Consider the following 72,089-nt stretch of genomic DNA (forward strand, 5'->3'; position numbering starts at 1 on the left):
GTGCCGGGGGGAAGCACAGGGAGTGAGCCCAGCTCCGGGGCGGGAGGAGGTCACCCTGCTCTCTGGAGACCCATGTCCTGGGTGTCAAGGGATCAGGCTTCAGGCGACCCCCTGGAGGAGGAGTGGAATCTAATCTGGGGGGAGGGACACAGTGGGATATGGGGGTGAGACAGTCCCCAGCTCCATGGTTGGCCCTGACACCATGGCTGTGACACCCTGAGCCTTGGTTCCACATGTGTCCATCTTGAGTCACGGGGGATTTTACCCCAGATGAGGGGAGGCCTGTCATCGGGGTTCCCCATTTTCCCCCGTTTTACAGACAGCAGTGCACTGATACGGAGAGAGGCCCAGGCCATGATTCTGGGTCCCCGCCCCCCGGGGAGGTCCTTGATACAGGTCAGTTCATTCAGTCAGCACAGAGCCCCACGAGGAGAAAGCACATGGCATCCCCATTTCAGATGAGGGTGCGGCCCAGGCTGACGAGGGCCAGTCTGGGTCCCCACAGCTGTCCCCTCTGAGCCCCGGGAGGCACTGTAATCCTGCTCACTTTACGGGTGAAAAATGGAGAGAGAAGCAGCCCTTTGTCCCTGCACAGAGCTGGTGAGGGCGCACGCCTGTCCCCTGTGGCCCTTCAGGTTTCTGCGTGGCCCACGGTGGGAGAACAGAGCCGCAGACCCCAGGGCGGCACCTCGGTGGAGAGTGGGTTAGAAACAGTTAGAAACAGACACTCGTGTTTGTCCAAGAACCCACAGGAAACACTGAATAATGACGTGTCAGTCATGCGTGTCTATCAGAGGGATGGGCGTTAGCTATGGAGGAAGGGGTGGGGCAGGAGTTGAGGTGGCTGGGTGACCACACGTGGCAGTCAATGGTGAGTGGCATTAGCGTCCCGGCCGCCACAGGCTCCTCACTCCCTCTCTGGCCTGCAGACTCAGACCCCCGAAAGGGCCCCGGGTTGCCCATGTGAGAACCCCAGGTGCCTGGGCTGTGGGTGTGAGGAGGCCCTGTGCCCCTTCTATCGGGGGGCCCCTGTTCGGGGAGGAAATGGTCTGCTGGGCCACTCGGGAGGACTTTCCAGAGCTGAACGTGGCCTTGGTCCCAGCCCCCAGGGGTGTAGAGTTCCAGGGATGCCCGACCCAATGCAGCCCCCTGCGCCCCCCGCTCCTCTGAGACCCCCCCCTGCTCCTCTGCGACCCTGACCGGCATTTGACCATGTCCACCCCGGCCTCTTACCACTACCTCCATCCTGCTTTCCTCACCAGGCCACCCAGCTCCTGGCCTGCTGCCTGAGGTACACAGAACTAGCAAGGCCACCAGCGTCTTCCCTGTGTGGCCCTGCCCTCTCTGAGCCTTCTATAGAGCAGCCTGCAACACAACGGCCACTCACTCATGTGGCTCTGGGAAGGGATGAGGTGCTGCGTGGCCATAGACTCCTCGGTTAGCCTCTCTGCACCTCAGTCTCCTCCTCTCTAAAACGAGAGTGATAAGAAATGGCCATCTCCAAGGGTGGCTCTGGGATTCTGTGAACTACTGTGTAAACTGCACCAGGCTGGCCGCACAGCAGGTGCTACAGAAATCCTTGCTACCGTTAGAGCCACTGTCATCCAACTGCTGTGTGGGGCTGTGGTTAGCTCTGAGGAGGGACTCACCTTTTCTGCCTGCATTTCTCACCCAGCGGGGGATCCAGGTGCCCAGGGCTGCCTGCCCACATCAGCAGAAGGACCACTTTGGCTGCTCTCGCTGCTAACAGATGAGTCTTCCCCTCAGACCAGCTCTTCCTGGGTGACAAGTCTGCAGTCTCCCAGCCCGGAAGCCACGCCTGCTCCCGGCAGAGGCTTGACCCAGACGTCTAGAGCATCCCAAGGTGGCAGTGGCCCTCTGGGCTCTGGGCTCAAACAGATCTGCTCCTGACAGTGACCACAGGACACCTCGCCGCCCAGGAACTGCCTCTTCCCAGGGCAGCGTGACATCCTGATGTCACACCAGCAGATGGGCTGGTGGCCTTGGGAGCTCTCCCCTGCTGGGCCTCCTCCCTCCCGAGTGCCCCGCCCCTCCCCCACCCTGTCCCTTCCGCCTGCCCGTGGCGGTTTGTGTTTAAGTGAGTAATTTGGCCCCCGTTTAAGGAGAGGAAGCAATAATAGCAGCTGTAATTGTCCAAATTACTGCTGCGCCTCGGAGTTTGACATCTGCCTAATGACGGCAGATGGAAACCTGACCTGTGGCCAGGCGGGGAGGGCTGTGACCGCTGCTGGGAGCTTCCCCAAAGCACGCCGAGCCCTGCTGGCCAGCACAGGACTGTGTCCAGGGGATCCCCCGTTTCAGGCACTCAGAAACCAGGGCGCAGAGAGCAGCCACAGGGTGGCCGGACTCAGAGGGACGCCAGGTGAGGCTTACCTGCTCTGCAGGTGTCTAGGTGAGAGATGTCCACCGTACCCCACCTAGGTGACATGCCCCCTGTACCCCACCTAGGTGAGATGCCCCTGTACCCCACCTAGGTGAGATGCCCACAGTACCCCACCTAGGTGACATGCCCCCTGTACCCCACCTAGGTGACATGCCCACAGTACCCCACCTATGTGACATGCTCCCTGTACCCCACCTAGGTGACAGATGCCCGCTGTACCCCACCTAGGTGACATGCCCCCTGTACCCCACCTAGGTGAGATGCCCCCTGTACCCCCACCTAGGAGACAGATGCCCACTGTACCCCACCTAGGTGACATGCCCACTGTACCCCACCTAGGTGACAGATGCCCGCTGTACCCCACCTAGGTGAGATGCCCCCTGTACCCCACCTAGGTGACATGCCCCCTGTACCCCACCTAGGTGACAGATGCCTGCTGTACCCCACCTAGGTGACATGCCCCCTGTACCCCACCTAGGTAACAGATGCCCCCTATACCCCACCTAGGTGACATGCCCGCTGTACCCCACCTAGGTGACATGCCCCCTGTACCCCACCTAGGTGACAGATGCCCGCTGTACCCCACCTAGGTGACATGCCCCCTGTACCCCACCTAGGTGACATGCCCGCTGTACCCCACCTAGGTGACACATGCCCGCTGTACCCCACCTAGGTGACATGCCCCCTGTACCCCACCTAGGTGACAGATGCCTGCTGTACCCCACCTAGGTGACATGCCCCCTGTACCCCACCTAGGTGACAGATGCCTGCTGTACCCCACCTAGGTGACATGCCCGCTGTACCCCACCTAGGTGACATGCCCGCTGTACCCCACCTAGGTGACACATGCCCGCTGTACCCCACCTAGGTGACATGCCCCCTGTACCCCACCTAGGTGACAGATGCCTGCTGTACCCCACCTAGGTGACATGCCCCCTGTACCCCACCTAGGTGACAGATGCCCGTTGTACCCCACCTAGGTGACAGATGCCCCCTGTACCCCACCTAGGTGACATGCCTGCTGTACCCCACCTAGGTGACATGCCCCCTGTACCCCACCTAGGTCAGATGCCCGTTGTACCCCACCTAGGTGACATGCCCCCTGTACCCCACCTAGGTGACATGCCCCCTGTACCCCACCTAGGTGACATGCCCCCTGTACCCCACCTAGGTGACAGATGCCCACTGTACCCCACCTAGGTGACAGATGCCCACTGTACCCCACCTAGGTGACATGCCCCCTGTACCCCACCTAGGTGAGATGCCCACTGTACCCCACCTAGGTGACATGCCCCCTGTACCCCACCTAGGTGACATGCCCCCTGTACCCCACCTAGGTGACAGATGCCTGCTGTACCCCACCTAGGTGACATGCCCGCTGTACCCCACCTAGGTGACATGCCCCCTGTACCCCACCTAGGTGACATGCCCGCTGTACCCCACCTAGGTGACAGATGCCCGCTGTACCCCACCTAGGTGACATGCCCCCTGTACCCCACCTAGGTGACATGCCCCCTGTACCCCACCTAGGTGACAGATGCCCCCTGTACCCCACCTAGGTGACAGATGCCCCCTGTACCCCACCTAGGTGACAGATGCCCGCTGTACCCCACCTAGGTGACATGCCCCCTGTACCCCACCTAGGTGACATGCCCGCTGTACCCCACCTAGGTGAGATGCCCCTGTACCCCACCTAGGTGACATGCCCCCTGTACCCCACCTAGGTGACATGCCCACAGTACCCCACCTAGGTGACATGCCCCCTGTACCCCACCTAGGTGACAGATGCCCACTGTACCCCACCTAGGTGACATGCCCCCTGTACCCCACCTAGGTGACAGATGCCCGCTGTACCCCACCTAGGTGACATGCCCCCTGTACCCCACCTAGGTGACATGCCCCCTGTACCCCACCTAGGTGACATGCCCCCTGTACCCCACCTAGGTAACAGATGCCCCCTATACCCCACCTAGGTGACATGCCCGCTGTACCCCACCTAGGTGACATGCCCCCTGTACCCCACCTAGGTGACAGATGCCCGCTGTACCCCACCTAGGTGACATGCCCCCTGTACCCCACCTAGGTGACATGCCCGCTGTACCCCACCTAGGTGACACATGCCCGCTGTACCCCACCTAGGTGACATGCCCCCTGTACCCCACCTAGGTGACAGATGCCTGCTGTACCCCACCTAGGTGACATGCCCCCTGTACCCCACCTAGGTGACAGATGCCTGCTGTACCCCACCTAGGTGACATGCCCGCTGTACCCCACCTAGGTGACATGCCCGCTGTACCCCACCTAGGTGACACATGCCCGCTGTACCCCACCTAGGTGACATGCCCCCTGTACCCCACCTAGGTGACAGATGCCTGCTGTACCCCACCTAGGTGACATGCCCCCTGTACCCCACCTAGGTGACAGATGCCCGTTGTACCCCACCTAGGTGACAGATGCCCCCTGTACCCCACCTAGGTGACATGCCTGCTGTACCCCACCTAGGTGACATGCCCCCTGTACCCCACCTAGGTCAGATGCCCGTTGTACCCCACCTAGGTGACATGCCCCCTGTACCCCACCTAGGTGACATGCCCCCTGTACCCCACCTAGGTGACATGCCCCCTGTACCCCACCTAGGTGACAGATGCCCACTGTACCCCACCTAGGTGACAGATGCCCACTGTACCCCACCTAGGTGACATGCCCCCTGTACCCCACCTAGGTGAGATGCCCACTGTACCCCACCTAGGTGACATGCCCCCTGTACCCCACCTAGGTGACATGCCCCCTGTACCCCACCTAGGTGACAGATGCCTGCTGTACCCCACCTAGGTGACATGCCCGCTGTACCCCACCTAGGTGACATGCCCCCTGTACCCCACCTAGGTGACATGCCCGCTGTACCCCACCTAGGTGACAGATGCCCGCTGTACCCCACCTAGGTGACATGCCCCCTGTACCCCACCTAGGTGACATGCCCCCTGTACCCCACCTAGGTGACAGATGCCCCCTGTACCCCACCTAGGTGACAGATGCCCCCTGTACCCCACCTAGGTGACAGATGCCCGCTGTACCCCACCTAGGTGACATGCCCCCTGTACCCCACCTAGGTGACATGCCCGCTGTACCCCACCTAGGTGAGATGCCCCTGTACCCCACCTAGGTGACATGCCCCCTGTACCCCACCTAGGTGACATGCCCACAGTACCCCACCTAGGTGACATGCCCCCTGTACCCCACCTAGGTGACAGATGCCCACTGTACCCCACCTAGGTGACATGCCCCCTGTACCCCACCTAGGTGACAGATGCCCGCTGTACCCCACCTAGGTGACATGCCCCCTGTACCCCACCTAGGTGACATGCCCCCTGTACCCCACCTAGGTGACATGCCCCCTGTACCCCACCTAGGTGACAGATGCCTGCTGTACCCCACCTAGGTGACAGATGCCTGCTGTACCCCACCTAGGTGACATGCCCACTGTACCCCACCTAGGTGACAGATGCCCCCTATACCCCACCTAGGTGACATGCCCGCTGTACCCCACCTAGGTGACATGCCCGCTGTACCCCACCTAGGTGACAGATGCCCGTTGTACCCCACCTAGGTGACATGCCCCCTGTACCCCACCTAGGTGACATGCCCACTGTACCCCACCTAGGTGACACATGCCCGCTGTACCCCACCTAGGTGACAAGCCCGCTGTACCCCACCTAGGTGACAGATGCCCGTTGTACCCCACCTAGGTCAGATGCCCGTTGTACCCCACCTAGGTGACATGCCCCCTGTACCCCACCTAGGTGACATGCCCGCTGTACCCCACCTAGGTGACATGCCCGCTGTACCCCACCTAGGTGACATGCCCGCTGTACCCCACCTAGGTGACATGCCCACTGTACCCCACCTAGGTGACATGCCCGCTGTACCCCACCTAGGTGACACATGCCCGCTGTACCCCACCTAGGTGAGAGGTACCTGCCCCAATGGTGTCCAGGGGGTGGCGAGGGGCTGTCCTGTCTTGGTGTTACTTGGCTGAGGCCCCGTAAGGCAGGGTACCCCCATGTGCTGACCTGCCCTTGAAGGCTGGGAGGCCCCAGGCCAGGAGCCAGGTCATGGGACTTCGTGGACCTGTAGCTTCTATGAGTCAGGGAGCCGAAGCCCAGGGCTGCCCACCCGCAGCCCTAACACCAACCTGCTGCCACTTGTTGTCACCAAAGAGCAAATGGTCTCAGCATTGAGGACTTCGCAAGAAAGGGCTGCGGTGACGCTTCAGGTCCTGCTACCGTTAAGCTCACCTCCCCTTGCTTAAGGACAGAGGGAACAGATGCTCCTGGGGCCCAAGAAGCCAGAGGGGCCTGCTGCAGGTATAGCAGGTTCCAGCAGCAGCCCTGGGAGGGTCTTAACTCCTCTCAGCAACAGCCAGGCTCAGGCAGGAGGAGTGTCCTTGGGGACATGGAAGGGAGAAGGCCACAGAGCTACTGGACTGGAGAGTCCCCCAGTTCTTTTTAATTTTTCTTTTTAGTTGTAAACGGACACAATACTTTGATTTTGTTTATTTAGTTTTTTTATGTGGTGCTGGGGATCGAACCCAGGGCCTCGCACGTGCAAGGCGAGCGCTCTACCACTGAGCCCCAGCCCCAGCCCTGAGCCCCCCAGTTCTGCAGTGGCCTCCTGAGAGCACCATTGTCCCCACTTCCTTGGAGATGCCAGGGCTGAAGCCCAGGCTCTGGGGAGGAGGTGGAGGTCCTAGTGCTGGTTCTGGCTCAGTGGGAGGCGCTGGCATCAAGCCTGGGTTGGTCCCCAAAGCAGAACAGGCTGCTTCTTCCGTTCCTGGGCGGCTCATCACCAAGACCTCTGCACCCGCTCTTCTGGACAACTCTGGGCTCCCGTGGACCCTCGCCTGGCACCCGGTGAGTGGGCAGGGCGGGCGAGCCAGGGCTAGTGGTCAAGTGCTGGCCGCTGGACGGCCTCCAGCTCCCTCGTCCAGGAGGGCTGCTTGGCTTGCTAAGTTAGGCATCCGGTGTCTCGGTGGGGGTCAGGGTGGGCTGGCGGGGGGTTGGCAAAGACTCCCAGACTCAGAGCAGCAGGCACAGGGGCAGGCGCCCACCCTCACCCGTCCGCCATCCTGAGCAGACCTGTCCAGGCCTCGGGCCTCATCTATGGCCCTGTGGGGGCCCCAGCCTCCCTGGGGGCCTGGGGCTCTCCCTGTAGGAGCCAGGCCTCCAGCGCCCTGTGGACAGGACACACTGTGGGCAGGGGGAGAGCGGCCCACAGCGGGAGACTCAGGGCAGGCCTGGGAGACAGGGAGAGGGTGAAAGGGAGGACAGTGACATGTTAGTGACCAAGTGCCAGTCCTGGGGAAGGGGCCTCAGGAGGAGGCCAGGGCCTCTGAGCCTGAAGTTGTGCCAGCCGGGTGTTCCTCAGGGACACCCCAGAGGCTGGGACCCACCAGGGCACCCAGTGAGCCTGCTGGGCCTGCCCGTCACTTGCCAAGGGCTCCCGGGGACGTGGCTCAGAACACCCTGCCAGGCACCAAGGAGGCGCACGGGGCTGGCTGGGGGCGGGAAGGGACCCGACCTCGTGCCCAGGCCTCCCCTCTGGGGGTGCGTCCCTCTCGGGCGGGGAACCTGGCCCCGGGCAGCTGCCTCCTCAGACCTCCTAGAGCCTGGTCCTTCCCTCCGGCCACGAGGCAGCTGGGGCTCGGGAAGAGCATGAAGATGTCGGGTGACACTCGTTCACCTTTATTATACACAGAGGCCCCTCATCCCGGCCTGGAGAGCCTCTGCCCGCCGCGGCCTGGCCGTTTATCTGCGGAGGGAGGGACGTCTGCGGCCACCTCCATCCATCACCGATGTCATCGGAGCCCGCGGGTGGGCCGGGTGCACGTGGGGAGGCGCAGCTTGCAGGGCAGGGACTGCTGCCCAGGCTGTGCCCACCCAGGCTGCAGGTCGCACAGCCTGACACCAGGGCCCTGCCCCCGCCCCGGGGGCCCACGTCAGGTCCTGTCCCCTGGGAGTGAGGGGTTGGGAGCCAGCCACCCTGGGCAGGGCCACTGCAAATAAGGCAGTGGAGGTGGGGACTGGGCCCACTCCTCCTGGCTGAGACCAGAGGGGCCCCCCGGTGCCCTTACTTCTCCAGGAAGGCAGAGCCGTGGGAGGTGGGCACAGTCACAGCTGCCCCTGCAGAGCTGCCTGCCTGGGCCCAGGTGGCCGAGTGGCCCAGAGCTGTGGGGCTCACGGGATGCAGGCTGGTCACGGGCTGTTCCCGCCGGCAGCCGAGGTGTGGCAGGAACACAGCTGCCACCCGACTTCTTCCTTCCCACGCGGCCCTGAGCCCCCTGACGCTCCATCCTGCGTCCCACCCCCAGGTTCTAGACCAGGTACAGATTTCCTTTTGTGCCTCTTTCAGTGGCAATTGTGACACTTTATGGTAATGGACCTCCTGGAGGGGCACTGGGTGCTGGTGCTGGCTGGACAGATGGGCGTCCAGGGGTCCACGGGCTCCCCTTCCTTCCTCCCCCGACCCACTCACCAGCTGGCAGCCTCCGGGGAGAGCCAGCCCCCACCCCTGCTCCTCCACCAGGAAGGGGTGGCAGCGGCTGGGTACTGTCTGCTGACCTGGGGCAGGCTGAGCACGAGCTCATTTACTGGACAGTAACCGGGTCACTGTTCTGTGTCCAGTCCTGACCCAAGCAGCAGACATGCACACGTGAGCAAACCAAGCCCGAGCTCCTGGCTCTCAGGCTGATGTTCTGACGAGGAAGATCAAGAGGAGCGTCTTCACAGAAACAGAATCGTTTGAGACAAAGAAACAGAGAGGGGTTGTGAAGAAGGTCACACTGTCAGATGAGTTGATTGAAGAGTCACAGGTGCGTTACACACGCCAGAGCTGGGTCTCACCAGCACAGGGTGGGGTGCAGCTCTCCTTCCTTTTAGGGTTCTGAACCAACAGTGACTCTGCAGTGCTTCTAGCCTTTTCCCTCACGAGTACAAAGTAGCTGCCATAGCTCCAGACATCATAGGCACACAGAACCACAACCAAAGGCAGGGATGTGGAGTGTGTGATCTGGAGTTAGGGATGGCACCCGGAACATCCTCTCTCATTACCTCAGGGAGGATAAATCTCTCCCAAATATCTCCTTCCCAGGGAGTTTTATCTACATTTCATTGACCAGAACCTCTCAGAACCTGCAATGCACAACTTGGACCTCCAAGCCCTTAGCCAATGTCCCTGATGCCTTGCTGCCACAGCCTCTCGGGACTGTGTGCTGAGGACCACATCCTTGGGGAGATGCACTGAGGGCAGCAGGGAGCCCCCGCTGGCTCCTCTGAGGGGCACAGCCCTGGTTTGACAGAAGCTCCCTCAGGCGTGATGGGCAGGCTGGCCAGAGGCTGGAGACGGACCAGGGAGGGCCAGGAGGATGCCCAGGCCCTGCGGGGGCAGACCCCAAGAAAGGCCGGGCAGGCGAACCCTCCAGATGTTGTTTTTGACACATGGAATTGTGGTTGGGGGACAACCCCGGATCCGATGGACTGGAATTAATTAAGCTTCATCTCATTCCCACGGCTCCTATGCAGGGCTGGCAAATCCATGTTTCCTATAGGATGGAAGGGGATCCAGCCATTAGCCAGCAGCTTCTCCAGGGCAGGAATCAAGCTTTTCTATTTCCTCTTCTCCTCCTTTCCTCCCTCCCCACACTGGGCTCCGGCTGCCTTGTTTTCTCACCATTCCTTGAAGCTCCTAGGCTTCTTGCCCCAGGGCCTTTGCACCTGCTGTTCCCTGGAGCACTCTTCCCAGTGGTCCATCCAAGTAGCTTCTTCCCTGGGGTCTCTGTCACAGCCCCTTTCTGAGGACCCAACCTCACCCCGACATCCCACCCAGGGTCTCCAGCAGCATGGCCCCCCACCTCTGACCCTCCTGCACTCACAGCACGGAGGTGGGGGGCGTCCAGGGTAGATGTTCAAGAATTCATTCATTCTTTATCCATTCATTCAAGAAGCACTGATTAGCCCTGACCAGGGAGGGGGAGGTCATCAGAATCCCTAAGAACCGCTCCGTCTGGTGCGGAAGACAGCCGAGTAAACAGACCATCGGGAAGCGGGGTGGGAGGGGGCTGCTGAGCCACCCTGGGGCAGGGCGCAGAGAAACTGCCACAGGAAGCCCAACTGGCCGAAGTGCGCCCAGCAGCACCCGCTTGGTGCAGTCTGGGCAGGGCCTCTGCAGGTGCCAGGAGAGGTGTGGGGAGGCTCCGGGGCCTCCAGCCCCAGCGCTGGCCGGAGCAGAGCTCTTGGTCTGTCCCCATGTGCACAACCTCCCCCAACCCCGGGGTGGCCCCTGGCCTTGCTCGCTGCACTGAGGACCCATGTGGGAGAGCACTGGCGGGTCCTGGCCTGTGCCCCGACGGAGGCCCCGGCTCAGGTGCACAGGGTGCAGGCCCGCCCTCCGCCCCCCTGCTCACGGCCTAAGCCCTCTGTTTACAAGCCCAGCAGCCCACAGTACAAATCACCCGCCTCCGCTAATGGACCCGAGGCTGGCCCCTGACAGCTGCTAGAGGCTTTCAGGAAAGGCTTTTGACTCCCAGTGACATGAGGGTGCAATCTCCTTCACCACCCCCACCGACAACGGAGGGGGGAGAATTCAGCAGGAGGAGCCCCCACCAGGCACCCAGCACCCGGGACTCTCCCTTCTCCCAGGGACTTTCTCGGGGAGGGGAGAAGAGTGGGGGTCTAGGCTGACACACCCACAAGAGACTGGCTCCCAGTGCACTCTGCAGTCCTGAGGAGACCCTGGGGCACAGGCACATGCCCTCGCCCTGTCCCTGTGGGTCCCAGCCTGGTGGGTCCCCTCCCTTCTCTGGATTTCCCTGATGTCAGCACTTCCAAAGGGGAAGCCTCCTGCCTATGGCTCAGGGCACCCAGGCGGGGACGTCCAACAGCTCGGGGCCGAGGCTGGGGTGGCTCCCCTTCCCAGTCCTCCGTACATCCCCAGGAGCGACCAGCCACCTCCCAGGCCGAGCTGGTGGGGGAACCCAGTGTGGCGAGAAGTGCGTGTCACCATTGGGTTTTTGTGGCTTCCTTTTTCTGTTGGGCTCAGGGCACGGCAAGTCCTCCTGGGCCTGACGGTGGTGGCTGACGGTGGTGGCAGAAAATCTCCTTCGAAGCAAACTCATTTGAGAAAAAGGAAACCAATCTGTGAGCAAGGACGTGACTGGAGGAGGTGGCGGGAAACTTTTGTGCCCTTTTTCCTAAACACGTGAAGACCTGTCTGTTGTCCCTCTACCTGAGAGCTGAGGCTCACAATTCTCCTGGCCCCTGCTGGCCTGCACTCACAGATAGCCATTAAGGGACCGAATGTCCCTCCCAGGGGGTCCTCCGTGGTGGGCACTTGGCATTCTGCTGAGAAGATTTCCTGCTCAGCAGTTTCAAAATCTCCACAAGTCAGTGGACAGTCTCTGCCACCCCAGAGACTCTGCCTTGTCTGGGGGCCAGGTGGACCTCACTGCGCCCCTGGGCTTGAGCTTCCTCTGATTTCTCAGGGGCTTGTCTGATACAGACACGAGACAGGTTCAGAAAGGGTCACGAAGCCACAGCCCATTCCCGGTGGCCCACGCTCCCACCAGATGCTTCTGGGCCAGTCACTGCCTCCCACACCCCTTCACGGTTCCTGTGTGTGACAGCAGGAGGGTCCCCTGACCCTCCACCCTAAGCTACCACCTGATGATCTAAAGCCGGAACAGGCACCAGCAGGCACACAGCTTTTTGCTTTTTAAGTAATTTCTGTAGCCAAGATACTCACAAGATGGGGATTACTCTGCCAAAGGGTCTGAGCACTTGAGGGGCTGGTTCCAAGGTTTTTAATGTCTCAATTGCAAATGGTTAAGCCTGCTAAACCCACTTACCATCTGAGGTTCGGATGGAGAATTTTCCCCCTTTATTTGTTAACCACAAGTGGGCTGGTCTCTGTTTAAAAAAAAAATCCAAGTAGTCATTAATTATTCCCCAAGATTGCAGGGTTTTACAGGAGTTTTGGAGATAAACCCTGCAGGAATCCCTGCTCCCCCACCAAATCTAGCAGCCCTCACGGCCTGATGGCAACTTGGGGCCAGAACAAAGAAAGCAAAGACTCTCCAAAACAGCTTTGAGACCCTGCCCCACGCCAGCTCGGAGAGCTGCTCATATGGATACGAACGTAAGAGTTCTGCTGAGAGAATTCCCACAACATGAAACCCACCCTTCAAGTGTGCGACCATCACCAGGAGCCCAAGAGCATTTCCGTGACTCTAAGAGGAAGCCCGGAGCCGACTCACAGCCACAGCATTCACGCCCTCTCCAGCTGCGACGGGGCTGGGCCTTCTGAGAAACCGAGGCAGCACCAAGGCCCCCCTCAAACCCAGACTCCTGCCACCAGGTCAGAAAGGTTTCAGACAAGTCCCCCAGAGGACCAGGCACGAGTCTCCTGCAGGGATAGGAAAAGGGAAAGGGGACACTCTCCAGGGACAGTAGGTCCTCTCACGGACAAACTCAGCCTGCCCCTCCTGCACTCCAGTTTTCTTGGAGATCCCAGAGAACTTTCCAGAGTCCCATCTGGACTTTTGACTGACAGCAGGCTGACATCAGTCTTTCAAGTCCTCACTCACAGGGCGACCCTCGGTCACCTGGCCCATGCTGACCAGTTCTGATTGGATTCTTCCCATACATTCTTACAGATTTTTATGGTTCCGAGGAATCATCCTCATCTCCCAGAGTTTCAGGATCTGGTCACAGAATCTCCTGGGTTCCTCCCCGTGGACACTAACTTGGGCCTGCGTTTCTCCTCCAGTCAACAGGGAGTCTGCAGGGGAATGTCACGTATCCTGTCCACTTAGGCCAGGCACGGCTGCAGGCAAGTGGCTTCTTGGAAAAGAAAGCCCGTGGGGTCAGCACGGCGGGCCCACTTTATAGAATTATTCTCTCAACCCCATGTTCCCTCCATCCTCCTCTGTCTGTCCCCTAACACAGCAAAGCCCCTGGCAGCCAGCGTGATTTCTGACCCCATGGATGTGCCTATTTGGGACACTTCGTGTAAATGAATCGTAACACGTTTGTCTCGTGCATCTGGCTGCTCTCGTTTAGCTTGTAGCACGATAGGGTGCTTTGTGCCTTTTTATGGCTGAATAAAGCTCCATGGTTTGCATTTTTTTTCTGTATAGGTTCATCTCTTGGTGGACACTGGTTGTTTTCCCCTCTTGGCTCTGGGATGCTGCTGTCAACAATCCCGTACAGGTTTCTGTGTGGGTGTCTTCTGTCTCTTGAGTGCTTGGCTGAGCCATGGGGTAATTCTGTAGTTAACTTTTTTTTTTTTTTGGTACCGGGGATTGAACCCAAAGGTGCTTACCCACTGAGCCACATCCACAGCCCCTTTTATATTTTATTTAGAGACAGGGTCTCGATGAGTCGCTCAGGGCCTCGCTAAGTTGCTGGGGCTGGCTTTGAACTCACGATCCTCCTGCCTCAGCCTCCCGCGCTGCTGGGATGACAGGCCTACACCCCTGTGCCCAGCTTGTGGTTAACATTTTGAGAAACCACCAAACCGTTTTCCACAGAGCTGCTCCATCTCACATTCCCACCAGCAATGTCCTCGCCGACACTTGTTATTCTCGGTCCCTTTGATTTTAGCCGCTCGAGGGGGTGTGAGTGGTGTTTCTCTGAGGATCTGCCCTGCGTTTCCCTGAGAGCAGATATACGCCCTCTCTTCATGTGCTGGTTGGCATTCGCATTGCTTCTTTGGAGAGATGTCTGTTTGGATCCCTGGCCCAATTTGAAACTGGGTTGTCTGTCGTTCTTGGCAAAAATCCTCTCCCCCTTGGTGGGTTGTGCCTTTACATTCTTGATGGTGTCCTTTGAAGTCCAAAAGTTCTTCATTTTGATGAAGCACAATTTATCTCTTTTTCTTTCCTTGCTCTGCTTTTGGTGTCCGACGTCTAAGAATCTATTGTCAAATCCAAGGCCACAGAGATTTCCTCCGATGATTTTTTTCTAAAAAGCCTTGTAGCCTGTCTCCTGCACTTCTGTCTTTGATCCGTTTTGAGTTCATTTTTGCGTAGAGTGGGTTTGTGTGGGTTCTTTGGAACAACTGCTGTTTCGAGCTGACTACCCTGAAACGGTGCTTTATGAGAACCAGTTGCGAGGTCTGGTTTATGTTGTCTTTATTACTAACGAGGCTCCTTGGTTTGGGAAGTTGTCTCACCAAAAGGAGCCCGTGTTGTGCCCATCATCTGGTGCCCTCCTCCCGGGGCCCTGCCTGGGAGTGGGGAAACCCAGAGTTGGATCAGGCTCTCTCCTTAGGCTCCTTCCCTCCCGTTGCAGCCAGCTGCCTAGCTCTGCCGCAAAGAGGGGTGTCCCCAGACTTCTCCCTTCTCCCACAGAAACCCCCGTCGACCGCCAGCTTTGGGTGGTTTGAGGGCAGGATTTTTCACACTCTGCTTCTCAGATCCATGGCTTCATCCGTGGAAAGGAGGGAGGGAGGGTCAATTGAGCTCCTCTCTGGTGCCCTGAGTAGGACACACTCAGAACAGGATGAAGCCAAACCACGGCTTGTCCCCAATGAGCTGGAATCCAGGTGACAAGCCCTCCGTTACCACAGCAGCCACCGAGCCCAGGGGCCTTGCAGGAAGCAGCCCCCCGTCCAAGCCCGCCTTCCGCTGGCTGGTGACCTCCGTGGTTCTGGGGGCCACGTGCCCTCTCGTGGGGGCACAGGTGCCTCATCTGTCAGCCCCCGATGGCGGGGACGGGCCCCTCTGGCCGGCTGGGCTGAGCCCCTAAGTGCTGATGGAATTCAGGCGGCTGCACAATCTGGGGCCTGTCAGGAAGCCCTGGTAGCAGGTGAGTGATGTCCCCAGGGGATGGACCAGCTGTCTGGGTGTCCCATAAACACAGCCTTCAAGGGGCCCGAGATGCCCATCCATCTTGCCCCGGGGCCGGGCCCCAGCGGCTTTCAGAGTGGCCCTCCTTGACACTGGCGTGGGCCCCTTCCGGTGGCGCCCGGGCTGAGCTGGACCACTGACAGGCCTGGGGATGGATGGACAGCTGGAGGGGGACAGGGGCTGCAGGGGAAAGCTCTGGCTGGACACAGAAGGGTCTGGCTGAGAGGCCAGACCCTGCCAAGGCCACAGGGAGCCAGCTCAGTAGCAGCCTGGAGTTTCCTGTTCTACTGAGAATCTTCCCCATGGCTGAAGCCACAATCCTGTTGGGTCTGTCTCCTGGCCACAGGCAGGACATGAGCCCAACAGGGCACAGGCCTCCGCTGGGAGATAACAGATGGTGGTGGGGACTGTGGCCAGGCAGGTCCCTCAGGATGGCAGTGGTTTTGGATTCCCCAGGGACCCCCCGATACAAACAGGCCCACCCTCGGCAGCTTCTGGTCTGACCTCAGCTCCTTGCTGTGGGTGGCTGCGCCCAGGGGCGAAGGCTGCAGAGAAGACATTGAATCCACCTGAGCTCGCCGAGGACAGTGGAGGGACCTCTCAATGCTGGCCACACACTACACGGCCTCTTGGACAGTGCTGTGCCCGGCTGCACCGAGGTCTGGTGACCCACCCAAGGTCACCCAGAGAGCAGGACTGGAAGGCTAGGAGACGATGTCCCTCAGTCAGGGGACAGTTTGAGCCGTGGTCTGCCTGCTCATTCTGCAACAGGCCTCCCTGGGGGAGGGCTCCTGTGGGGGGAACCCCCTCCCCCAGGCCTGGATTGGGCCCCAGACAGAGGTGGGATCCACACACCCACAGGCACCTGGCATTGAAGAGGGTCCTCCCTGGGTTGGGTGTGGGCAGGGGCTTGTGGAGGCAGCTGAGGACATTCCGCGCCCTCCTCTTGCATGCTGGACACGACGGAGAGCTCAACCCTGTCAGGCAGCTCTCCCCAGCCTTGCTTCCTGGTCTCTGCCTTGCCCTACCCTCCTGGGGTCCCAGCTCTGGTCTTGAGGCCCTGGGGCTCCGGCGACCCCCCGAGACCCAGCACCAGCCCTTAGAGACCTGGGGTCAGCAGGTGGGTCTCCCGCTCAGTGCTGAGGCTCTTCTTGGGGTCTGACAGCTCAGCCCCCAGGATTGAAGGCTGCAGCAAAGCTCCTCACTGAGCTCATTCTGCTCCCCTTGGGGCCAGAGACCCTTGCTTGTCTAGAACATTCCGGCCTCCGTCGAGCATTCTCAGCTGAACTTTGGGTGGGCAGCCAAGAAACCAAGCGCTCCTCTGCTGTCTTCACAGCTGCTCCAGGACGCCCCTCTCTGCTCTTCCCACAGATCTGTCCCCTTCCCTTGGAGCTGAGGTGTGGCCACGTGGCTCGCCTAACAGATGAACCCTGAGCAGCAGGCGTGTGTGGCTCCAGCCTGGCGGCCCTGTCTTCTTGCCCCAGCATCAGCTGAGGTCCCTGGGTGATTGACGAGCCACCCTCCCCTTCAGGCACACAGCGTGATCAACGGCAATGTACCTGTTGTGGCGTGAGGCACAGGGCTTTCTGGTCATTGAAGCAGAACCCAGCCCACTCTCACTGATGGCCCCGGAAACCATCGTCAGGGCAAGGCCAGGCCTGTCTTCAAGGCAGAATGTGCTCCCCACCCCCTGGGGCTGTTTGCACCAGAAACGGGGTTGGGGGGGTTCAAAACATGTTTGTTGAATGACTGAAGGAAGGAATGCATAGTTTATTTTTCAGGCAATGGCATCTCTGGACTATTTTATCTGTTGCACTAAGCTCCAGGTCCCCCACCAGGACTTGCCTGGTCCCTGACGACATCCTCAGCCTCACTGCCTCCCCAAGCCCCCTCCACGGAATCACGGGTTTCGTCCGCTTCCCATTACTATCACAGACGCCTGCGGTGACTGGCTTAAAGGAGAAAGGCTGAACAACGTGGGCTCAGTTTTGAAGGTTTCAGTCCATGGTCACTTGGCCCTGTTGTTTGGGGCCTGTGGTGGCAGAGCAGAGCATGGTGGGAAGGTGGGGCACAGGAGGGCTGTTCATGGCAGCCGGGAAGCCAAGAGAGAGAGGAGGTGACAGGGGTCTCAATATCCCCTCGAAAGCTACCTCCCCACGACCTCCCTTCCTCCCCACGACCTCACTTCCTCCCACTAGGCCCCGCCCCCCAAAGGTTCCCTCACCTCCCAACAGTGCCACAGGCTGATGACCAAGCCCTCAACACACAGGCCTTTGGGGACGTTTATACCAAACCTAGCAGCAGCCCTGTCCTGAGCACACCTGCCTCTCTCCGGCCATGTGCCTTTTCTGTTCTCTGATTCATTTTTTCTCATGCTTCAGGCCCCTTACCTGACCACTCCATCCCTGACCGCTCTCACCTCAAGCCACCCCCTACTCACATCACAGTTTATTTTTTTTTTGTTGTTGTTGTTTTATATTTTATCTGGAAATAATTTTAAATTTATAGAAGAATTGTAGAGATGAGAATGGGGACAAAGATCATCTGCATCCTCCTCACCTACTTTTTATTATCCACTTTATTATTTGCTCTGGTTCATGCACACAGTCTCACACACACACACACACACACACACACACACGCTCTCACATGTGCGCACACACAATTCGAGGTAACCTGCGGCCATCATGGCGCTTTACCCCTGAATGCCTCAGTGCACTGCATATTTCCCAAGAATGAAACTTCAGAGAATTCAACAGGAAGGTGACCCTTCGTCCTGCCAGCCCTGTCAGTCTCGTCCACTGACCTGCTCGTGTCCCTGAGAGCGTGTCCTCTCCTGGCAGGGTCAGGTGCTGGGTTCGGTTCCTAGGTCTCTCCAGTCCTTGGTCTGAAGTGCTCGCCACACTCTGCCTCTGCCTGTGATCGCCTCGATATTTTTGGAAACTGCCGTCTTTGGGCAGCACGCTCCTCATGGGTCTGTCTGGGATTCCTCCTGTTTGCTTGCATCTTCCCAGCAGGGCCGAAGGGCAAGGGACCTGCACTCCCCAGGTGGCAGCTGATTTTGTCCCTGGCTTCTCTGTGGGTAACTTCCTTTTCCCCCTGGCATTTAATCTGCTGGCGGTGAGAGGCTCCCCACAGGGCTGCAAACAGCAGCACAGGGTGGCTGCCGGCTTCCCGGACCTCGCACCACATGCCACGCTGTCCTCTAGCAAGTCACCCTGTCGTGATCTTCATAGGACCCACTGGAATGACCTCACTGACCAGTCACCAGCCCGTCCTCCATCTCCCACCCATCCCTAAGCTCCCTGGGGGCAGGGGTGGCCTTTCTTGTCCTTTGCTCTGTGCCCAGAGGGAAGGGGCTTTCTGAGGTCTCTTTAGGAGTGAGCGTGCCTCTCTAGGGCCCACGAAGCTGTGCCTGAGGTCCTCAGGTTTGGAGCGGAGGGCCACAGGACCAGCCAGCTCCGGGACTCCTCGGGCCCTGACGTGCAGCCGGCTAGCTGCAGGGAGCGGCTGTGGAGGTAAAAGAGCCCCACTTTGCAGATTAGGAAACTGAGTCTCAGAGGCTGCGAGGCCGAGGAGTGAGCTTCTCAGAGGTTTGACCTGATGCTTCCTGATGAGCTGCAGGAGCTGAGCTCTGCTCTTCCAGAGAGAAACACTGCAGCTTTCCCACTTTGCAGCCAGACCCAGGAACCATGTTTCCAGAATGTTCTGGTCTGAGACCCGTCCACCTGATTGGTCTTTTCCGAATTCCAAGGGTCTGAAACCCCGGGGCCGCCCGTCCTGACCCATCTCCTGCCTGGACTGAAGCAGGGAGAGGGGGACTCGCAGCCCCTTTGCCCTGCTCCTTCCACCACCCTCCCGGCCTCAGTTTCCTCATCTGCAGCGGCGCTCGGGCTCCTGCCCCCGCAGAGTCGTTGGGGAGGGGGCCCACCTCCCCAGGCCTTGGGAATGCTGCCCCACACTTCACCGGCTGTGTGACCAGCAGACACGAGAGAGGGGAGGCCAGCTCATTTTTCAAACAAAACGGTATCAGATGTGTGATTTGGTTTAAAAAAATATATTTCTGGCCACGGCTCGAGTTGGGCTCCAGAGAGAGCGGGTGGGGGAGGGGCGGGGAGGCGGTTCCAGTGGCTTAAAACACCCCAGAGAAGTGTGCGGCGATTAAGCGCCACCATTAGCTCTAATGGGCAATCATTGGTGATGAGAAATAATTTTCTAGGGCACCACTGCCCCTGGTGCCCCCACGCCCCGGCCCCAGTGGGGGGACGGCCCGGGGGCTGATTAACTCCTGGGCTGGAGGAAATGTCGGAGGCACAAAAAGTTTCCAGATTCGAGGGTAATTGGAAGGAGTTATTTCACTTTCCACATCAGGCTGATGAGGGGCCACCCACCTGCTGCGAGGGACGGGCTGCGCCGGCTTCCTGCCCAGGAGTCGCGGGGGCCACTGCACGGGGCTGGGCAGGGAGGGACGGCAGAGCCTGGAAGGGGGGCAACTTCCACCTGTGCCCCTGCCAGCCGTGCGACCCGGGCAAGCCACCCCCAGGGTCTTTGTCTCTGTCCTGATTTGCACAGGTTCTGGTCCGTCTCGCCTTTAGGTATGTGAACAGACAAATCCCCCAGCAAGCAGCCAGCTTTCCCCAGAGCCCGCTCAGGGGCTCAGCATGTCTTTGTGGGACTTAGATGCCCCTGTTGGCTGGGGTACAGCCACCCTCTGGAGCCCTGAGTATGCCCAGCAGAAGCTGTCTGGACTCCTTGGAGCCCCTGTGTACAGTGCACAACCTGCCCAACAGCCCACAACAGCCTGGCTGTGCTCACGTCCCCACTGCCTCTTTTCTGCCCCCTCAGCCTGTCCTGGAAGGGGCTCCTGGCTGCTTCACATGGATGAAGCTAAAGGCCCCTTTCCATCCAGACTCCCCACCTGCTCCTTCCTTCTCCAAGACCTGCCTTCCTCTCTACCCCGACCTCACTCCCCCCTTCTGCAATCCAGAGCATAAATCCCTCTTCCCACCTCTGTCCTTCTGACCCCTTATCACTGTCCACAGCCTGACCTCACTCTGAAAAGCCCCTGGCCTCCAGGATGCCCCTCACACCCTGACCATCTCCTTCCGAGGACTGTTCCTCTTCCTGGGTCCATGGGTGGACAGCACTGCTGTCCCCCCACCTGGGCAGTCTGTGATATGCCTGTGACTGCTGATGCTCACCTCTCCCGGCCCCCAAACTGGGAGCTCTCAGGAGCTGGCTTCTGTGCACGCGCCACCCGTCACTGTGGGTCAGTATGCAGCTTGTGCACGGGAACTGACACGTTGAGATGTGTGTACCCCATTCTTCCCTCTCTATCCCCTTCCCTCCTTCTCCACACCCTCCCCCTCTCCAGAGGGACTGATCCTGCCTTGGTGAAGCTGGTGTTCCAACGGGGACCCACAAAAGAACCAAGCAAACAATGAAGGAAAGGACCTGGGAATATGGGAAACTGCCCAGGGTGGGGAGCAGGGAGCGCGCTGGTCAGAGAACAAATGAAGGAATGAGTGGAAGGAAGAGAGCGGAGATCCTGGGGGGGCCCTCAGGGAGGAGAGTCCTTGGAACTGGGACCCCTTCCCTTCCTCCAGCTCAGGGCCTAGTGCTCTACCAGGGCCCACACTGAGCCCCCCACCAGAGGAGGATGAAATCTGGGCCTGGCTGGCTGTAGCCCCAGCCTGCAGCAGAGGGTGCCCCGCCCTGTTAGAGCCCAGGTGGGGGGATGCAATGGCCCCTGTTAGAGCCCAGGTGGGGGGATGCAATGGCAGCCAGCTCAGGATGAGCTGAGGCCCCCGGACCAGGACCAGAACACCCCACAGCAGCGGCCCCTGCGGTCCTTGTGACCATCTGCAGGCCAGGGCCTCAGCTCCCAAGTTGCAGGTGTGGACAGCCCCAGGATGCCTCCATTGCTGACCAGCTGTGCGGCTGCAGACAGGCTGCTCGACCTCTGTGGGTCACACTGTCCTCTGAAAATGAGAATCACCGTGTCACCAACTTCATAGGACAGGCATGAGAACGGGCAGGACTGGCTACAGAGGCATATTTACAGCGCTGTCTGGGGTCCAGCAAGAGCAGTTAGGATCCCTGCACAGGACGGAGAGAATTCGGGGCTGCGGGGCCCCAGGCCTGCTCTGGGTTGTCGTTCACAGTGCCCCCGGGGTGGCAGAGTCAGCAGCCAGTGTGACACTGTGTGCCGGTTCTAGGCACCCTGGGGTGTCTGTTTATTCTGCTTTTCAGCACCGCGGTGAGGCTGGGGCTCCGGTGAGCCCACTCCATCCCGACTCCGAGGCAGGGCTGCAGAGGCGACCGGCAGGCCACACAGGCAGGAGGGTGGTGGCCCTCAGAGGAAGCCTCTGGCTTCAGTCTGTGCCCCTAGCTTTTCAGCTTTACGACCCCAATAGCAATTATCATCATCACCATCACCACTGTCACCATCCTCCTCCTGACTGAGAACTCAACACACGGCGCACAGGCTGTGCCGAGGCCACCGTTCCTCTGGGTTCCCGTTAGCCACCCTCTTCACGGGGCAGCAAACCGAGCACCAGGCGCGTCGCCGCCAGGCGGCGCTGCAGGGCGCGGTGGGGGGCGCAGGTGAGCCCCGCAGACCTGCACGCGCACCTGCGGGGGGATGGGTGCTGCGCGGCGGCTGGGAGTGGCCCCTCCCGGGGGCGGGCGGGGGCTTTCAGCAGCTCGTCCGGGAACATTTGCATGTAATTTGGGAGCGGGTCACATGTGGGAGTCATCAGGCGGAGGAAAGGCTCAATCAGGGCCTAATCACTGTCTGTTTGGAGGGGTCTGGGCCCAAGTGAAAAATGAAAACGGGCCTATTTTGCTTGAGTGACAGCCATCAGCGGCCACCTTTGACCTCCCCACTCGGGGTCTGCCCGAGCTTAAAAACCCATCATCGGGGAAGGGGCGGGAGGGGGACCCCTCCCCTCCCCCACCCCCTTTCCTCCCTGGACCCGGGTTTATAGATTCATTCGTTCATCACGTGTCGCATTCATTCTTTCAACAATTCAACCTGCAACAGATGCGCCGGGTGTGCCGACCTGTCACTGGCTAGCCAGGTGATCCTAGGCAGGTGACAGTCAGTGTTCCCATCTGTGGATTGGGTGCGGGAAGCTGACCCAGAACAGCTGGGGTTGGTAAGCGTGGCGCTGAGCGCTGGAAGCCGTCCCCAGGGCGTGGCCGCAGCACCCAGAGGCAGGGGTCTCGCAGGGCAGGGCGCAGGGGGTCACTCGGGCCTCCCCCGGGTTTGTGAGAGGGCTGTGGTGCAGGCGTCGGGGTGACGGGGGCGCTCTGGCTCTGCGTTCTGCACCCAGGCGTCCCCTTCCTCCCGGCGTCCTGCAGGCGGGGCGGAGCGTGGACCCCAACAGGAGAAGAGGGGCCTCTGCCCGGCGGCAGGAAAGGAGGGCGCGTGGGAGGGCACTCTGGGTGACAGAGGACAGGTGGGCCAGGGCCCCTACTGGCAGTGACAGCGCAGCGCAGCACGAGGGACTTGTCCCCCACCGGCCTCGTCTCCAGTGGCCTCCAGGTCCGCAAAGTCCCGACAGGCCTGCCACCGCTGGCCCTGGAGGGTGACCAGCAAGAGGACTTCCTGGGGGCCCCCGGGCGCAGCGCCTCCGCCCAGGGCTCGGATGGGTCCCAGCTCAGGGAGCCGCTGGGCCCCCCGCCCGGAGGGCTGCCCTCCCTCCCCGGGGCCCGAGGGTGTCCTGGGAGCGGGAACTCGGGGCCACCGCGGTGGTCGCGGGCGGCGCTCTCAGGCCTGAGGAATGGCCGAGCGGGCGGGGCCGTGCATTAGCGCCCGCTGGGCTGCGGCCGGTGTTTATCGGGATGTGGAACCGGCCTCCAGGAAACCGTCTGGCAGGCCGGGCCTCGGCAAATGGATTGCCAATTAATCAGCATCTATTTATGAGAACGTTTAAACCATTATTAATGTAGTGTAAATACGGAACCGCTGGCGGCCCGCGGGGGCGGGCAGGGGGCCATCTGCGAGGCGGCCATCGCATTCCAGCGGCCGCTCCCACCCTCCTGCGGAGGGGTCCCACCCCGCCCCACCCCCACCCGCACCCCGCCACCCCCCACCGAGCCCGCGGCTCCCGGTGCCCTGCGGAGTTCTGAGGCCCCTGGACACGCTGCCCACTTCCCAGGTTCTCAGCAGGTTCTCACCTCAGAGGCAGAAGGGGACACGCGGGAGTCCCACTCACTCTGCGGAATCTTGGTCTGCCAGCGGCTGGGAGCAGGTGAACCCAGTCCCCTGTCCCCCTCCTTCTCCGTGCTCTGGTCTCGTGGTCTGTAGGACCCTGAGTCCTGGCTCCTGACTGGGCTCAACGCTGGGGCAGCAGAGGTGGCCACTTTCCCAGTCCCTGCTTAATCCACCTCCACCTTATTCCCCCTCCTCTGCTTCTCCCCACAGACACTGGCCGAGCCCCATGGGCCCCTCTGTCCTCTGGGCCTCCAGCATATGTTGGGCAAAGCCAAGTGTCCGCTCTCAGAGCCAGCGCAGTACCCCAGGGCGAGCCGCTGTCTGGAGGCACTGTTAGGGCTTTGGGCTGATTGCCCACAAAGCCTATGTGCCTGGGTTCTCAGTGTCACCTCTGATGGCTTTTTCCCTTCTTCCTGGTTGCCCCCATTTTACAGATTCGAGATTGAGGACAGAGACACACCCTAAGAATTTTGCAAATGCTCTCCAAAGTTTGCTGATCTCTTGGCTTGGTGAGCTGGGCTCACCTGTGCCTGCCTCCTCCATGTCGTGCACAAGGTGGCTGCACACCCGAGATGTGGGCATCAAACAAGAGCCGTGGGTTCGAGAGGTCCACCTGCACAAAAGAAAAAAGATTAACTGAACTTTTAAGATGGCGGCACCATGCAGAAGAGATAGCCTTGCCTCCTACCTGCCCCCTCTCTAGGGAGAAGTGGAGGGGGTCTAAAGCCTTCTACCCAAACCACAGCCCTGCACCATGGCCAGCAAGACTGTTGGTTTATATTTGCTTCTTTCTTCACTCAATTCTGTGCCCCTTGCTGGTGGGGGCAGCATTTTCACCATCTTCACATCCTAGTGCTACCAGGAGATAGGATCTGATGTTTGTTGAGTGACTGATAGACCATTTGGGAAATTTCTCTCAGTGCCACTTTCCCAGGCTTCCCTGGTTCTCTTCCTAGCCCTATCCTTGCTGCTCCACCAGCATCCTAGCCCAAGGTCTGGAGGGGACCAAGGAGCCATCTGCAGTCCCAAAGCCTGTGAGATGCACACCTCATCTATCCTGTCCCAATGACCCACCCGTGGTCACCCAGCACCCCAGGAAGCCAAGATTTCTGATGACCTGAAGGGCCCCCCCTCAGAGCTGGGCTGCTCCAGACGCTAGGCTGGGCCTGCACAATGGCACACAGGGAGGGGAGAGAACAAAGACGTGGCATGTGCCCCTGTTTCCCAGCCTGCTCCCCACCCCCCATTAGCCCAGTGAGGCCTGTTTATATTACAGCAGGAATTATTCCAGCCCTAATCAGAGGCCCTGCGAGGTTTCGGCATTCGAGGTATTTCTTTACCCAAGGACACTCTCCAATCCTATAATTTCCATTTCCCCAGACGCCCCTGATTGAAAGCAAACATTTTTATATTTGGAAAGGAAAAGGGCCGTGTGCTATTCATAGCCCAGCCGGCTGTCCAGAGCGAGGCCCTAGGGGGCCACAGACCCAGGCAAGCCTAGGAGACAGACCTGGGAAGGCACGGGAGGCCCAGGGATGGGGAGACCCCAGCTTGGGGGGAGTCCAGAGGACAGAGGAGGAGCCTCTTGTCCCTCAATGACTGCAAGGCCAGGGCACCTGGCACTACCGAGCTTCCCAGGATGAGGGGACAGCTGTGCAGGAAGGGCACAGCCACCAGCCTGGGACAAGGAGGTGGAGGTGAACCTGAGCCCCTTCCTCAGCCTTAACCCTTCACCTTTTCTGGATGAGGACGCTGAGGTCTCTTCAGGACAGGACAGGATGTGATACTAACCGTGGCTTGGGGGTGCACCACATTGAGCACAGAGCCCAGCATGTGCTGGAAAGGACTTTGAGAAGCCACCCACCGACCAGGGGATCCTGGTCCCATCCTGGGCCCTCTCTAGTCCCAGGACTAGCTCTCACCTCTCCGCCCAGTTCACCCACCCAGCACACCCCAACTCCTGGGCCCAAGCCCTGGCCCACTTTGCCCTCTGCCTGGTCTCCATGACCTCCCACATGGCGTCTCTCAGCTCCACCACCCCAGGGCAGGCAAGGACCATGCGTCTCACTGGGAGCCTCAGGAGTCCCCTCCCTTGGAGCCGTGTGCTGCCCCTTCTGTGTGCCAGGAGCACTGCTAAGCCTTGTGGAAGGACACCTTTGGGAGTCCTTGAAGCAGGTGTCATTGTCATTTTATGGATGAAGAGACCAAGGCTTGAGGAGCTTAAGGAAAAGCCATGGTGGTCCCCCTGTGTCCCTCCAATCACAGAGCCTCAGGGTTCATGTTATAAGGCCAGGAGGGTAAACTGAGGCAAGGTGGTATTCTGGCTTAGATAATGAGCTGTTCTAGTCAGTTGGGACTGAAGGATCGGACCAGAACCATTTTAAAAGAGGCAAGTTATTTGAGGGCGCACAGTTTCAGAGGTGTTGGTCCACAGAGGCCAGCTCCATTCCTGGGGGCTCTAGGTGAGGCAGAACCTCGTGGCAGAAGAGTGTGGGCGGGAAGCAGCTCACCCGATGATCAGGAAGCAGAGACTCCACAGGCCAGGTCCAAATATACACCCCAGAGCCACGCCCCCAAACCCCACCCCTCCAGCCACGCCCACCACTCCAGTTACCATGGGGGATTAATTCACAGACGACCCCGTCTTTTCTCCTCTGAACCTTCTTGCATTGTCTCACAGGTGAGCTTTTGAGGGACATCTCTCATCTAAACCATAACATGAGGTATCCCCGAAAAGCTCACCTGCCAGACAATGCAAGAAATTTTCAGAGGTGACATGATTGGGTTCTCAGAGCCTTAAATGAATGGGTGGATCCATTCCCTGGTATGGATTAACTGATAACTAAGGGAGGAGGATGTGGCTGGAGGAGGTAGGTCACTGTCACTGGGGATGTGACTTAGGGATCTATAGTTTGTCCCTGGCAAGCAGAGCTCGTTCTGTGTCTCTGCTTCCTTTTGCCATGTCCTGAGCTGCTCACCACCACCCCATATCCTTCGCCATGACGTCCTGCTCACCTCCTGCCCAGACCTAGAGAGTGGGCCCCATAGACTGAACCCCTGGAGCCAAATAAACTTCCCCTCCTCCACACTTGTTTTGGTCAGATTGTCACAGGGACAGAAAAGCTGACTAGAGCCGAGGGTTTGGAGTCACAGGGTGGCTGGCACATGCTGAGGAGGCACAGCCTCTGTTCTTATCTGAATGAACAAATATCCAAGAATAAAGTCATATTGTTGGAAGGTGATTAAGAGACTGTATCAGGATTTGATTTTTTTTTCCTTTAAAAATTAGAATTTTATTTTTATCAGTCATCAATGCACAGTTTTGTTTGTTTTATTGAAGTGTCATTGACATAGGATCAAATGAAAATAAGTCAAGTGTGAAAGTTGATAAGCTTTTCAATCAGCTTTATTGAGATATAATTCACAGTTTTCCCATTTACAGTATATGGTTTAAATACTTTTCATATATTACATCATTATTTTCAGCTGTGGGAATCGAACAGAAATTGACCCATTTTAAACCAGGTGCAGGGGCGCCCGCCTGTCATCCCAGTGGCTTGGGAGAGGCTGAGGCAGGAGAATGGCCAGTTCCAAGCCAGCCTCAGCAAAAGCCAGGCCCTAAGCAACTCAGTGAGACCCTAAATAAAATACAAAATAGGGCTGGGGATGTGGCTCAGTGGCGGAGTGTCCCTGAGTTCAATCCCCAGTATCAAAAATAAAAGTAAAAATTTCCCACTCTAACTATTGTAAAGTACCATTCAGTAACAGTAAGTGCGTTCAATTTGTTGTGCAGTTATCACCCCAAACAGAAACCAGACGCACTGAACTCCCCCTTCTGACCCCAGGCAAACTCTCGTCTCTGTCCGACTTCCTATTTTTTCCTATTCCAGACATTTCATGTAAGTGAGAACCCCCGGTAGCTGCCCTTTTGTACCTGACTTATTTCCCTTGGCTTAGTATGCTCAAGGTTCACCAATGTAATAGCATGTATCAGAATCTCACAGCTTTTTATAACCGAATGGCATTTCATTGTATGAATACACCACGTTTTGTTTATCCATTCCTCCATTGATGGATCCTTGCCTTGTTCCCACCATTTTGGCCATTGTGAATCATGCTACAAAAACCACAAACAAATATCTGTTCTAGCCCCTGTTTTCAGTTCTTTTAAATATATACCCAGGAGCAGAATTGCTGGGTCGCTTGGTAACTCTAGTTTAGCTCTTTGAGAAACTACCAAGCTGTTTTCTGTAGTGGCTGTAACATTTTTACATTCCCACCAGAAATGTCTGGAATATCTTCTTTTGAGAAATGTCTGCTCAAGGCATTTACCATTATTTGGATTGTCTTTTTTGTTGTTGTTAAGGTGTGGTGGCTCTTTATATATTCTGGATATTAAACCCTCCTCATATATATGACTTTGCAAATATTTTCTGCCTTTGTCTTGTCATAGCTAGAACTATAGATATAAAGATACAGAAACCCTCTCCAAAATCTGAACACATTTATCACCCCTCAAAGTTTGTCATAGATAGCCTTTTACAAACTCAGTATGATTCCATGGAAATTTATTCATGTGGTAGCAGGTATTAATACTTCATCCCTTCCTATAGCTGGTAGGAGTCCATGTGGTCAATAGTCCAGAGTTGTTTAGCCATTCACTCACTGAAGGACTCCTGGGTTGGTTCCAGTTGTTGGCTACTATTTTTGGTTATTAAATAAAGCTGTTCTGGATGTTCATATTCAGGCCTTTGTTTATCCTGGTTATATACCAAAGAGTGGAGGAGCTGGGTTTTGTGGAAACTGTGTGTTGACATCTTGAGGAACGACCAAACAGTTTTCCAATACAGTCCCACAATTTCACATTCCCACCAGCTGTGCACGAGGGTTACAGTTTACCCCCGCCCCTGCCAACACTTGCTATTACATTTTTTTGTATTATAGCTATTCTAATGAATGGTTTCCATTGGCATTTCCCTTATGGCTGATGGTGATGGCATCTTTTTTTATACTCTTAATGGCCATTTGTTTATCTTCCTTGGGAAAATGGCTACTTCGATCGTTCCTTTGCTCATCTTTAAATTGAATTGTTTGTCTTTTTATTATTGAGTAGTTGTCATCCTTTATATATTCTGTATGCAAGTCCCTTATAAGATGTATGATTTGCGAACATCTTATTCCACTTTGTGCTTCTTCCTTTACTTTCTTGATGACGTCCTTTGAAGCACAAAATGTTTCAGTTTTGACGAGGTCCAGTCTATCTGCCTTTTTTCTTGTGGCTGTGGTTTTGAGGTCATGTCTAAGAAACTATTTTCTATTCCAAGGTTGTGATGATTTACACCTGTTTTTTTCTCCTAATGTTTATGTACTTTCAACTCTTTGACTTAGGACAAAGAATTACCCTTGTGAGGTCATAGTTCTGTATGTGGTGTGAGGTAGGGCCCAACTCCATCCTCTGCACATGAATACCCTGTTGTCCCAGCACCACAAGCTTAAAAAGCTTATTCCTTCTCCATGGAATCATGTTGCCACTCTTACCATGATTGGCAATAAATCTGGATTTTTTCCCTTAATTCTATTCCATTGAACTGTATGATTTTCCTATTCCAGTACAACACTGTCTTGATCATTATAGCTGTGTAGTAAGTTTTGAATTATAGAGGGGGGAGTCCTCCAAGATTTTTGTGACTAGTCCAAATTTTGTGACTATTCCTTAAATTTCTATATGAATTTTTAGGATCAGTTTGTCGATACCTGAAAAGAATTCAGCTGAGCTTTTGAGAAGAATCATGTTGAATCTGTAGATCACTTCAGGTAGTGTTGCCCTTGTAATGATATTAAGCCTTCAGTTCATGAACATGGGATGTCTTCTCATTTATTTAGGCTTCTTTTATTTTTTTTCAACAATATTTTCTAGTTTGCAGAGTAAAAGTTTTGCACTCTTTTGTTAAACTTATTCCTAAGTATTTTATTTTATCTTATTGCTAATAGAATTGTTTAGATGTATACTTTATTTGTATATATTAATCTTGATTTCTACAACCTTACTAAATTCATTTATTAGTTCTAATAGATTCTTAGTGAATTACTTAGGTGTTTATGTATACAACAAGGTCATGGCATCTGCAATTGGAGATAGCTTTACTTATTAGTTTCCAGTCTAATTTACTTTTATACCTTTTCCTTGTCAACTTTCCTTGGATAGAACTTCTAGTACAATTGAATGGCAGTGATGAGAACAGATACCCTGGTCCTTTTCCTGATCTTAAGGGGAAAGCATTCCATTTTTTACCATTATGTATGAAACTAACTGTGGGTTTTTAAATATATGACTTTCATTATGTTGAGGTTGCCTTCTATTTCTAGGTTGTTGAGTGTTATAATAATGAAAGTGTATTAGATTTTGTCAAATGTCTTTTTTTCTTTTCATTGATTGAAATTAAAGTGTGTCCCCTACCCCCTTCAGTCTGTTCACATGGTGCATTCCATTAACTGAATTTCAAAAGGTAAAGAAACCTTCTATTTCTGAAATAAATCCCACTTGATTATGGTGTATAATTTTTTTATGTGGAGTCTATTTGACAGTATTTTTATTGAGTAATTTTGGGTCTGTAGTCATATAAAAATATAAATATGGAAATATGAATGGTGCATTTTGTGATATATTTGTCTGATTTTGAGATAAGGGCAATTCTGGCCCCATAGAGTGAGTTGAAAAGAATTCCATCCTTTTTTTTTTTTTTTTTTGGAAGAGTTTGTGATGAATTCATGTTAATTCTTTAAATGTTTGGTAAAATTCATTAGTGAACCCATTTGATCTTGGGCTCTTCTTTGCAGAAGTTTTTGATTACTAAGTCAAACTCTGCTTGTATAGGTCTATTCCAATTTTTAATTTTTTCTTCTTGAATCAGTTCCTGTTGTTCTTTCTAGAAGCTTGTCCTTTTCACCTAAGATATATAGTTTATGATAAATAGTTGTTTATTGTATTCCCTTACGATTATTTTTATTTCTGCTGGGTTGATAATTATGTCCCCTCTTTCACTTCTGGTTTTAGTGATTTGAGTCATCTCTTTTTTCTTACTCAGGGTAGGTGAAATCTTTAATGTAAAAGGGATTGTGCACCATGACCAAGTATTTAGTTGTTATTTGTCATTTTGTTGATTTTTTTTTGAAACAACACTTGGTTTAGTTGGTTTTCTCTATTCTGTTTTATTAATTTTTACTAAATTCCTATTATTTTGTTTCTGCTGCTCACTTTTCATTCTGTTTTCACTACTTAATCCAAATTCGTAAGATGGAAGAGTGTTGACCTGAGATCTTTATTCTTCTTTCATGTAATTTACACCCATCAATTTACTACTATTTAAGTTGTATTCCAGAAATTTTCACATTTTTATCTTCAGTTTTATTTATCTCAAGGTACATTCTAATGTCCATTGTGATTTTTCTTTAATCCCAATTTCTTTATTTAGTAGTGTGTTAATTTTCACATATTTCTGAATTTTCCAAATTTCAATTTTTAAAAATTAGTTGGTGTTCATTTTGTGATCCATCACATGGTCTGTTCTGCAGAATGTTCCATGTATACATGAAAATAGTGCATATTCTGTTCTAGTTGGGTACAGCACTCCATAGATATTAGTTAGGTCTAATTTGTGTATATTATTGTTCAAGTCTTTTATTTCCTTGTCAATATTCTGCCTTGTTGTTTTACTCATTATTTAAGGTAGGTTATTGAAATCTTCTACTACTATTGTTAAATTACCTATCTCCACCCTCAATTTTGTCAGCTTTTGCTTTGTGTATTGCAGAGCTCTGTCGTTAGGTGCATATGTGTTTATAATTGTTATTACTTCCTGATAGATTGACATTTTCATCATCTTTATCTCTAGGAAAAAAAATAAAGCTATTTGTATGATAATAATATAGACATTCCTGCTTTCTTTCTTTTACTTTCAACCTATTTATGACCTTAAATCTAATGTAGCTCTCCTATAGCCAGCATATAATTGGAATATTTTTATCCAGTATGAAAATTCTGCTTTTTCATTGTATTGCTTAATCTATTCAGTAAAATGTTACTATTGGTATAGTTGGACTGATATCTGACATTTCACATTTGTTCACTGTATTTTTCCTTCATTTCATTCCTCTATTCCTGCTATATTTTTTTCTTTCATGTAAAGTGAATTTATCCTAGTGTAACATTTTAATTCCTATAATGATCTGTTTTCTCTTACTTACTTTCTCTTACTTATTAATTTATCAGAGTCTTCTTAAGATTTCTACTTATTTAATGCCATTGAAACATAGAATAGCCTGCCTAGAAAGCTCTATTTCCTCTTTCTCTCCTTGAACTAGTATTGTTATACACATCATATCCATGCATTTTAAAAGCCTCAAAATACATTGTTGCAATTATTACATTATACATGAAACTGAATTAAGCATGGAGAGCATGTGTATATTAATTGAGTTTGTTTTATTTACCTCCTAATTTACAATTTCTGTGTCTCTGCATTGTTGCCTGTGGATTTGGATTACCATGGGGTGTCATTTCCTTACTCCAGCATACCTCACTCCAACTACCCACCTTCTTTGTGCCATTTTTGTAAAATATATTACATTTATAGCCTCAAATAATATCTATATTTAACGAAACATTGTCTTATCTTCCTTAACTTTCTTTTTTTAAAGTATTTTTAGTTTATGATGGACTTTTGTTTTATTATTTTTTTATTGTGGTGCTGAGGATCAAACCCAGTGCCTCCATGTGCCAGGAAAGTGCTCTACCATCGTGCTACAGCCTGAGACCTTCCTTAACTTTCTTAATATATGTATATATTGTTTCACATAATTTCTTTTTAAGTCAATTAAGAGAAAAAATAAAGTATGCATTTATTCTGGTTTTTAATAACATAAAAAGAATTAGATAATTACTTTTAATGGTGTTTTTTTTACTGTGAATTTGAATTTGTGTCTGGGTTTAGTTGCTCTCAGCCTGAGAGACTTCCTTTAATATTTCTTATAAGGTGGGTCAGACAGAAACTAATTCTCTTAGGTTTTGTTTATTTGGGAATGTTTTAATTTCATCCTCATTTTTGAAAGATTTATTTTCTGGATAGAAGAGTCTCAGTTAACAGTATTTTTCTTTGAGCACCTGAAATGGACAATACTATTGCCTTCTGGTATATATTGCTTTTAATAAGAAGTCAGCTGTTAATCTCATCAGGGTTCCCTTGTATTTAAAGAGCCATCTTCTCTGGTTGCTGTCAAGATTTTCTCCTGTCTTTGGCTTTCAACATTTTCACCATGATGTGTTTGGGTGTGGATCTCTGTATTTATTCTAACTAGACTTTGTGGAGCTTCACAGATGTAAAAATTAATGTTTTTCACCAATTGGAAGTTTTCAGTCACTATTTCTTCAAGTTATTATTTTTGTTCCTTTCTTCTCTCCTTCTGGTATTTCTATTACATGCATGTTTATGTGCTTAAAAGTGTTCATTTTTTTCCACTCTATTTTTATTCAGATTGCATGATCTCTATTGATTTATCTTTCAGGTCACTATTTTTTTTTTTGACAGTTCAAATATACTGCTTGAGTACCTTTAGTAAATTTTTCATTTTATTTGTTATGCTTCTAAAGTATAGAATTTTCACTTGGTTCTTTTTTTTAATCATTTCTGTCTCTATTGATATTATACATCTAATGAAACATTGTCCTTTAGTTATTTTAATGTTTTTATAACATACTTTAAAGACTCTGTTAAGTGTGACATCTGGAGTTTCTTATAGGAAACTCTCTGTGGCTTTGTTCCTGTAGATGGGTTACATGTGCCTGTTTCTTTGCATGTTTTATAATTTGTTTGTTGAAAACTGAACATTTTAGATGATATTTTGTGCAACTTTGAATACTGATTGCCTTCCCCCTCCACGAGACTTAATTTTGCTGTTTGCTTGTTTGTTTTATGGCTTGCTAGACTATTTTAGTGAAAGCTCATTTCCCTCATGGAGTAAAGATTTTGGTGCCACTCCTCAAAAGGGACATCCTTTGGCATGCACACAGTCACCCTGGGATGACAGGGGTTCAGAGGGGCTCTCTTTGTCCCTCTTCCTTATCTCTCTGTTAAGGTTGGTCTTACTCTCCATCATGTAGGCTCCACTATCTACCAACTGGTTGCTTTGTTGTTTTCAACATTACCCTGGAACATAAATTTCTGAGCTGTTTTATCCAATTAAATTTGTTTAGGGATAGATTTTGAGGCCAGTCTTTGAGGTTGTTCAATACCCAGGAGGACACTTCTTAGCTGTCTGTTTCCCTGGCTCTTTCTGGTGAACCAGATAGTCTATGGTTTAGCTTATTTCTCTTACCTTAAAAGGGGATGCTGTTTCTGAAAGGACTTTTAGGTTTAAACTTCTCAATACTCTTTCAAATAATGTCAGTTTCTTTGTGAAAGGCTTTGGAGCCCTCTTTTCTGGGCAAAATCTATGCACCCTGAATGGGCCTGTAGCCACTAATGAAGATGTCTTGCCTTTTGTTCATGTGGAAACAAGGCCATAAAATGGGACCAAGGCCTGGAGAGTCAATGGTGCAGGGCCAACCTCTGCTTAGTTCTGGTGAAGGCCCCATTATAATAGCAGAAGTGCAAGAGAAGGAGAGGTCACATGGCAAGACAGGATGGGAGAGAGATTCAGGGGGATGCCAGGCTCGCTTACAACAACTGCAAGAGCAGGAAACCACGGCAAGAAAATCTCTACTCCCACTTAAGACCTAATCACTTCTCAGTAGTCTCACCTCCAAAAGCAGGGAGGAAGGACGGAATGGGCCATGGCTAGAATCTACAAACTCTCTTCTTTCTGAGTCTTAGCATGTTTTCTAGAATCAATGTCTCTTCATTTGCTGTATGCCCTTAGATAATTTCCAGAGATTTAAATTATGATTGTCATTGTTTTAAAAGCCATTGCCAAGTTTGTTTTCTTCATTGGGTTTGGTTTCATGCATGCTGATAGTCTTCTATAACTTTTAAATAAACTATCAAATTATTTTCCAAAGTGTTTGTTTCATGTCATATTCCCACCAATCTGGTCTTTCCACACTTGTACCAACATTTTGTGTAGTTTTGTATAGTCATTTTTACTTTAGCTTTCCTAATAAGTATGCAGTACTGTCTCACTGTGGTTTTTCATTTGCATTTCCTGATGACTTAGTGGTGTTGGACATCTCTTCATCTGCCTATTTGTCATCTATGTATATATTAATTGCTGAATTGCTTGTTCAAAGTTTTTGCCCATTTTTAAATTAGATTTTTTCTTCTTATTGAATTTCAAGTGATGCTTTGCAAACTTTTTCTCCCTGTCTGTGGTTTGTCTTTCCATTCTATTAATAATGTTTATTGCAAAGCAGAGGATGAAGTTAAAATTTTTAATTTGTTGTTTTGTGGATGGTGCTTTTGGTGTTGTAACTAGTACTTTGCTTAGCCCAAAGTAACAAGGTGTTCTCTTCCAGAAGTTTTATAGTTTGAGTTTTATATCTCAGTATGTGGTCCATTTGAGTTCACTGAGCCATATCCCCAGCCATATTTTTTATATTTTATTTAGAGACAGGGTTTCACTGAGTTGCTTAGTGCCTCACTTTTTTCTGAAGCTGGCTTGGAGCTTGCGAACCTCCTGTCTCAGCCTCCCAAGCCACAAGTATGCACCACCGAGCCTGGCAGCTCATCCAACACACTTTATTTCCACATCTGTTTATGTTAAACCTTGTTTCATTTTGTTCCTGATTGTGGGTACCCTTTTCCCTGTTTCTTTGCATGTCTAGTCATTTTTATTACATTTTAGACATTGTTAATGCCGGGCTATTGGGAGGCTAAATGTTGTTTTTCTCGAAAGAGTGTCACCTGGTTTTCTGACAGGCAGTTAGTTTACTAACAGAAGAGGTTGATCTTGTTGAGGCTAAAATTCTATTTGCTCTTTTTAATTATACGTAACATTAGATTCATTTTGACAAAACTATAAAAGCATGGAATTTGTTCCAAGTCAGTCTCCAGTACTTCCCCTTTCTCTCCCCTCCTCCCTCCCTCTACTCCCTTCCTTGTATTCTACAGATCTTTCTGCTATTTATGTATAGTTTTTTAAAATTAGTGTCTTGTGGATGTACATGATGGTGAGATTCACTGTGGTATATTCATATTTGTACCTAGGAAAATTAGATCAGGTTGATTTTAGCTTTTTAAAGCTGGATCTGGAGTAGCTCCTTATTACACTGGCTGGTGAGAACTCCAACATCTCTGAGAACTAGACCACCTCTGGAATCACTCTTCACCTTTCAATCATCCTATAGTAGTTGTCTGCTACGCCTTGCAGAATTTCATCCTGAGTGTTTTGCAGAAAACTCAGTTTCCCTTGAAGAAGTCTGGTGCCTCTCTGCACTGCTTCCTCCTTCCTGGTGCCTTGCCCTGCAGACTACCTGTCTCAAAAGTCCTGAACTAGCCTGTTACCTCTGCACATGGAGCTCTGCCGGTTTTCCTCCTTGTGCCACAGTTTGGAAAACGCTTTCAAGCACAGAACCAGAATGAAGTTTGCCTGTGTGTTTCTGATTTCTCAGAATCACAGGTCTGGGGCTGGGGTTGTGGCTCAATGGTAGAGTGCTCCCCTAGCATGCATGAGGCACTGGGTTTGATCCTCAGCACCACATAAATATAAAATTAAGATATTGTGTTCACCCAAAACTAAAAAAATAAATTTAAAAAAAAAGAATCACAGTTCTGATATCACTGGATGCTCAGTGCTTGAAAAGAGTGGCTTCATATGTGTTTTGTCTAGTTTTATGGTTGTTTATTGAATAGGATAAATCTGACACTCGGTACCCAATCATGTCCTCACCTACATGCCTAAATGTTCAAGTTCCCTCTTTATTGTTCAACTTTTGTAAATATTACTTATATTAATTTTTTAAATGCTGGTGTAAATAGAATCACAAGGCAGGGCAGTGCTTGGTTCACCTTGTCTGCTTGCCTGTGCACAGCCACTCTCTGTGGACTGCCCACCCCTCTTCTCAGTAGGGGTTTGTGGTTTGGAATGAGCTAACCCTTGATTTGCATGCCGGGTCAGCCACTTACTAGGTCTGTGACCTTGGGCAAGCTATTTAATCTCTCTCATCTCCAGTTTCTCATGGGCAAAATAAGGAGGCTAATCCCTCGCTCATAAGGATATCTTTGAGGATAAGTTGGTCATCTCAAGTGCCTACTGCAGTCCATGCATGGTGCAGATACCTAACAAATGTTTCCTTCCTGTTGTCTTCCCTACTTGGTGTTGGAGCAATGGAACTTTTGTTCAAAGCCTGGAACTTTCCTTCCTTCCACTGCAAACCCATCTTGGAGAATTCATTAGTGGGTTGTCCAAGCAGCCAGAGGCCAATGAAGCCAAGTCTTGCAGATGGCATCCAGAAAGCTGTTAGGAGTGACAATGATTGGGGTGTGAGTCTCAGATCTCAGTGCCACGCCAACTCTTTTGCTACCTTTGGCATCTGGGTGCTTCCAAAATTCAGTTTTCTTATCACAGAATGGGAAAGGTGTGTTCTTTGATAAAATAAGAAGTTGTCCATGGAGATGCTCGGGAAGGAAAATCTTATAATTGTCTCTTCAAGTCTCCAAGTCTGCACATGTATTAACGCTACGGGTCACTTCCTGCCTTCTCGGCCTTGTTCAATAAGTTTCCTCGCACTGAAACACTTGCTTCCATTTTCATCTTCAGAACCGCACTCTGATGTACCCTGCTCCATCCCGTCCTCCCTGACAGGCTGGGCAGCCATTCCTGGCCCTTCCTTTTGATGACCACTAGAGCAATCCTACTGAGAGGAACTGTCAACTTTCTTTGTCCTATAATCCCATAAGAAGAAGACCCAGTGTTTCATCCATTTTCAGATGTCCATCTGGGAATGGTGGGCTGGTAAGGTGGGAGAGCTGGTCATTACATGACGGAGACAGGGTAGGTAGGTGGGTGGATGGGTGTGTGGACAGGCAAGTGGGTGGATGACGAGTGGATGGACACAATTGCTGTGTGTCTCCTCTGGAGTCTTAGCTCTTTGAAGACAGGTCCGCACCTGCTGTGCTTGTATTTGTGTATGTAGAACTCTTGCCAAGGAATTAGTCGATTCTACTTACACATCTAAATATCTAGAAGTTCTTTGTGGACCCAAGTCTCGTCCATCAGGTTTTTCTTTGTATCCCCCTTGACACACACACACACACACACACACACACACACACACACACACATCCAGGGTCTGATACAGACCCTGTAATGACTCTAGAATAAAATCCCAACCCCTCACTGGCTCCACAATCCCAGTGGCCTTACCACGCCCCTCAGCCCCTTCATACCCAGGCCCCTGACCTGACCATCTGTTTGAGCTAGCTTTTCATCACTATGAACCCAAGTACCCCAAAAGCGCAAGTTAGAGGAGGAAAGGTTGATTGGGGGCTCAGGGTCTCAGAGGTAGTCCATGGCGGGCTGAGTCCATGGCTCACGGCCCAGGGTGAGGCAGAAATGGGGGAGGAGCCCAGGGGAGGAAAGCTGCTCAGCTCACGGAGAGGCCAGGAAGCAGAGAGAGAAGAAGGGAATGGAAAGATGCTACAGGAAAGATGCGCCCTCCCAGGGCATGTCTCCATGACCCTCGTCCTCCAGCCACACCCACTGGCTACAGTTACCACCCAGTTCACTCACAGTAGGATGGGCTGATTAGGGTAGAGCTCTCACAATCCAATTATTTCACCTGCAAACATTCCTGTATTAATACAGGAGCTTTGTGGGGATACCTCATATCCAAACCGTAACACCACCCCCTGGGTATGCTGCACATACACCCATTTGTTCATTAATCCACTAATTTTTTATTAAGTACCTACCACCTACCAAGCACCTAACAGTTAAGCAGTAAATACATCAGACAAGTCCCTGCCTTCAGAGCTTGCTAGGTGTGGGGTGAACCAACAAGCAGATGAGCTCGCAGGAAGAAACTAGGATGTCAGGTTAGGGCCAGGGCTGAGAGGAAACCAGGTGGTCAGGGGCCACCCAGAGGAAGAGCCCGTCATGCAACCATTGGGATCAGGGTGTCCCGGGCAGAGGAGACAGCAAGTTCAAAGGCCCTGAGCAGGGACAAGGAACCAACAGGTGGCTGGGTTTGGGAGAGAGAAGGCTGGGCGAGAAGAAGACGGAAGAGGCCCACAGTCCCTGTGGCTTGATGCGTCTGGTTTTCAAAAAACATGAAATAGGTGCCAGACTCAAAAGACTGGGGCACTTCACATCGACAGCCCGATTCCTGGCTTCTCCCAAAAACTGGCCTTGCAGGCACCACTGGTCAGGTCTCCTGCCGCTGAAGCCAGAGGTGAGACCACACACCCCGTCCCTGCTGGACCATGCCTGGGTCATCTCTCCTCCGCACCTCACAGACACCCACACGCAGCCCCATGGGAGGAGGCCCCTGGGCCCCCAGCACCCTGTCCTCCAGGTCTGGGCTCCAGGCCACACCTTAACAGGGTCTCTGCTTCCGACTCCTCCAGGTCCTCAGCCAGGCTCTGCCGCGCCAGGCACCTCCCAGGCCCTCACCTGGGGGTTCAGAACGCATGCGCCATTCACTCCTGGAGGGACCCCGGCTCAGCCTGGGCAGAGAGGGTGAGAGAGGCCCCGACAGGACAGGACTGCACCCAGCTCGCTCCCCACCCCATGCCTGGGAAGCCAGACTCCTGCAGCCCTCAGCCACCCTCCACAGCCCCAGCACTGTCTCCATCACACCCCACACCACACTGTCATTGTCAGTGCCTCAGTGTCCTCAGGGGAGGGGCTGAGGCCACCAGAGGGGCAGTCCTGCGGGTCTCCTGTCATAGCCACTGAATGGAGGCCCAGCCCCACCCCGCCCTGCCCTCCTCCTCAAGGACCCAGGGATCCCAGCCCCTCCTGCCCAGGCCCCAGTCCCCTGGGGCCGCCATCCCACACCCCAGGGACTCCGCCACATCACGCCAGGCCAAAGCGATGGCCCTGAACAACAGCCCCTCATTCCCAGCGGCCAGGGCCATTCCTGAGCAAGCCATTAAAACCAAGCAGGACTTCATAAACTCGGGCTTAATGCTAAGTACATAAGAAAATCTCTGTAATTTCCCGCTGGGCCATGGGGATGTTGTCTGGTTCCTACAGGCCATAATTTTTGGGGGGAGAGAAACGGCTTCCCCCCACAAATGATGGGAAGTCTGTCGTTACGGTCACGGCTGGCTGTTGACGTTGGGAAGCCGTGTCCGATGCCCAGAATCCCACCTACCTCAGCTAAATGGTATCTTTATGAAATTAGCAGGCCACGGCTGCACCGGGAGGAGGCAAGAGAAAAAAATGAACTTTCACATTTTAAGTATAATTGGAAAACTGACCTTTGGAAAATATTTTCCCACCCAAGCCCCAAGTCGAGGAAGAATAAGTGCTTTATGTCGAGGTGAGCAGAGACCGTGAGGAATTAGCTGGCTTCGCTCTGGAGGTAGAGCCAGCTGTGATTGGCTGTCGGTCCCCAGGGGTGTCCTCTGGTTACAGGAAGGGCTGAGGATGCTGAGGCCAACCCTGGGCTAGGGTCATCGAGGAGCAGGGTGGACACCCTGGGACCCCCTCCTGCCCATTAGCTGGTGTAGTCCAGCCTGCACTCCTTGGTGGACACTCTAATGGGCTTTTGGAGGCTGGGCCCGGCCTCACACAGTGCAGAGGGAGGCAGAGGGACAGGGATTACACCTCAGCCTGTGGTGTCAGAGTGCCCAGAGAGCAGGCCCCAGGGGCAAAACAGATTTGGATCAAGACCATCATATTGAGTGAAAGGTGGGGTGACCTGGTACAATCCAGCAGGAGTGTCATGTGCCAAGGGCCTGAGGCAGGAAGTGGTACTCTGGGACAGGGGCAGCGTGACCAGAGCCTGCAGCAGAACAGTTGCTGGAGAAATGAGCAGGAGGCTCCTCTGATGGCAGACAGGGAAGTCGTGGGGGCGGGCAGGCAGCAGTGGGGTGGAGTGGAAGCAGAGGTGCTGTGTGCAGGGGAGGGGCCAGGGCAACACCCTGGGGGGGATGAGGCAGGACAAGGAAAGGGACAGGCTCCTTAACCCTGGGTGGCTCTGTGGAAAGTGCCCAGGGGGGCAGAAAACTGGCACTGGCCTCTTCGTGCTGCCATTCATAGTTCAGAAAATTCCCAGAGGAAGAAGTTGGGGGTGAGCCCACGGGGAATGGGACTCACATCCTGAGTTTGAAGGGCCTTTGGGACCTGCAGGCGGAGAGGCCCAGAAGGTGTCTGTTGGGCTCTGGGACATGCAGGATGGGCCAGGTCTGCACTCGGTGCCAGGAGCCGGGCTCAGGGGACCACAAGGCCAGTTCCACTCAGCAGTTCCACAGACGTCTATCCAAGCTTCACGTGCTCCTCTGAGCCTCAGTTTCTTCTTCTATAAAATGGGATAATGGCGGGGAAGGAAGAAATATCAGGCAGTCACCCCGGGGGTCTCTGATGCCCCCTTATTATCAGGCCTGAGGCCTCTGCCCACTGAGACTGACCACCCTGGCACGCTGTTGGACCTGCCCACATCACCCTCTGGGGCATCATTTCCCATGATGGAGGCAGAGGGGGGTCTCCAGCACTTGGTCACATAGACTGGAACAGTGACCTCTTGGTGCCAGGTCCTTCCACCTGAGTAGCCGGTCCCCTGCTCCCTTCCTGGCTGTGACTTGGGCCTCTCGGGCCACCTGAGAGCCATGTGGCCTGTTTCTCTGGGCACCGACTGCGGCCCAGGCTCTGCAATTAGCCCACAGCTGTGTAAAGAATGAGGAGCCGGGTGGGGGGGACTGTCCCCGGGGGTGGAGGGCCTGCAGCCAGGCTTCTCTTGGCGTCCACGCTGGATGCAGACCCTGGTCTCTGTGGCTGTTGTCAAATCCTGCAGGGTCATGGCACCTGTCTGAGTGGACATGCATGTGTTGGCCGTGTTGGACCCCTCGGACGCTCCGTGTATCTGCGGTGATCCCCAAGCCCCTGCCCACAGCCTACGGCATCCTTTCCACCACCCTGAGAGGGAGGGATATAGTGAACTCTGTTTTCCGATAAAGAATGCTCTGTGCCAACAGCTGGGGACCGCAGAGGTAGCCCCAGCTGCACTGTCTGTGCCTTTAAGGTCAGTCCCACCCCAGGCTCCCCTGGAGGGACTGGTGTGTCCAATCCCTACAGGGACCTCAGCCTCCTGTGAGGAGGGGGAGATGGCCGTCCTGCAAGCAGCTTCACTCTCATGGCTTCGAAGCGTTGGTTGACAGAACTCTTGGGGCGGGAGGTGGGAGCAGGTGGTAGGCCCCGAGGCCCCGAGCAGAGTGTTTGGCCTCTCTCCTCCCCATCTCGGGGTCTCCCCTTCTGATGGCCAAGTCGGGCCAAGCTGATGTCGCAGCTGGGACTGGCCACACAGCCTGGGTACCCTGGTAGCCCAGTGCCACCTGCATGCCAGGAACTGTCATTGGCCTTGGGTGCCCTCCTTGTTGTCCCCCGGGAGGTAAGTCCTGTCACACTTGCTGGGAGCCAGAGGCCGGCTGTGTGGGTCAGATGCTGACCCTTCAGGCCTGGGAAGCCCTGAGAAGCGGGGGGGCTCCTTGGAAAACGGTGTTTCCTAATTGCCCTTCACTAATTACTGCTCAGGCAGTTTCCATAATTGACTCAAGACAAGACTTGATCAGCCAAACCCTGAGCAGAAACAGCTTTAGGGAGCAAAGCCGCAGGCCCTGGGCGCAGGGACCGGAAATCAAGGGAAATAAACCACACGGCTTCTGGGGCCCAGGAACCCCTGGGTCCAGCCCACACCCCCACCCCACAGCAGGGGAAACCGAGGCCAGGCCGGGCCAGGCGACAAGGCCCTGCTCGCCCAGAGATCCCACGTGCAGAGCAGAAGTGTGCGCGGGGTGCCCACGGGGGGCACCAGGGGGCTCGCTCTGGACCAGCCTCCAAAGACAGCCCAGGGCTCCTTGAAGCTAATTGCTTTAGTTTGAGGTAATATTCGTCACAGAAACACCAGCAGTCACCTTTGGTCTTGGCAAATTCTCCCCTCAATCACAGAACGTAAACAGCGATAAACGAGGGCTTTTTAAGGCTTTCTTCATAATGCGTTGCACATGCATCTGTTACTGAATCTGCCTGCCTTCCAAGCCCTGAAACCTGAGCTCGGCGGGGAGGTGAGGGGTGGGCCGCCTGCGGTGGGGTCAGGGTCCCCGGGAGACACCCAGGCCCGCCGCCCCTCCCCCACGCCTCTCCGTCTCCCCCTTTCTCCCTCTGCGCCCTTCCTTTCCCTTTGTCTTCCCACCCTCTCCTCTCTGCATGCTTCCTTCTTTCTCTCTTTCACCCTCTGCACGTCTGTCTGTCTGTCTTTCACCCTCTGCACGTCTGTCTTTCAGTTTGTTACCTTGGCCTTGATTTCTGTGTGTCTCAGCTCTTCTCCTGGTGTCTGTGCCTGTCTCCGTCTCTTTCTGTTTGTCTTTGTCACTAGGTCCGTGTCTCTGTCTGTCTCTGTCTCTCACTGTCTCTCTGTCTCTGTCTTTCTCTGTATCTCTCTGTCTCTTGATCCCTCTCTCTGTGTCTATCAGTCTCTGTGTCTCTCTCTATCTCTGCTTCCCCGCCTGGGCCTCTCTGTCTTTCTCTGTCTCTGTCACACTGTCTCCATGTCTCTGTATCATCCGTCTCTTGGTCCCTCTCTGTCTCTATATCTGTGTCTGTCTCCTCTGTCTCTCTCTGTCTCCATATCTCTGTCTCTTGGTCTCTCTCTGTTCTGACTCTCTCTCTCTCTCTGTCCCTCATCCCCCAGTTCCCTTCCTTCATACAGGCCCAGCAAAGGTCTGTCAGCTCCTGTCACAGCCCTGGGGTGTCCTGGGGCCTGGACACAGCCCCTCCCAGCCTGGGGACTGGGCAGTGGGGAGTGTAGACAGTATACAGGCCGAGGAGGAGCAGGGTCGTGGGAGGAGTCAGGCTGAGTGCCTGGCGGGGGTGCCACTGGACTACCAGGTCATTTCTGGGGAAGGAGGTGGACCCTCAGCAGAGGCCAGCTCCATTCCCTTCCCTAGCCCACACTTGCGGGAAGTGTGGGACATGCGCCAGGAGCCAGGCAGAGGGTCCCTGTGAGCACGGAGCAGCGGCTAGGAGGGTGAGGAGTCGTGATGTGGGGGTGAGGATGGCCCCCACGGCCTGGTAGGGTGCGGGCCGCGAGGCCCGGCTCAGACCTTTGGGTTTAAGGAGACAGAGGGATGGGGATGGCCAGAGAGAGGTGGCTAGGCCGGGGACAGGGTCGAGCATTGCTGTGGACCTGGAACCCAGTGCCAGCCTGGCTCTGCCGCCATGAGCCCCACACAAGTGCTTCCGGCCTCGCTGCCCCTGCCCTGAAAGGCCAGGCTCCCGCGGTGGACCTTCTGAAGGTTGGTGGGGACAGGGCTTCCCCGGCTCCAGAAGCCCCAGCAGGGCCAGTGCCGATGTCCTGAGCGCAGCCATCTCCTCCCTGTGCCTCCTCGACCGAGCGACTGTGCTGTGAGTGCTGTGGCCACTGGAGGGGGGACAGCCAGGCAGACCCTGGTGGGCCTTCCTCCCCGCTGAGAGGACCCCTGTGGGGCTGCGAATGTCAGGGAACGGGGCGGGAAGCACTTCCCGGAAGTGTGGGCTACGGAAGGGAATGGAGCTGGCCTATGCTGAGGGTCCACCTCCTTCCCCAGAAGTGACCTGGTCCAGCTAGTGATGTCAGGCCCCACTGTGGGCTCAGACAGGCTTGGGGTCAAATGCACTTCCTTCCACACTTGCTTTTCCCCTGAACTCAAACCTGGCCAGCTTTCTGTCCATCTGCCTGTCCGTCTGTCCATCAGGCCCTCAGCCCACCCCGAATGGTGGAAGTGCCTCCTCTTCAGACCCCCTCCCCTGCACAGCCTCTCCAGCCGCCGCGGCCACAGGCTGAGCCCAGCACCAGCTCTGAGCCCTGCCATGAGCTGAGCTGGTGCTGCCCCAGGTCTGCTAAAGGGTCACCTTCGCTGGGCCTGTTGCCCCCAGTGCCCTGCTTTATTTTCCCACAGCACTGGCCTTCTCCCATTCCCCTGCCCTTGAGGCTCCCAAGGCCTAGTCTCACCTGCCCTGCCCTGCCCTGGGGACACTGTGGGGGGAAATCCCATTGTCCCCAGGTCATTCTCTCATTCCTCAGACTCTTACCAGGCCTGGGACACAGAGGAGCTGGGGGCAGGGTGTGAGCATGGGGGCAGGTGAGAGACTGCAAGGGAGCTGGGTGCTGGGGAGGGCCAGTCGCTCCTGGGGGCAGGGGAGCTGGGTGCTGGGGGAGGTTCTGTGTGGTGTGTGGAGAGATGGAGCAGGCTGGCTGGGGGTTGGGGACAGGCCAAGGCCACAGCCCCCTGATTCTGAGGAGCAGGAGCCTGGGCCATGTGGGCAGAGGGGGCAGGTCCCACCATGTGCCCCTCCAGTTCTGGTGCCCCAGGCCCTCAGGGAAGACGCTCCCCAAGGGCTGAGATCTGGAGGGCACAGAGCAGGCCCTCATGGAGACCTCTCTGAACGCTGACCACACTGTGAACAGCAGCCTCCCTGAGCCCCTGCGGCCCAGCGGCTCCAGGAAGAGGGCTGCTCAGATATCAAGAAAATGAAAATTGAGGCAATTTAACGTAAAAGGTAAAAGGACATTCTCCTTCAGCCCTCACTTCAGTGAGCGGGAGGCAGCACGGAAAGTGGTTTCCTGGGGGTCCCACCCAGAACTGGCCCCTCCCTTAGAGCATCAGCCGACCCTGGGAGCTGCCTCGCCATACCTGGCCGGATTCCCTGAGCCCCCAGCCCAGCCAGGACAGGCCTGCAGCAGCACCCCTCCCTCCCTCGGGCCACTGCCAGCAGCATCTCCTACCTGACCTTTGACCTCCTACCTGTCACCCTTTTCTCCTGCATCCTCCCTGGCACCTCCTGTCCCCAGCCCCTCAAGCCAGCCGGGGACTGCAGCTCACAGCTGCAACAAATCCACCCGTGGTCAGCACCTCTTGCTTGGGTCTGCCCTGAGAAGTCTCTGTGCCCAAACCCTGGCCCCTGCAGTGGGGAGGGGAGCCTAAAGGTTCCCCCTCGGCAGTTTGTGGGCAGAGTGTCTGAAGAACCCACCACCCTTCTCCCTAAATGAAGCCATGGGGCTGAGAGCCTCAGGTGGACAACGGCTCTCACCAAACGACCCTGGCACCGACCTCTGTGGCCGTGCGACCCCTGGCCTTTAACCCCACGGGGCCTGGAGCTCTCACCTGTCAGATGATGGTGATTCCTCCCCAGGCCTGTCAGGAGGGCTCCACCTGGGGGAGGGGAAATGAGGAAGTGATCCGTGTGGAGTGTGCCCACGTGTGTCTGTGCCGTGCCTGCCTGGACTGCTTGTGTGTGTGCGTGCACTGTGTGTCTTACCGTGTGCAGAGGCAAGAGCATAGAGTTTGTGCAAATGTGTATGTGCATCTGTGTATGAATGTGTATATTCTGTATGTATCTAGGTTGTGCTGATATGAATGTGTGCATGTAAATATGTATGTATGTGAGTATGTACATATGTGCTCACTTATATGTACATTGTTTTTTCTGTTTGTGTATGTGTGTGAATGGGTATGTGTATGCTTATATGTGTATGTCTGTCTGTACGTGCATGAATGTATTGTGTATTATGTTCACATGTAGGTACAAATGCATATGAATGTGTATACATGTGTGTTTTGGGTGGTGTGATGTGTATGTGTGTATGTGTTTATATGTGTGCATGTCTGTGGGTGTTGTATGTGCACATATATAAGTGTATACCTGCATGGATGTGTGTTTGTGTGTATTGGGCATGTGTGTATAATGCATGTTTATGTGTGTGCATGTGTTTATCCTGTGCTTTATCACACCACTCTTACGAGTTTTCATTTCCAGACCCAAATATGCTTTCAAACTGTCCTGGAGGCTTGGCTGTCCCTTGCCCCAAACCTGACCATGCTGAGTTCTCTGCCCAGGATTTTCATTCTGCCTTGGCCAGGACAGCAAGGGTCTCCTTATTATCCTTGAGAGTTCTCGTTTCACACAAAGAGGCCAAGAGGCGTTTGTGAGTATAGCCCCGTTGGAACCAGAGGAAGTGGATAGTGACCTTCACAAGACACTGCTTGGGGAGGCAGGTGACAGTAAGAGGCAAGGATGAATTTTAAAAACACAGGACTGAACTGGGCACAGTGATGAATGCCCATAACCCCAGCTACTCGGGAGGCTGAGGCAGGAGGATCACAAACTTGAGACCAAACTCAGCAACTTAGTAAGACCCTGTCTCCAAGTAAAATTAGAAAGAAAAAAGGAAGGAAGGAAGGAAGGGAGAGAGGGAGACAGGCTGGGGATTAGCTAAGTGGTGAGGCCCGGGGTTCAATCCCCAGTACCACAAACAAATAAAAGCAAAGGGCTAAGAAGAAAAAATAAACAAACAAACAAAAATCCAAATTAAAAACTCACAGGCACAAAACATGTGCTCAGGAAATGAATTCCAGACAAAAGAAAACCCCAAACATATCAGGATGGGGCCTCCAGGGTGGGGTCTTGGAAAACCAAGGAATGAGTCCAAAGTAGACCCCGGAGGGGGACCAGCCAGTGGGGATGAGTCCGCCCGCTGAGGGTGCGGGCTGATGCACCAGATGAAGACAACAGCGTCACACACAAAAGGCACCAAACCTATGAAATGCTGTCGAAGTGGGGCGTGAGGGTGTCACAATGACAATTTTTTTATGGGGATTCTAACAGTCTCCATGGAGCCATTTGGGGGATCACCACCCATCTCTGCAACAGGAATGCACGTTCCCTCAGGAACCCAGGGCTCTGGGAGGTCACCTGTGAGCCGTGCTGTGGAACCAATGAAGGGCTTGTAGTCAGGGACCGTGGGATGGATGGATGGGAAAGAGTTCCCAAGCCCTATCCATACCCAGGGCTCCTTGTGTACCCCTGCATGACGGGCAGGGACCTCCGGAGAGCCCAGGTAGGGAAAGGCCATCTTTTGCCCAGTGAGCTCCTATCCAGCCCTGACCCAGGAGGCACCTGTCTGGTATCTACCAAGCATGGGCATATTGCTGGGAGCTCTGCCCAAGTCCTTACCCCTCCATCCCACTTTCCATGATCACAGAACCTCCGACAGGGCGGCCCCCTCCCACCAGCTTGCTCCCTGCCCACAAAGTCCATCTTGGAAGGAAGACACAGCCCATGGGTCAGGGCTAGGGCCAGGGTCTTGTGGCCTTTTTTGCTCCTGGGTAAGGTTATATGGCTGACTAGTTAACCCTAGTTAATTAGGGTTAACTCTAGGGGAAGAGAAGGAGCAGGACAGAAACCTACACCTGCCACGCACACACACATGTACCACATACCACCAAGTTACACTCCAATGCACACTCACATACCACACACACCAACACATATTATATCCAGACACATATACGTCGACACTCCATAGGCATCACACAAACACTCACATGCATGCACACACATGTACCAATACCACACTCACATAGCAACACATACCAAAACATGTATACCTTCATCACCAAACACACACACACACACACACACACACACACACACACCATACATACCACACCATCCCCCAAGGTACTGGACTCCTGTGATGTCCTGGGCTGACCAGGTGGCCCCAGCCCTCACAGCAGCCCTGGGTTCCATGGCTGGGAGCTGCAGCTGGAGGCTGGGACCCCTGCCAGGGGCCACTCATTCAGCCACCCTGACTGAGCCCACATGCCTCTGACCCTCTGCTCTGCCAGCTTCGGAAGCCAGCTTGGTGGGGACACTGAGACTAGAGAGCAGAGATGACATGGCTGCAGGTGGCAGGGGTGGGATGTCACCCCCAGCCATGCTCACAATAGCTTCCAGCGCTCCTGGCCGCTGGTGCCAGAGGAGGCCACGCCTGCCTCTTCAGGGTGATTCCTCCCCTTGGGCATCTGCAAGCCTCCCTCAGGCCCTGTCCCTCGATCTACTGAGATGACGCGGTGCTCCTGGAATCCACAGAGCCCCCCCCTTCCAGCTTAGGCAGATGCACTGGTCCTCTCTGCATCCTGCCTCGTTCTCTGGGATGAGACCCTGTCCAATGTGTCCCATCTGGGCCCAGCACCCCTGAGTATCAGGAGCTGATGGGAAAACGTGGGCTTGTCCTAATGGCCTTCTTTCTTGGTCAAATACACACAGAGGCTTTGCATGTTCTGGAAGGCGGCAAAGCTGCCGAGTCCCACCAGCCCTGGCTTCCTGTGCCCTCTGTCCCCTCACTCAGTCTGAGCTCCACTCCCCACACCAGCCCTGGGGTCTCCTTGGCAGGGTGGAGCTGTGGCCTGCACATATGAAAGACAGGAAACGCCCAGGAATTCCTACCATAGGCCTCATCCGTCTTTGGTCAGTGACCATCGGCCAGGGGCCATGGCAATCCTTGTCTCACATGGGGACATCTTCAGAGGACTATACCTGTAGCCAGCACACCTTGCAGGAGGTGACATGGACGTGGTCTCCCTAGGTACCTCCTGTGGTTCCTCTACCTTCCTGCCCTTTCCTCAGCTCAGGCTCTGTTTCTGGGATTTGTGGCTGAAATTTGTCCTAGCAAATGTGATAGGGGCGAGGCTCTGGAGTTGGGGTCCTTGCTGGGGTTAAGGGACTCCAGTGTCAGCCTTAGGTGGGACGGCAGAAGCTGCTGTCTGCGGTGGAATTGCCACTGCTGTGACTTCCTTCAGGAATCGTTGTGCCCAGGGCCTGACCTGCAGCTTGAATCAGACACCACAGCTGCCTGTAGTATCCGTCTTCTCATCCTCCAGAGCTGTCTGTTTGTAAGCCCCCCTTTCTATATGACTTTGCTACAGCTGTCAAGATGACTAAGGAATCCCCAGGTACTGCTTCAACAACTCACGAGGTGGGATCAGGTATTCAGAGAAGTTGGTGTGGCAGAATGGTCTTTATTAAGTCCTAAGAACCCTCCAGCTGACCGTCCTCCTCAGGAAGAATGTAGAGGATGTTTCCCCCCTAAGGCCATGAAGATAGAGAATGGTCAGCATTTATGTATAAACTGATGCCAGGGGTCCCTGCTACGACACTGGGCTCCCTGGTGCCAACGAAGATCAGAGCAATGTTTAATAGACCACTGTACTCCTCGGGGCACGCAATATGGGAAGCCAATTAGAGTAGGATTCGAGGTAATATATATTTCAATATACATATTCAAAAAAGATTAAGAATGGATGAGCAGAGTGATATCAGAAAAAATGGTAGAGATAGCAGCTTCTTTCCTTTCCTTTCCTTTGAAGTCCCTGGCATGCAAAGAACTCTGTCAAAATATCAGAACATTAGCAGAACAAAGGGTTTGGTGGATACACAGAGAAAAGAATAGAGCCATTGCAAAAATGCTTTTGGAAAGTTCCTTTAAAAATGTACAACAGCTTTCAACAATAAGCAAGTACTGGGGAAGAGGGAGAATCTGATTTTATAGTTCTCTCATTGTAATATTCAAAGTCTAGTTTTCAACAAAAAAAAATCACAAGGCATACAGAAACACATGCACACGTGTGCGCATGCACACACACACACAGTGTGGAAGTGGCCTATTCAAAGGGAAGAATAAATTGACAAATGCTATGTCTAAGGAAACTCAGACTTTTGACTTACTAGACAAAAACTAAAATATCTGTCTTGACTGTTCTCAAAGAGCTAAAGAAAAACGTGGCCAAAGTACTAAGGGAAATCAGAAAAAAAAAGATTTATGAATAAGATGAAGATATCAATAAAGACATAGAAATTATAGAGAGAAATTAAATAAAATTTATAAAGTTAAAATGTAGGACCAAATGAAAAAAAAACACTGGAAAGTTTCAACAGCAGATTTGAGAAGACAAAAAGAGTCAGCAAACTTGAATATGACAATTTAAATGATTGAGTCTAACACAGTGAGGAAATAATAAAGTGGAAATAGCCTGATGGACCTATAATACACCTGCAAGTGCACCAGTGTATGCATAATGGGGTCTCAGAATGGGAAGAGACGGGGAAGAATGATTATTCAAATAAATAATAGCTAAAAATTTCATGAATTTGGTGAAATTCATGAATATACAAGTCCAAGAAGCTCATTGAATTCCAAGTAGGACAAAAATTTTTTAAAAATCATACAGAGGGTTGGGGTTGTGGCTCAGTGGTAGAGCACTCGCCTAGCACGTGTGACACCTTGGGTTTGATCCTCAGCACCACATAAATATAAATAAATAAAGGTATTATGTCCAATTACAACTAAAAAATAAATATAAAAAAATCATACAGAGACACATTACTAAGGGAATCTTAAAAGCAGCAATAGAAGTGATTCATCATATATAAGTGATCTCTGATAAGATTAGTAGCCGATTTCTCCTCAGAACACTCATTCACCAGGAAGCAGTAGGCTAACATATTTAAAATGATGAAAATATAAAACTGTCAGCCAATAATTATATATCCAGCAATACAATTCCTTGAAAACAAGAGAAAGGTTGAAATATTCTCAGATAAATAAAAGCTGAGATAATGAAATTACCGCTAGTCCTGCAACTCCCCAGTCAAAAAGCAGAAGTTGGCTAACTAGATTAAAACAAAACAAAATAAATTTTAAAACCCAACTATATGCTACCTAAAAGAGATTCACTTTAGACCCAAGGTCTCAAATAAGTTAAAAGTGGAAGAAAGGAGAAATAGATTCCATGCAGATAGTGACCAAAAGAAAGCGATAGTGGTTATACTAATACCAGACAAAGTATATTTCAAGTAAAAGAACTGTGAAGAGAAGCAGAACAGGGCAATATATGTTAATAAATGGGTCAAATCATCAAGATGATGTTACATGTAGAAATACATGCAAACAACACAACAGAGCCCACAAATAAATAAGGAAAATATGTCAGATTTGAAGGAAGAAATAGAAAGTTCTTCATTAATAGTTGGATTCTTCAACACCCCATGTTTAATAATGCATAGAACTTATGAACAGAAGATTGATAAAGAAATAGAGCACTCAAGTACTATAAGCCAGAAAGTCCCAACAAATACGTATAGACTACTCTAACAACAGTAGGATACATATTTTTCTTAGGTGTGCATGGAACATTCTCCAGGATAGACCATTTGTTAGGATATAAAACAAGTCTCAGTAGATTTTAAAAGATAAATATACAAAGAATCTCCTCTGACCATAATGAAATGAAGCTTAAAAATTAATAGCAAAAGGAAAACTGAAAAATTTACAAATATGTGAAAATTAGATTGTGTGGAGAGTGGATGACCCCCTGGACATCAGCTGATCGTGGGTGTCCGCAAAAGTCAAGCCTGGGAAACTCTTCTTACCAAAAGGCAAGAATGTTAAAAGCCTTGATTCTCAGTGCTGATGCTAAGGGTTATCAGATGTTCCAGTACCATGGGACATCTTCCTGGGTGCAACAGGGTAGCTGCAAAAATGTTTCTAGTTCTGTAACTTTTTAGTGCAGCTGTGGCTCAGTGGTAGAGCACTTGCTTTGCAGGAGGGGCCCTGGGTTTGATCCTCAGTACCACATAGAAATAAGTAACAAATAGATGGAGATATTGTGTCCATCTACAACTACAAAAAAATTGTTTTTAAAAAAGAAGCCTCTTGAAAACTCACAAGCCTTGAACAATTTACAATACCCCTATAGTTTAACCTCCTTATTATGAGACCCTGTGTCCTAAACTTGCTGAGCTAGTTCTGGGTCACTGTTCCTCCATCAGAGGGCAGAGTCCCACCTGGCCCCAATCTCCTCTACTCAAGATCCTTTGTTGATGCTTTGTGGGTTGTAAAAGTGGGCACAGCGAGGGGATCAAGTACAGGGGAACACAAACAAAAGCATCTGACAAGGAGATGCTCCTGGGACAGTCAATTTTTATTTTTCAAGATCCTGACATTAGAAGAGATCACTGTCAAAAATTTGAGGTGACGAGCAGTCACAGGTAAGGAGTGCATATTAGAAGCAGGATATCAGTTACTGGGTGTAAAGCATGGGAAGTTCAAGTTCTCACAAGAGGAATCTTTATGTACTAAAGCTTTAGAGTGGTGCTTAAAACTTGAGGGTGTTCCATCAAAAGTCATCAACTTGCTGAATTTTAAAATTCTGTCAATGAGACTTGCCCTGGGTCTCCCAAGGAAACCACTCTTTAGGACTCTGGTGAGGTTTTGCCTCTTAAGCTGAGAACAGCAGCTTTCCTGACTTCTTACTTTCCTTACTTGCTGCCAGTTCTTTCTCTCTCCTAGGCTTGCATTTAAAACTTAAATTGCAGAGGCTTACAGAGCTGACAGAACTTGCAAGACTTACAAGACTTGCAGAGTTCCAAAACAGGTTCAAGACCAGAAAGGAAAAAAAAAAAGTGTAAATTCAAGCTGCTGTGGGACCTCAATGGCTGGCTATCTTATCTGCTCTGGCACTTGCCACCCTGCTTTCTTAACAAGTTTCTCCCTAAACACTTACAGCACAGAGAGAATAGATTTTGTTAACTTTTCTAGTCAATCATGTGCAGATCTAACCAGTGATTATACCACTAACTCATGTATTGGTTTGTGGGCCTGGGTCCAGTCTCCTTATGTATTATTAAAAGGAAATACTAATATCACAATAATGGACAGTAAGGGGAATAATTATGATCTCAGTGATTGTGGGACTAGACATAACAAAGATCAAGATATCTTGGTTTTTACACCAGCCTTCCTTTTTATGCTTCCCACTAACATTACAGGTGACTGATATAATTCATTGTCTTAGAGGGGAACAAGGGACAGGGAGGGAACATGGAATAGGAAAGACGGTGGCATAAATCAGATATAATTTCCTATGTTCATTTATAAATACATGACAAGTGTAACTCTATATTATGTACAACTACAGAAATGGAAAGTTATACTACATGTATGTGTAATATGTCAAAATATATTCTACTATCATGTATATATAATGAAAAAGAACAAAAAAATAGAGAAAAAAGTACACTCTGATTTTTAAAGTTCTACATGCTCTTTTAGTAGAGTATTTACAACTGTGTCATTTTTAAAATTCCCGTTTTTTAAAATTCTGTATTTCTGAGCTCATGGTTTTATGATGAATTCACATTTGATCCTTTGTGCCTAAATTAATGTATTTTTCTGATCACTCTTATTTTATCTACTAAAGGGGGGTTTGCACTCTATCTTTGTTCAGAGGTCAATTTTTTAAGGGTTAGCTCTCAAATACATTTGAATATCTCCTTTTGTAAAATCCTAAAAGGGACATAGATGTGGTGATGTTGGGAATAAATTTGATAGCCATAAGGACAAGTGGTCACCTGAACCTTTGATTTTAGTGTCCACCATGGCTGTAGGATCTTACACCTAGCATTTCCAACTATGCAGGCCTTCCCTATATTTATGTCATAATTCGAAAGTCTGATAGACTCTATTTTGATTTCTAACAGGTTAAATCTTATAAAGGTTTTAATAAACATCTGTAGTATTGCCTCAGCTGTGGAGATCTACCTATATAATGCTACAAGATTGTTGTTTTCTGTCTGTTTACACACCTGTGTATTGTATTATTATGTCTACATATGTATTTGTGTCTGTATATCATGTACATGGAATCAAAATTTGCATATTGATAAATGAGCACCATAAACCAAAATTTAAATAAAAATGGATCAAAATATCTTTCATTTTCATGACTTAAAAAATTAGAAGTCTTTAAAATTACTAACTCATAAGTTTTTCTAAATGGTTAGACAATAAAGTGTTAGTTTCTATAAAATGTCTAAAATGTAGTATCCATTGCTTCTAGGATTTTTCTTCAACAGGGAAGGAATGGCTAATACTGTTAACTATACTCCTCTGATATCCTGTTTTTTTACAGTTAAAATGAGTAAATTAGATTTAACATAAATGGGATTAATCTTCACAAATGTTTTTGTTAAAGGAGACATGATTAATTTACAAAGTTAAAGTGCTAAACATAAACTACTAAATATAAAATCAAGTTCTCTTCTTAAATTCCATAGGATAACATATTTAAACATTATGTGTGTTTTTATAAATTGGTAAGTCAAAAAAGTTTAAGATTGCTTTGTTTCTGTGTCTTCACTAAAAAATAGCTTAGTAAGAGTTAAGATTCAACCAAGTTTAATTCTACATACAAAGAGTACAAAAGTTTTTAGTTGGGTTTCATTTAAATTACTATAAAAACAAAAAAGTACTATAAAAACAAAGTACTTCATCTTATTAAGTGGAGTAATTTGTCTAAATTCAAAAACTTAAATAGGGGACAACAGCTAAAAAGAGACATAAAAGAGTTTGAGGTATGAAAATATATTTTAATATGAAAAGTAAAACAAGAAAGAATTGTTTTTCAATGTAAAAGTATTTTGTGTGATAAAGTAAAAGGTTACAAAATGTCTAAGTAAGTTACAGAAAGTTTGTAGAGGGTAAATCTCAAAAAGTTAATCCTCTATGTGTTAAAGTAACAAGGATTTCTTAAAACACTAATCTGCTCTTATCAATCAAGTTCTTATGTGTGTAAAGTTTTATTATTAGGGAAACTGGTCTTAAAGAAATTAGGGTTTGTTCAACTAGCTAAACAACAGTTGTTACTCTGGAGTATTACACTAGATTCCAGATTCTGAATTTTTCTTCAAAAGTTAAACATTGTTAGTATAAAAACTTTAGTGTAATTACTACATATTTGAGTCAGCTTTTTTGCTGCTGTGACTAAAGGATTTGACCAGAACAACTATAGAGGAGGAAAAGTTTATTTGAGGGTTCACAGTTTCAGATGTCTTAGTTCATAGAAGGGTAGCTCCATTTCTTGATGCTTGAGATGCAGTGGAACATCATGGTGGAGTGTGTGGCAGAGGGAAGCAGCTACTATCATGGTAATCAAGAAGCAGAGAGAGAGAGACTCCACTCTCCAGAAACAAATATATACTCCATAGCCATGTTCCCAATTAATATTGACTTCCTCCAATCACACCCCACCTGCCTCTATTTACCACTCAGTTCATCTCATCAGGGATTAATTCACTAATTGGGTTAAGACTCTCACAATCCAATCATTTCTTCTCTGAACCTTCTTGCATTGTCTCACATGTGTTGTTTTGGACGACACCTCATATCCAAGCCATAACACTAGATGTATTCCTATCTACCAAATATATAAGTCTTTAAAACATATGGTTTAGAAGAACACTTTATCAAGCTGGTGTCAAACTAAAGTTTGAAGTAAAGGTTTGAAATTATAAAAATTATGTTTCTTAGTTCATGGCTACTATAGGAACTAAATATGTTTTTACTCTTTTTAATTTCATTTTATATTTTTTTCTTATAAACTTTATAACTATTGTCTGTGACTGCCTGACAGAAGTACAACTTCTAATATAATAATCTGAGTTAATTTGAGATAATAGGTCATCATGTATAGGACAAACAAGATGTAAGGCTAACTTCCAGGACTAATACTGATCCCAGTTAAATGGTAGGGGTAAAGAACTGTAAAGTTATAGGCATTGAATTTAAAATCCAAGAATTCTTAATTGAAGATTGGTGAAACTGGTTCGCTAGATGTTCAAAACCAAAACTTAAGAGACTAAAGATAAAAGGGCCAAGAAAAAGCAGCAAATATTTGGCTCTTGCCCTCTGAGTCTGTTTAAACCCAGGGAATGAGGGGACTTCTCTGAGGGCTTTGAAGCTCTGGGCCAGACATGACCTCCTGGTCAGGGGGATCAATGAGACCCTGGAGAACAAAAAGTCAACCAGTACTACAAAGAGGAGGGCTGTTAGAGAGGTTGTTATTCCCGATGCCTCCTAGAAAAGCCATGTGACCAACAAGACCCTGACCTATCCTGGAAAATGACACTGGAGGAGCTAACAGGCTGCTCACAGGTTCCCAAGAACAGCCTCCTAAGGAAACTCAACCGACTCTTAACAATAGAGAAGAACAAGGTCAATCTAACCTGAGGGGTCCTAAATACCAAGCAAAACTAGTTATAACCAAAGTACAGCCATACCTGGACATTGAAAAGGAAAGACAATAGTTCTTTTAATGTAATTTAATATGAACACTTGTGTCAGCCCCACCAAGATTAAATAAAGCTGGAGGCTATAAAAAATGATTCTTAGGTAGGAGTGCCTAGTAACTATCAAAAAATACTATCAAGCTGGGCACAATGGTGCACATCTGCAATCCCAGTGCTTGGGAGGCTGAGGCAGGAGGATCGCAAGTTCAAAGCCAGCCTCAGCAACTGCAAGGTGCTAAGCAACTCAGTGAAACCCTGTCTCTAAATAAAATACAAAATAGGGCTGGGGATGTGGCTCGGTGATTGAGTGCCCCTGAGTTCACTCCCCACTACACCCTCCCCAAAATATTATCAAAATTAAAGGCTTTTTTTTAGTCAATTTAAGGCTTACAAATCTTCCTAACCTCTTATATAGGCAGACTTAATCTGTGTTTGCTAGTATGATTATCTAGCCCTCAGTAACAGAAATAAAGGGATCTTTACTAAACACAGAGGTTATACCAATAAAAAGGTATTTACAAAAATCAGATGACATTAGACAACTTAACTACATTTTATGGGGGCATCTAAGACATTATAAAAACCAAGCATTGTGTTTATAGTTCTGATAACTCTGGTAATGTAACTAATATCCTTAAGGATTCATATTCCCAAACAGAGGCCATGTCATCACGGGCCTTGTCATGACAACAACTTCTTAGCTCTTCCACCTCCTGGTGAGAAATTATTGGTTTCTATCATCATCGTTGGTATTCATCTACAATGTTCCAGATGCTGTGACATTTATTCTGTATTAATCTCATTCCAGTACTCATGTCTTCTTGTTTATCTCTTTTAGAAGCACTCTTCTCTCAGACAACTCTACCACCTGTCCTCTCCAAACCAGAATTTTGCCATGGATCCCTCAACTGACCCAAAACCGTTCCTAAAAACAAACAAACAAACAAACAAACAAATAAACAAACCAAACTTCTTGCTCCACATCACCCACTCTTGGCCTGAAGCAGCCAGAGTGGTCATTATCCTTTTCTCCTTACAGCAGTAAGGTTCTCTTACTCAGAAGGGAAAATGAGACCAGGGCAAAGGATAGGTACCTGGTTATTTTTTAAAAAGGAAAGAAGGAAATGGCTAGCTAGCGCTCCCCATCACCAATCACCAATGCTTTGGCACAAAATACTTCAAGAGTCCTCTGAGATCCAGAGGCCATTGATGATAAACTTGAAGCTAAGTTAAATGCTTTAGATGCTACTGTAATGAATTTAGGTGATCAGATACAGAGTTTAAGTTCAGACAATAATTAGAGTGCCATGTTGCTTATCAATTTATTTGTGTAACACCTGTCCCATACAGTAGCTTCCAAAAGAATTGGAAAAGATAAAGATGCATCTGTTAGGAACTTGGAATCATAACAATGTTAGTTTATATCTCTTACAACTGCTCTACTACACCCAAGTGATACAAAAAAGTAAGATTCCTATGTTATCTCCTACCAATTTTGCAAAAAAAGCCGTTGTATGGCCGGAATACTTTCAATCATGTGAAAACATACAGCATGGTATCTAATGAGGCTTGTTCCCTTACTTTTAATTTTTTTTCAGGCAGCTGCAAGCTCCTCTGATCCCATTTCCAACACCTCTAAGTAGATATGCATCAGTTGCAGTTAAAAAATAAAAAAGGGAGAGATGTCCACAATGGATGAGCCCCTGGTCATCAGCTGATCCTGCTGTGTCAGCAAAGCCAAGCCTGGGACACACTCCTTGCCATAAAAAGGCAGGGATGCTCACAGCCTTGATGCTTGTCTCTGCTGCTAACAGTTAGACATTCCAGTACAAGGGGCATTTTGAGTGTCGCAGGATAATTGCAAAAACGTTTCTAGCTCTGTAACTTTTTAGTGCACAAAGAAAACTCTTGATAACTCACAAACCTTGAACAATTTACAATGCCCCTATAGTTCGACCTCCTGATTATGAGACCCTATATAGTAAATTTGCTGAGCTAGTTCTAGGTCACTGTTCCTCCATCAGAGGGCAGAATCCCACCTGGCCCCAGCTTTGCTTAATAATGTCTGTGTTTTCTCCACCTCCAGGCACCCCTTTGTTGATCCTTTGTTGATGCTGCACAGTCGCAGCATTAGATAACTGTTATGGTTTGAATATAAGATGTCCCCAAAAATCTCATGTTAGGGCTGTGGCTGTGGATCAGTGGTAGAGCACTTGCCTAGCACATGTGAGGCACTGGGTTCCATCCTCAGCACCACATAAAAATAAACAAATACAATAAAGGCATTCTGTCCATATACAACTAAAAATTTTTTTTTTAAATCTCATGGTAGACAATGCAGGAATGTTCAGAAGTGAAATGGTTAGAGAACTGTGGCTGAATCGGTGGATTAATCTATTTGATGGACTAATAATCTGAATGGATTACTGGATGGTAACTGTAGGTGAGTGGGGCATGGGAGACAGCAGGTCACTGGGGGAAGGCTCTTGGGGATAATATTTTATCTCTGGCTCCACCTGCTTCCTGGCTGCTGAACATCTTCCCTTTGCCACGGCCTTCCACCAAGACATTCTGCTCACCTCTGACCCAGAGCAATGGTGTCAGCCAACCATGGACTGAGACCTCTGAAACAGTGAGCCCCAAATCAACTTTGCTTCCTGTTGTTTTTGTCTGGTACTTTTCACAACAACGAAAAGCTGTCTACAAACACCACAGCACATTCTTAAATTAGTAAAGGGTCAAGAAAAGATAATGAGAAATTAGGAAACACCCCAGCACATTCTTTTAATTGGTAAAGGTTCAAGAAAAGATAATGAGAAATTAGGAAAGACCTAAAAAGTCTAATGAAAAAGAAAACACAACACACCAGTGATATGGGATGCCGTGAAGTAAGATGGCAATTTATAGCTGTAAATACTTACCTTAAAAAATAAAGACTTGGGGACTGGGGTTGTGGCTCAGGGGTAGAGCACTCACCTAGCACATGCAAGGCCCCTGGGTTCGGTCCTCAGCACCACATAAAAAATAAATAAATAAAATAAAGGGGGCTGGGGATATAGCTCAGTTGGTAGAGTGCTTGCCTAGCATGCACAAGACCCTGGGTTCGAACCCCAGCACCACAAAAAAAAAAAAAAAGTATCAACAACTACAACTGAAAAATAAATATTTGAAAAAAATAAAGATTTCAAATCAATTACATAACTTTACATCATAAGAAACTAGGAACAGAGCACAACCCAAATCCAAAGCTAGAAGAAGAAGGAAATAATGATTGAATCAGAGATAAATTAAACAAAGAATTGTGAAGCAACAGGGAAAAAAACCTGATAAAACCAAAAGTTGGTTTTCTATGGACTGAATTGTGTGTCCCCCGAACTCACATGCTGGAGTTCTAATCATCAATACGACGATATTTGAACAAAAGGCCTTTAGGGATGTAATTAAGTTTAAATAAGGTCACAAGGGTGGGACCCCTATAGGACTTTTGTCCTTATAAGAAGAAGAAACAGCAAATTTCCACTCCCTCACCACAGTGCAAAGTAGAAAGACCTGAAGACCCACAGAAAAAAGACAGCTGTCTACAAGACAGGAACAGGACCTTGCCAGAAACTGAATTTGTAGGTACCTTACGCATGGACCTCTAGTCTTCAGAGCTGAGACACATTAATAAGAGAAAATTAATGTCTATTGTTAAAACCACCCAAGTCGTGGTTATTTTTCTGTACCAGCCTGAGAAAACAAATTCATTGGTTCTTTGAGAAGCTCAGCAAAACTGACAAAACTTTAGGTAGACAGACAAAGAAAAAGAGGGAGTCAATTCATGTGACAAGGATAAACAAGGAAAGTGGGAACATTACTGTTGATCTTACGGAAATTAAAAAAAAAAAAAGATACATGAACATACTAGGAACACTTTTGCACCAACAATAATGGACAGATACCTAGAAACACCCAAAATACCAAAACTGGTTCAGGAAGAAATAGAAAGTCTGGACAGACTTTTAACTATTAACATTGAATCAGTAATCAAAAACCTTCCAAAGAATAAAAATTCAGAATTGGATGACTTCACTAGTGAATTCTAACAAATATTTAAAGTTTTAACACTAGTTCTTCCCAAACTCTTCCAAAAAGAGAAAGAAGAGGGAAGAATCCCAAGCTCCTTTAATAAGGCATTATCCTGACACCAATGCCAGGTAAAGGCATCCCAAGAAAAGAAAATGACAAGCTTTGTAATTATAAAAATCCTCAATAAGATAATAGCAAACTGAATCTAACAACATTTTTGGAAGATCATACACAATGAACAGATGGGATTTATTCCAAGAAGGCAAGTAAGACCAACCTAAAACAATGAATCAATGAAATACATGTCATATGAGAACAAAGGTTAGATAGGAGGAATAAGCTCAGTAAATCTATTTACATCATAGTGACTAGAGTTCATAACAATGTAGTGTGTACTCAAAAATTGCCAACAGTGAAGATTTTAAGTGTTCTCATCACACACACATGAAAAAAGTATGCAAGGGGATTCAAATGTTAAATATTTGGGGCTAGCCATTCCAATAATGTATGTGTGTATATGTATTGTGTATAATATATACATAACGTACACATTATATTTACACATGCACACAACTACGTAACATAAATATATATAATTTTACTTATAAATATAAATAATTTAATAAATAAAAATTTAGGAAAAATACACTTAAGTGACACAGAAAGGGTATTTGGCAAAATCCAACGCTCTTTCATGATAAAAAAAAGAAAACTAGAAATAGAAAGGAACTTCCTAAGTTCCTAAGTTCCTAAATAAGTTCCCTGATAGAGGGAACTTATTTAAAAAAAAAAAAAAAAAGACAACCCACAACTAACCACATATTCAATAGTGAAAGGCAGACCGTGTTCGGCTTGGATGTCTGCTTTTGTAACTGCCATTCAACCAGTAATTCTAGACAGAGAAATCGGAGAAGAAAAAGAAATAAAGGTTATTCAAAATGCATAAAGAAATGAAACTATCTCTCTTCTTGTGGTCTTAAGTATAGAAAACTCTTAAGAATCCAGAAGAAAACTATACGAACTAACAAAAATTCAGCAAAGTTGCAAGGTCCAAGATCAACATACAAAAATCAGCTGTTCCTGTACATAAGAAATTAACAATTCAAAAGGCAAGGCAGGGGATTGGATCTGGAATCTGTTGAAAACTAGGCCCCTATGCAACAAGATTCAGAGGCAGGAATTGAAGGCAATGTTTACTTCATCAGGACTCTGACCTCATCTGCTGATTAACCCCTGAGATGTGCTAACAGTCTGAAGGCACTACTGGGGGTGGCTGTAGGCAGGTGGGGCATGGCTGGATGAAGCAGGTCCCTGGGGCATGGCCTTGGGCACTCTGTCTCCCTGGCCCCTTCCTGCCTCCCCTGCTCTCTGGTTCCTAACAGCCAGGGACTGAGCAGGCTTCCTCTGCCAGGCGGCTTCTGCCCTGGAGCCAGCTGCCCTCGCACTGAGCCTAAAGTCACTTTTCCCTCCTCTAACACCTGTCCCTGTCAGGTATTTGGATCCCAGTGATAAGAAGCTGACCGATACAGCAGGGAAGGGTTGAGAAAGCCCATTTGAAGAGATGTCATGTGAGCAAAAGAACTGAGGGCAGTGAGGGTGTCTGGGGGACAGGCAGAGGAGCAGCCAGCCTGCGGCTGTCCACAGGAGCACAGCAGGCAGCACAGCGGCGAGGGGGGGATGGGAGAGTGGGCAGGGGCCAGAGCATGCAGGACCTCCTCAGGGAGGCAGAATAGGGGAGGGTTTTGCAGAGAGAAAAGGGGTGATCTGACTTGGGTTGCTGTGGAGAGGAGTCCCAGGAAACCGGGTCAGAGGAGGGATTTTGCATCAAGGTCACTTCAACTGTGAGAGACAAGACCAGCTGGCGGCAGAATGAAGTTTCTTGAGATTGGCCCCTACCACTTCTAGGCCCTCCCATGAGGCCCCGGATGCCAACTCCAGGGAACCTGGGAGCTGTGGGTTGGAGATAGGGTGATCCAGATGATTGAGTAAAGAAATGCCCCCACCCCACACACTTCCCCCTTGACCACTGGTCAGCACCACCCATTCTATGCCCTCCCCGAGTGAGAAAGCAGATTCCACCGTGACTCCCTGAGACCCGGGCTTTCTGTGTTGCATGGTGTCTTCCTGAGTGGAGAGGCTCATGCGGTTTCCATGTTCACTCTCCGATGAGGAAATGGAGGCTCCAAGAGGTGAAGGACCTTGTCCAAAGACGGATGGCCAGGAACCACAGTCGCGATCAGAACACGACATAGGACCGTGGTCACTGGGCTTAGGAGAGACTGCCGCTCTGAGGAGATGGGTTTTCCCAGCTGATTTTAGAGAACTGGGATTTGTTTTAATCAGGCTGACATGAAAATGACGGTCACAGAGGTCCTCACAGATTCCCGCATGCTGAGCCTGTGGGGAAACCAGGGTCGACCAGAAGGCACAGGGAGGCGCGCGTGTGGGCAGAACTTGTATTGCGGTTCCCACAGGAAGGACTGGGTGAGGCAGAATAGCCATGTTTAGCTCAAACAATTTCAGTAGGTTCTGGAGTATAGGGGCTCCCCCTGGTTGTCACCTGGCACTGGGGTGATTGGGGCAGTTAATGGTCCAGAGAGCCCCATAGAGAAGACGGTGGGTCATGGCCTCTGGGTTATCTAGTTTGCATTTGGAAGGAACACTCCCAGGGGTGGTGAGTCTTACTGTCTCTAGGAACTGGCTGGCTCTTAGGGCAACTTCCTTCTAGAGTCAGCAAGTCAAGATGTCAAAGCATCAGAATATGGAAAACACATAACTAACACACCAGGCACGTCCTCCCTGCCAAGTGAACCAACTCAGTCACACCCTTGGCAGGGACTTGTTCTTTTCCTATCTTCCTGACCTGGCTCTGCGCCTTGGGGAGTAGAGCTGGGGTGGGGCCTCCTGAGTCCCACAGACCTGTCTGTGAGTCACTGTGGTTCACATAGGACAGACAGGAAGGGTCCTTGTCACTATAATGAAATACCTGAGATAATTAACTTATAAAGGTGAAAGGTTCAATTTCCCTGATTCTAGTCCAAGATACGCAAGTCCATTGCTTTGCACCTCATGGTAGGAACACATGGCAGAGCAAAGCCACTCACCTCATGAGCCAGAAAGCAGGAGAGAAAGAGGAAAAGACCAGAGCTCCACAGTCCCCTTTGAGGACACTCCCCCAGTGATCTAAAGACCTCCCTCTAGGTCCCACCTCTTAAATATTCCACAACCTCCCAATAGCACCACTCTGGGAACCAAGACTTTACACCTGGGCCATTGGAGGACACTTATTCAACCATAGCAGGCCTTGAATGCCAAGTTGCATAGTCTAAACTGTATGCTAGAGATGATAAAGAGGGAGCCCTGAAGCTTACTGAGTTGAGTGGCTCATCTGGACCTTGGGATTAGGAAGCTGGCCCAGCTTCCTGAAGGAGAGGAAGTGGAAGGTCTATCAATGAGCTACTGCTGCATAACAGACCACCCAAAACTCAGAGAACATTGTCCATTCATCACTGCTTCCAAGGCCAGGGGCCAGCTGGGAAGTCTGTCTGGTCTTGGCTGGGTTGGCTCGGGCATCAGAGGCAGGAGCTGCCCGTCCGGCCCACCTTGGCTGGTCTTCCCACAGTTTCGGTGGCTGGAGGCAAGATGGCCTTAGCTGGTCTGACACTCCTCTGTTCCATGTGACTCCCATGCTTCAGCGGGCTAGTCCAGGTTCCTTGGCACCTTGTGACAGGATCCCGGAGAGAAGATGGAGGTGTGCCAGTCCTGAGAAGCCAGGCTTGGAACCAACACACAGGAACCAAGGCCAGAGGCCAGTCCAGATTCAGGAGTGGGCTACTGTCACATTGCAAAGGAAGTAAGTACAAAGATGTCCTTGTGGACTGAATGTGTCCCCCTCAAAATTCACGAGCTGTCCAGCCCCAGGGTGAGGGTTGTAGGAGGCGGGGCCTTCGCAGGGTGATTAGGTCATGAGGTGGAGCTCTGGTGAATGGAATTAGAGCTCTTGCAAGAGACACCAAAAGCTGCGTCCCCCCTGTTCTTGGCCATGGAAAGTAGGCAATGAACCAGGGAGAGCCCTCCCCAGACATCAGATCTGCCAGCACCTTGATCTTAAACTTTCAGCCTCCAGAACATTGAGAAATAAATGTCTGATGTTTAAGCTACCCAGTGAATGCTAATGAGTTAGAGCAGCCTGAGTCTAGACAAGGGTCTGAGCTGGGACTACTTTTTTGCATTCAGTCTAGCACAGGGGTTGGCAGGTCTGGCCTGCCTCCTGTTTTTGTAAATAAAATTTCACTGGGACACAGCCACTACAGAGTGGAGGGGCCCAGGCTTATCTCAGTGGTAAAGCACTTATCCAGCATGGGTACAGCCCCGGGTTCCACCCCAGCCCAGCCAAAAATAAAAAATCAGAGTTGAGTAGTTGTAATAAAATCCATGTGACCCTCAAAGCCTAAATGTGTGTTCTCTAGCCCTTTACAGAAAATGTTTGTCTGCCTCCAAACTTCTACAAGAGGAGAATCCGAAGGCCGGGGCTACTCTGGCAGGCAGCTAGAGCAACCCAGGAGGCCCTCCACGCAGACTCAGAAGGGCCCCCAGGGCGCTGAGACAGGCCTAGAGCTTAGTTAAGAAGCAGAATCATTTCCAACCTGCACGCCCCTCCTTTCCTGGCTGTGTGGTTCTGGGTGGGCCACCTCCCCACTTAGCCTCAACATTACACATGTAAAATGGCCGGACTCAGAGCCCCCAGGGAGTCTTCAAGGATTCAGAAGGAGTATCTGTAGGACACCCTGCCCAGAGCCAGGCAGCTGAGAGCTCTGGGAAGAAAGTCTGGTTTCCCAGGAGCCCCATCAGGGGTCTCAAGAAAGCCCTGAGCTGGCGGATGGGGTCGCCTCCCACCTCCCTCCTGTTCTTCTGGGAGGACGAATTCCTGCAGGCTTGCATCTGCGGACAGATCTGCTTCCCTATCTGTGTTCTGCTAATAAAGAGAAAACACACTTGGTGAGGTTAGACAAACAGCGGGGCAGTGATTGACACAGCCCAGCCCGTGGCAAGTGCTCACACCAGCGCACCCAGCTCCTGAGAAAATACTGCATGTGTCTGTGCTCTCCCGGCTGCAGAGGGCTGTTTGCTTTCCATTAGCCTCACATTGTGCCCTTTAGTCACACCATGGCCACATCCTTCAGGGCTAGGTGGGAGGAACCTGCTCTCAGGCTGCTGGCTGGTGTCCCCCCGCCCCCGTTGCTGCTTCAGGTCATCCCAGGATGGTCTCAAAGTGCCCTCAGCACACGTTGCTCAGCCCCCCTGTCCAGGGCTGCAGAGAGGGCTCTGCTTAGAGATCCCATGTTGGGCGCTCTGAGCCCATTGCTTCCTGTTGCAATGTCCTCATGCTTGGGCCACCCCAACAGTGGAATGTTGGGCTAGGCAGGGGTTTGAACAGAGTCCCAGGGACATCTCCTGTGCTGCTGGCTGAGAAGGCTGGGCCTGGCCCCAGATATATAGCTGGGACCTGGAGCCAATGAAATGGCGGGGGGGGGGGGGTATAGGATTTGGGGCAGATGGTCCACAGCACCCATTTGGTTTCTAAATTGGATTTGCCATGAGATTACGGGTCATTCTCAAGGGGGCAGGTACCCCCTCCCCCCACCTCCAGGTGGGCGGACAGTTCCCCTGAGACCATGGGAAAGACTCAGCAGGACATCATACAGAGACAGGCAAGGAGCCTCACCCACTTCTTGCCTCTCCATGGGATTCCCCTTGCTCTCTCCATCTGCTCCCACCTTGAGGGGCCACCTCTTTGATGTCAGAATGACCGTGGCCTTTCACATCATGCTGCCCCTATCAGGAGACTGTGGTCAGGGATATTAATGGGCATTTACTGGACATTTTTGCAGGTAATGATTTGCAAAGAGGGGGCAGGGTCTGATGATGGTGAAAGAATGCTAAGAAAGTGGGAAGACGTCCCAGTACCTACAGTCCTGCCTCTGAGGGGGCAGCAGTCCCAGGTTGGTCTGGTTCACCCGTGCAGGGTGCAGAGACCTCTGCTGAATACATCCAAGTGTAGATGGAGCACGGAGGCTCAGCCTGGGGAAGCCAGCTGTCCTCAGCCCCTTGAGCTGGACCAGGAGTCCCACCCAGGCTGATCTGAGCCCAGCCTCTCCTGCCCTTACCCTACACCAGCAGAATAATTTTCAGCTCCATAATCCGTCATTTGGGAATCTGATGGTTTTGTACCTTTCCTGGGTTCTCTGCCCTTCTCTTCAGTCTTGAGCCATTTCTTGGCATTGAGATAGCACAGAGAACTCACCCGCTGGGTATGCTGGAGACGCACAGCTCACTCAGGCCTCAGTTCCCCATCTGTCCATGGGCGTCTGAGCACCACCATCGTGGGGCCCTGAGAAGGAGCCAGTGGCTGCCAGTGGGCAGTGCCCCAGCCCTGCGCATCTGACCTGCGAGGCTCCCAGCCCCAAGGCCCTGTGCCGCCTGCCTTCCCCACGGGGCTCCCTTCTCCTCCCTCCGCACAAGGGGAAATTACCCATTAATGAGGGAGAATTACAAACGCAGTGTCTGGCCCTCCGCCCAAGGTTCTTGGGCAAGAAGGGAGGGAGCCGTCGTGCTGGATGGGGAATTGGAAACAAATGCAGGAGGTGTTGTTTTTGGTGGACTCCTAGCCCTCCCCACCCCTCTCCCCACCACTGTCCCAAATTTGGACTTTTACGGAAACGGATTTCATGCCTGGGCTTCCCATGAACTCTCTTAATTCAATTGTGGGGCCATTATCGGCACCGGGTGTAATGGGCTGCTTCCGCAGCCTCAGGGAGGCCAAGGGGTGGGTGCATCGTCCCTCTGCAGGTGGGGCTGGACAGGAGTGGGGGGAGCTGGAGGGGACTGGGCTGAGGGTCCCTGCCCTGGCTGGGCCAGGCCTGGGAAAGCCAGGCATCCAGAGTGGCTGAGGCTCAATGCCCACCGGGCACAGGAAGTGAGGCAATCAGGTAAGTCTGGGCCTGGGGGTCGACATCCAGAGAGGACGTTCGGGGGAATTTGGAGGCTGTGTCAGCACCATGGGTGGGGAGAAGCCACCAGCCAAGAAGCCAGAGATGCCTCTTCCAGGAAGCACCTTGCTTGTGCTCTTTGCTCCCCTGAATGATCTCCCTCCAGCCCTTTACAGGGCCCCTCCTGCTCGTTCTCTGTACTATCTCCTCCCTCACCTCCTCCAGGAAGCCTTCCTGGTACCCACCCAGAAGCCTCTACTTCTACCCTCATGGCAACTGTGACTGTGAGTGGCCCTGTTCCCCACAGTCTAGGGGCTCTAGGAGGACAAAACCAGCACAGACCCTGGCACAAGTCAGGATGCTGGAGGTGGCTGGGCAGGAGGAAGGAGCTTGCTGGAGGGCTCTCCCTCCCTCCCGGTGCTTCCTCCTAGTGAAGGGACTAAAGCTGACCATGGGAGTCCACCAGTCCCTTGCCCCTCCTGATTCCAAGCCTATCATAGGGTGCTATAGCACCCATCTTGGAAGGCCAGCACCCTCTGGGTGAGAGCAGGTGTGTGCATCGTGATGGACTTCCTTCTGCAGAACAGAGCACAGAGGAGTGGGGAGTGGCAAGAGGGACATGGGCCCTGGTCCCAAGTGCTTGAAGAGCTGCAGAGGACCTGCAAGCCACCTATTCTCCCCTTGGTGGCCTTCCCCGCTCTAGGGGACACTTGCCTCTAGGCCTCCAGCCAGGAGCCTGGTGAATCCACCAGCTGGTGGGCAACCTCCCTCAGAAACAACACACTGGGGGGGGGGGGGGCTTTGCTTTCCCTTGTGTTCTAAACTGGATTCGGAGCTGAGGCCCCAGATGATGGGTACAACACCCAGGTCCCCGAGGTGAGCTGTGCAGGGATGCACATGATGTCCAGCCCTGCTACCCACCAGGCAGGTGCAGAGAGAGGGGCTGACCTGTGCCCCAGGTTCTCCGGCCTCTGGGCGTCTCTGGTTTTCCATGCAACGTGGCTTGGACGCAGCAAACCCTCACACCTCTCAGCCTCCTTGGCAACAGGCAGGGCCCAGGATTAGTTTGGCCAGTCACCTGTAGACAGAAACAATGGCGTCACTCCAGGTTTGGGCTGCACCTTTGGGCTATGTTCTCCCTTTTGCTGGTGCCCAAGAGGCCACATAGTGCCACTGAGGATGTGAAGCTGCTGTCAGCCCAGGACTCCCATGGGGACCAGAACACCCCTTGAGCAGTGTGTGAGAAATAAGCTTTCATGATATCAGGGTTGAAGATGAAGTTGCTTCTGCAGCAGAACCCGCAGCATGGTGCCAGCATCTGGGTAGTAAGGAACGCAGGCACGGTGTGGTGGCCATCCAGCCACTGGGATGAACCCTCATCAGAGGCTGGAAGGACAATTAGAGTGGCATCCAGAACTTACCCAGGCACTATGTGGCTTCAGGAGAAGAGGGGCCATGCAGACATCAATGGTGTGTAAGATGGTCCAAGGGTTCAGGGAAGAACTGGTCAGAGGGCGAGCACAGCAGAAAAGGAAGCATCCCGAAATCCTGCCTGGAAGAGCTGGAAGTGTAAGGAACTGCTTCTCGTATGCAGAAGGGAGCTGGAGGCACAAATGCAAAATCTTTGAGTAGAAACAAAATCTCCCATCAAATTGCCTCAGGCCATGAATAAAGAAATAAAGGTGGATCCGATTCAGGGTGTCTTTGTCCCACAGAAGGCGGAGACAGAGGGAAACAACAGAGAGAGTCTGTGTGTATTCATCTCCTGGAGCTGCTAAAACAAAGGACCACAATCTGCCCTATTGAACCAGGGCCCACCCAAGGACCTCATTTAAATTTAGTCACCTTAAAGACCATGGCTTCAAATGAAGTCACATTCTGAGGTACTGGAGGTTAGGGCTTCAACATGAGGATCTGGGGGTGCGTCGTTCAGCCATCATGGTGAAAGAGCAACAGAGAGAAGAAAAGGGAGAGAGGGGAGGGAGAAGTCTGGGTAGAAAGCCGAGACAAAAGGCAGAGATCTGAAAATCATGCTTCGAAGGCTGTGTGGTCGTGGCTGCCTGCTCAGGGCATGACTTCCTACACGGTCAGGACCTGAGCCGAGCCCCGCGCTCCTGCCCTTCTGCAGGCTGGCCATGGCCGGAGTGCTACAGCACACAGGGGGAGCAGAGGCCCCAAACCCACAGTGCGGCCAACAGCAGGGCACTCATCTGGTGGAAGGAGTCAGGGACCAGAGCAAAAGTGGACCAGGAACCTCTACCAGAACACAGAAACAGGGTCACTGGAGGCTCGTCCCCCACCCAGAGCTGGCCCTGACAGCGTGGGGCACAGACCCTCTTTGTATGAAAAGGAACCGGCCACCTCCCAACCTGAAATTCTAACGAGCTACCAATTTCCTACAAACCCGGGCTTCCAAGTGTCTATTGTTCTAATATCCTGCGAGCAAAGAGCTCGTGCTTGGAGGCCCTGCTTTTCTAGAACTTGGAGCTGTCTGTGTTTGTCCACAGCTGGTACAGCAATGACAAACATGGGAGGAGGCCCACGGCACCAGGTCGGCCACGGCCCAGGCACCCCAGGGGCACCGACATTCTCAGGACCAGCCTCCTTTAGGAAGAGTTTGGGGCGGGTCCAAGCCAGCTCCCGAGGGAAGGCAGCCAAGGCGGGCAGAACTTCAAATGCTTTGGGGTTATTTTATTTTATTTTACATAAGTGGAAGCAACAATTGGTTTCTCATGCGGTCTGATGCTTTCCCAGCAGTACCATCACTTCCAGCTCCCTCTTCTCAGGGGAGGGCCGAGAGGCAGGCAGGGGCCAGGAGCAGTCTCCCTTCGCCCTCAGGAACAGTCACCCTGCATGCCAAGCCCTCCAGACCACTGAGTGGCTGTGGGATCTGGGCAGGTTTCCCAACCCCTCCAATCCTCGTTCTCTTGAATATACAATGGTCTAGTGGTTCCTTCCGTGGGGGTTTGTATACATGGGCCCGTCTGGTAGCTGTGGGCATCTCCACAGCCCAAGGGGTCTGTTAGAGTTGGATCTGGTCTCCCTTGCTCAGAGGTGAGGTTTTGGGGATTAGATCAGGAGGGCTTGACCTCTCCAGAGGGTTAATCCACTGATAACTGAACGGACTCCCAGGAGGTGGGACCTAGCTGGAGGAGGTAGGTCACTGGGGGGCATTCCCTGGGGGGCTTATTTTCTCCCCAGCCCCTTCCTCTCCCTTTGCTTCCCAGCTGCCAGGAGCCCAGCAGATTTTCTTCAGCAGGTCTTTCAGCCACAAGGTTCACCTTGGGCCCAGAGCAAGGGAGTTGGCCGATGATGGACTGAGACTTGTAAATTCAGGAGCCAAAATAAACTTTCCTCCTCTAAGTTGTTCTTGTTAGGTATTTTGGCCACAGCAACAAAAAATGGATTAACCAGAGAGACCCCTAGCTGGGGCTGCTGGCTCTATTTCCCCTGGTCCTTGAGCAGGCCACCTTGGGCAGGGGACTAGCCCAGGCAGGGGACCTGGGGTGTACCCTGTTGTTAAGTCTCCTTCCACAGGCCCTCAGGCATGGCCTCCTCTTTCCACCAGCCCCATCACTCTGCTTCAGAGGACCACAGATATTCATCCCCAGAGGCCTGGAGAGGAGGCTATTGGGGTGAGCACCCTCTTTCTTCTGGCTGGCTGGTCAGTTTTGCATTACTGTGACCTGACAAGAACGACCAAGAGGAGGAATTGTTATTTTGGGCTCATGGTTTTGGAGGTTCTGGGCCTGAAGTGAGGCAGAACATCCTGGTGGAAGTGTCTGGGGGAGTAAAGCTGCTCAGCTCATGGTAGGCAGGGAGCAGAGACAGAGCAAGGGACCATGCCAAAGGCCAGGCCCGCAGCTATCACCCAGTACAAAAGTTCTTTCAAATTATTAATCCACCAACTGGATTAATCCACTGATTAGGTCAGAGCTCTCATAAACCAATCATTTCACTTCTGAGCATTGCTACATTTTCTCATGAGGGAACACCTTATATTCAAACCATAATACTCAGAGAGGTTCCCAGGCCCCAGGTATAACCACAGCCCTGCCCTGTTCAAGCCTTCACAGCTCCCTGGTACACTCAAGACAAAGCCACCCAGAGCTCCAGAAGTCCTGCCCTTGCTCATGCTTGCAGCCCCACCCCCCGCCATTGCCCTGACTCTCAACGTGCCTCCAAGTCCCTTTCCTGTGCTCAACTCCCTGCCTTCCTCAACCCTGGGAATCCCAGCCAAACCTCCTGACCTGCAACCTGCAACCTGCAACCCCCAATCCTCATAGTTGCCTATGCTGCATTTCCCAGACTGGTTGTCAACAACTGTATCAGTTAGCTCCTGCCATGTAACAAGTAACCCCACCTCGTGGCTGAAATCCACAAGTCTTTACTTTGATTCATGACTCGACT

Source organism: Urocitellus parryii, chromosome 13 (genome assembly GCF_045843805.1).
Source record: "Urocitellus parryii isolate mUroPar1 chromosome 13, mUroPar1.hap1, whole genome shotgun sequence".
In the NCBI taxonomy this organism is placed as follows: domain Eukaryota; kingdom Metazoa; phylum Chordata; class Mammalia; order Rodentia; family Sciuridae; genus Urocitellus; species Urocitellus parryii.